General features: G+C 34.3%; 3 protein-coding genes across 3 annotated transcripts; 1 reads left to right on the top strand and 2 right to left on the bottom strand.

Moving 5' to 3' along the window:
- Positions 1 to 13,347: 13,347 nt before the first annotated feature.
- Positions 13,348 to 18,111, top strand: LOC111985976 (receptor-like protein EIX2). Its single transcript, XM_024017614.2, has 2 exons — positions 13,348 to 16,175; positions 17,619 to 18,111. The coding sequence occupies exon 1, from the start codon at positions 13,407 to 13,409 to the stop codon at positions 16,149 to 16,151; it is 2,745 nt and encodes a 914-aa protein (XP_023873382.2). The 5' UTR covers positions 13,348 to 13,406; the 3' UTR covers positions 16,152 to 16,175; positions 17,619 to 18,111.
- A 2,159-nt stretch (positions 18,112 to 20,270) lies between these two features.
- LOC111985985 (protein FAR1-RELATED SEQUENCE 5-like) lies at positions 20,271 to 24,358 on the bottom strand. The gene is made up of 6 exons (XM_065764884.1): positions 24,277 to 24,358; positions 21,110 to 23,245; positions 20,833 to 20,993; positions 20,658 to 20,729; positions 20,458 to 20,538; positions 20,271 to 20,309 (listed from the first exon to the last, which is right to left on the bottom strand). The coding sequence occupies exons 1-6, from the start codon at positions 24,356 to 24,358 to the stop codon at positions 20,271 to 20,273; spliced, it is 2,571 nt and encodes an 856-aa protein (XP_065620956.1).
- Positions 24,359 to 52,845: 28,487 nt separating this feature from the next.
- Positions 52,846 to 59,446, bottom strand: LOC112030632 (probable jasmonic acid carboxyl methyltransferase 1). The gene is made up of 4 exons (XM_065764887.1): positions 59,254 to 59,446; positions 58,103 to 58,510; positions 53,587 to 53,841; positions 52,846 to 53,465 (listed from the first exon to the last, which is right to left on the bottom strand). Exons 1-4 carry the CDS (start codon positions 59,383 to 59,385, stop codon positions 53,103 to 53,105), a joined length of 1,158 nt encoding a protein of 385 aa, XP_065620959.1. The 5' UTR covers positions 59,386 to 59,446; the 3' UTR covers positions 52,846 to 53,102.
- Positions 59,447 to 61,500: the final 2,054 nt, after the last annotated feature.

Genomic DNA, 61,500 nt, shown 5'->3' with positions numbered 1-61,500 from the left:
TATTTTTGCTTCATGTTGATGTTGTAGTCAACTATGACAAAGAAATTGTTTCTCATATACATAATACATCGAATATATAGTTAGAATTTTATATATTTATTTATAATTATTATTATAAATAGGATGCATAGCATGATTTATCACCTCACATGCTATAAACTTCAATTCCATCAGAGGATTTATGAGTAGAATATGAAAGAGGGCTTAGCATGAATTCTTTGAATTTCAACATGGCGTATTTTGAATTGAGGTTAAGCTTGATCATACTCATATCACTATTATTGAAAATTGCAATTCATTGTTTATACTTCAGGAGGTGGCACTGGTTCATGCTCTTCTAAAGGCCAAAAAATCATTAATGAAAGAAATATTTTTTTGATATTATTTCATCCTGGTTTTATCATAAAACATGCTATGCATTATGATTCTTGGATATGTGTGTGAGAACTATTTATCTATATAGTGCTAGTCATTTAAAGAAGAATTATTTCTCCAAAAATAGTGCTTCCTAGATTCATTGATTTATTTCACAATGACTTTTCTATTCCACAAATTCCAAGAGGCCCTCTCTCTCTCTCTCTCCTCTCTCTCTCTCTCTCTCTCTCTCTCTCACACACACACACACATTTTTGTTTTATAGTTTTATTGAAAACATTGTTCTTTTTTTTAAAAAATGGGTTTCCCATTTTAGAACCAACAAACTTTACTCAATTGAGCTAAATCTATGACTGTTATTGAATTGAGTTGGGTTTTGATAACAATATTAGTCATAAAGATTAAAACTTTCTTTCATTGATGCTATGTTTTCTTATCTTCTTCTTCTTCTTTTTTCTTGCGCTTTTATATGACCCTTTTGCTCTTTTGCAAACAATATTCATAGGCTGTGAAAACTCATGCAATCCAAGACAATTACAATTTGAAGCAGACAAATAAATTGTTTCTATACACCAGGTCAGTGTAACTATGACTTTGTCATCTGAATTATCTCGTTTGTTACCTCTGCATGTGAACTGTATGTGGCTATTGCCTATTGGTACTAGCTAGTTTGTTAAGGATGTTGTTTGTATTCATGTGCAAAGATAGGGACCATATCAGTAGTGTAGACCATTTGATTGGTTTTTATTAACTTGTGGTCCGGTTGAATGAATGTTTTTACACAATTATGTTGATATACATGCTTATGTTTGAAGTAGTAACTGTATGGAGTTTGATGTTATGGTCAAATTAATTAAAACAAATTTACTATAACAATGAGATCTACCTCAAATGACCTTCTCGTCCATAATAATGAGATAGAGGGTAAGGTTTTGATTCAAAACTTACTAAATGCATAATATAGAAAAAATAAAATAAAATAATAATGATAAAAAAAGACTAGATGCTATGGTTCAACCCTATTAATTGCCATATATTGTGTCAGATCTATTTGTAATAAGTGAATGCATTAGTTAAGGATTATTATTTTTATTTATTTTTATTTTAAATTTACTTAAAAGGAAGTGGTAAATTATAGTTGAGATTGTGCATGGATGACCTTATTTTGACTGTCTTACTTTGTTTAAAAATACAACTATAGTTAAAAAAAGTGAGGCTTTAAATAAGTTATTGGTGAAATTAAATTGACATTTTAATCTAAAACAAATAGAACCTTAGCATATAAAGTTCATAAAAAGGCATCTACTATTTTATAGTTCCTGTCTCTGGTATTTAAAGATAGAAGTGAATGTAGTACTATAATAATTAAGAATTTTAGTTGAATCACCACTATTAAATGCATATTTGGTTTCAAAACTTCTTAAATCTTAATTACTGAAACAGTTGTATTAGTTGTTGCATGGTGATAAAAGTCAAATAATAGTAGATGTGACATGACTTGATCTTAATGTTTGCCTCACTTCTATCCAAGTTTCAGCTTGTTAGATGTTGCGCATCTATTTAAAGTACCATAACAAAGTAAAATTTCTTTTGAGTAGATGTTATTTTGTTTGTTCTCTCTACTTTACCACTTGGCTTCATGTGAATTTATGCCTTTGTCATTCAGTGTTCTACTTCATTGGTTGTCCTTTAATCTCAAATTTTTTTTTTTTTTCACACTAATCATTTGGGAAGGGATGTTGATGAGGCAAAAGTAGAGGAGTTCAATGAAATGGCTTGTAAAGCCTCTTTTGCTGATCAACAGAAGCAGGTCCAAGAAAACATTCATCCTCAGATTATAAGTTTCTCCATGTGTATAGATGAAATTCTTCTGCTTTATACTGAAAGGATAGTTAAGGCACAAGAATTGCCTCCACAAACAATAGATGCTCCTTGTCAGAGTGGCCTTGGTTTTAATATTGGCCAACCTACTGACTGTCCCGGTAAGATTCTGTTTGTAAAAAAAAAAAAAAAAAAAAACCTTTTCCAGTGTTGCATTATATGAGCTTGAAGTTGTGTGAGTGCAACTTGAGATGTTCAGGATTTTTGAATTTTTCTTGTGACTCATCCGTGAAGTAGGGGGATTATCTTGATTCGAATGAATGATCTTTTGATTTGTCCGTTGATTACCCTAACTTCTTTGATTTTTTTCCTTAAACAAATTTAGTTATTTAGAACATTTAAAAGTTATTCAAGTAGAGTTGAAGTCAACATCCAATCATTTTTTAACTGAAGTGTCAACAAAAGAAATCTACATTTGGGCAGCGAAGTGGAGGGGAAGATGCCTTGGGGATTCTTAAATTGATTTTATGGAAAGGCATCTTCAATGAGTATTTAATTATTGTTTCCAGAATACCTGGGAGTTTGTTATCTCTAGTTTCTATAAGGTCTTTCTTGAAATCATGTTTTTGTGTTTGTGATGTGATTCGTTCTATCATTTTTAACATTTTTATTTCTAAATTAATATTCTTAGATGAACCGTAGATTTTATACATTTTTATGGAATGATAATATGCTCTAGGTGTTAGATTTCTTGCAAACTTCAATGTTGCAAATAAGCATTTCCCCCTCTTTTAAGAGCAAGGTGGTAGGTGAGATTGAGAGTTCCTGACCCACCCATATGTGTAACATACCAATAAAAAAATTTTACTTGGCTTCTAGAAGCTGCAATAAGCTTTGAGAGCTGCAATAAACTTTGATGCTGTTAATACCTTCTAGAATATCTCTTGGCTTCTTTTCATTGGAGTCAAAGCTCAAAAATAGTATTTGTTCTTTTTTGAATGCCATTCTTATTGTAGCTAAACAAGGAATTCAACCAATTTGTAACCTTGAACATGACATTATTTGGGTTGAAACCTTGGAAATCAAATTGAATATAAAGGTTATGTGAAGTTCTCAGTTTTGATTGATATTCGTCAGGGCCTTGATTGGAAGTTATTGTATTGGAGGTAACACATATAGAGGTCCAGATTATTTTACTGCAAGAAAGTGCAAGATTGTGATCAATTCTCATTTTAGTATTTGGATGGCATGTTGCTGGCTAACAAATACATGGATATGTGAGAAAAAAGGGGATCAATATCTCTAGAAGTACAAGGATGTCCTCCAAGCTGAATTTATGCCCTCCAGTTTAATCTCCTTATGTGGTAAGCATTAATTGGTGTTCTTTTAATTATATGGTTAGTGTTTCAAACTTTTTCCTGAATATGTTTCCCAGTAACATCAAATCAACCCTTACTGCATGCGAGGTTGGATGAAAGGGCTTCAACTGGGTGCCTGTTCAGTAATACGTAGCTGTCAAATATGTTTGATTGTTACAAAATTCATTACAATTTCGCATATAAGTAGTGCCCCATATCATAATCTTTGTACTGGAATCAAATTAGAATGTTTCTGCACCTAGATTTGTTTGCAAGACTATCAGTTTTTGCTTAATGTACTGGAGTATATGTACTTTTTGAGCTTGGATAAATTTTGTATTATAGGAAAACATCAAAATCCAGAAATCAGTAATGTTGTCTTCCGCTGAGTTGCTTGTCCAACAATTGTGAAATTCCTTAGGTTTCCTTTGGTGGCAATTTTGCTTTGCGTAGTCTGCAGCACTTAGTTTGATATACATGATCATGTATTACCACTCTCTTCTGCATCTTGTGTGCAGAAGCTCTTGACATTTCCATCATCTAACACTTTCATTTGATTTTTCTTGTTGAGCTTGCTGTCTTCAATAATTATTATACTGCTCCTCCTTGTATTTAATAAGTTGTTTTTTTTTTCATGGTTTTTTATTTTATTTTATTTTTATTTTTTTATATATCAAATTGTCAAAAATGATCTGTTTTTACTTATGCCACTATTAACATAGCTTAGCAATGCCCTTTTTGGCCTACATTTAGAAAACACATGAAATTAGAATGCAATTTATGGCATTTTAATTTTATAATAAAACTTATGCATTTGTGAAGAGAATAAAGAAGAAAGGTTTATATGTACAACACATTTTTTACTGGCCATAACTACATTATTTGGGTTTTTAGTACCTATCTTCTGTTTAGGTACAGAAGAAGTCTTAATTAATTATTACAAAATTTCCACATTTGGTTCTGATTACGGGTGTGTCATGTGTGTTCTAGTTCTCCCATTAAAGTACCAATTACTAATGATTTTTCTGTACATCATTGAATTGTGCTGAACTCTAGCTACAATTGTTTGAGAAGGAATGCTGATGAGGTAGATGTAGAGGAGATCATAGAATGGCTTGTGAAGCCTCTCTTGCTGATCAACGAGCCAAGTCCAAGAAAATGTCCATGCTCAGATCAAAAGTTTCTTCATGTCTATGGATGAAATTCTTATTCCTGGTACTAAAAGGATAGGTGATGCACATGAATTGCCTCCACAACCAACAGTTGCTCCTCGTTGGAGTGGCCTTGGTTTTGTTGTTGGCAGTAATGGCCAACCTACTGACTGTCCTAGTAAGGTTCTATTTGCAATCTCGAAACTTTTTCCAATGTTGCATTGTGAGCTTGAAGTTGTGTGAGTGCGGCATGAGATGTTTAGGATCTTATAATTTTCTTGTGACCCATCCTTTCTATGTTTGAAGTAGTGGGATTATCTTGATTCGAGGGAAAGATATTTTAATTTGTTCTGTTGATTACCTTAACTTCTTTACTAGTTTCCTTGAACAAATTTTGTTATTTAAAAAGTTTAAAGTTATTCAAGTAGAGTGAATGTTAATATCCAATCACTTTTGAACTGAAGTGTGAGCAAAAGAAATCTACAATTGGGCAGCAAAGTGTGGGAAATGGGATGGTGGCCTTTTGGGGGTGGGGCAGGGGAGGGGAAGATTTCTTGGGGATACTCAAATTGATTTTATGGAAGGCATATTCAAGGCAAACTATTTCTTGGGATACTTAAATTGATTTTATGCTAGGCAGTGCTGAAGATGACTCTAAAAATTCCAGCTTCTATATAAGTATGGGATTTGGATTCACAATTGGTTTTTGGGCAATTTATGGAGCTCTATTCTTCAATAGGACTTGGAGGCATGCTTTTTTCAGATTTGCTGATGACATAAAAGATCGGATGTATGTGACTACAGTGATAAAGATGAATTGGTTATCTAAAAAGGCAAGAGTCTGCCTTAGTAAGTGAAAGGCATCATTATCTACCTAAAAGGTATTACTTCAAGTATTATGTCCTTATTATTGGTTGGTTCATGTTAATGTAGCTTTGAATATATGAGTTAATTTGTAGCTAATTTGATAGTCATTTGGAATTTATTTCACAAATATAGATTATTTTTAACTTCAGTCTATATTTGTAATTAGCCCATTTCATTTGAAATAAAGTTCATTTATAAATTCAGACTTTGTTTTCATGTTTTAACACGTTTTTTGATAGGTAGATAGTTGAGGAGGGGAAGATGAGTTTCAACTACAGATGAATCATGCACCATAAAAGATACCATTACCACTATGCTGCTATTGGACTTTGTTTAGAGATATTTAAAGTGGACAAAGAGGGAACTCATTGGAATACCCTCAACAGAACGAAAGTTGTACTATGACAGTAGAAATTGTTTCTCATATACATAGTGCATCAAATAGGTGGTGTAGACCATCAGTAGTATCATCAGCAACACTTTAAGCCTTAAAATATCTTTTTCTTAGTTGGTTTTTCTGTTCTGTTGGGTTAAAAGAGACTGTAATTCAGTAGCCTACACTGTTGCCAGGCTCTCCCTTTTATCGTCTAAGTCCCTTGTAAGTTACAATAAACCCAGTCTCCTTGATGTTCTTAGATCTGCTTGTGAGGTTGTCTGTAGTTCCCATTTGTATCCTGCTCCAGTTTGGTCAATGAAATTGAAGATTATCCAAAACAAAAAAAAAAAAGGTGGAGTAGAGTTTTTTTTTTTTTTTTTTTTGTCAAATACAATGCATAGCATGATTTCTCACCTCATGTTGTAAGCTTTAATTCCATAGGAAGATTTACTGATAGAATATCAAAGAGGCTTGCTGAACATGAATTCTTATAATTTGGACATGGCGTTATTTGAATTGAAGTTATGCTTGGTGCCTAGATATTCATGCCGCTAACCTAATACTCACATCACTATATTATTGAATATTGAAATTCATTGTTTATTCTTAGGAGGTGACACTGGTTCATGCTCCTTTTACAAAAGAAAACTTTTTGATCTTATTTCATTCTGATTTTATCATAAAATACTCATGAACAAAATGAAACGGATTATGATTCCTGTATAGGATGTGTAAGAACTATTTATCTTTTTGCTTATTTTGACTAAGTTAAGTAGATTGACTAATACTATGTTTGGAAGTTTGGAGAGACAGAAGAGTAGAGGGGAGGAGGGTAGTAAGGAGGAGAGTAGAGGAAAATGATTATCTTCTATCTTGTTTGGATGTTTTTAAAATTAAGTAAGGGGGAGGGGAATAATTAACTTTTTCATAGTTTGTAATTTTGTTAATATGATAAGGGTAAATTTGGTAATTCACTTAGTCAAACATTTCTATGCTCTACTTTCTCTCCAAATCTCTCCAATTTGGAGGAATTAAAAATGAGGGATTAGAAGTAGTTAAAACCCCTCCAAATCCCTTCCCCTCCTCCCTTAAAAAATATCTAAACAAGGTAATTTAACTTACTCTCCCTCTCTCTACTCTACTCCCCCTCCATCCAAAAAAGCTATTGTGTACTTGTTTATCGTAATTGTTTTGCTTGTAATGTAAGCTTGTTTTGGTATTTAAAATTTTTAAAAAAAAAAATAAACAATACCCTATAATTGCAAACATATGAGTAATAATGTCGTCAACTGAGTAAACTCAAAAGTTTATGACATGGTCACTTTTGCATATATAAGGGATAAATAATTTCCTATATATAATTATTAGCTTGAAAGATATATTAACTCTACCTTTTTATTTTCTAGTCCCTTAAAACTTAAAAAGTCAAATGATCTAGTCAAATGAACATTTAAAATGTGACATGGTTAGTTTTGTATATTTGAGTGTTTAATAACCTATTAGGCTGAAAAATACACTTACTCCACCTTTTTAGTTTTTATTTACCACTCTCATAAAATTAATTTAAATGATAATTTCTTTACCATTCAAAGATACAGATCATTTTTGTTTGTGGAGAGCAAATTATAAATGCCACCTTATGGTATACCCGTAAAATATGGAGTTATCTTCTGCTTTATTTGTGAATTTACCTTTCATGATTTGCTTTGTAAAACATTTTTGCTAACTTTAATGGAATTCTATGATGTGTGACAAGTGCAAACATCACATATTGATATGTTATTTTTTTGCATTATTTGTGTTTTGATAACAAAATAATTATCTATTCAATTACACTCTCATTATGGCCTCTCTGTTGTCTGGATTGAAAGGGATTAACAAAGTGTGATTAAAGCTCTCCAGTAGCTTTCAATCCATGCTCCAGATTTTCTTTCCCCCTTTTTGCCAACTGTTTTGGCTATTTGAATTCCCTAGTTTGTTGGGATTTTTGTTTAGTTTATAGGACCTCAAGTTTTTTGTCCCACAATCTTGCTTGTTGGGCAGCACATTGTATGTGAGTTAAGCCCATAGCTAGAGATGGGTCAGGGCCCTCGTCCATTTGGTCCACATCGGTTCTGTTCAGTCTATTCGGTTCAATTTAGTCCATGCTGTCCATTTTAGTCTACTTCGGTCCATTTGGTCTATTTCAGTTCACTTCGGTCCAATTTGGTGTACTTACTTAAGAATGGGAAAATACAAGTTTGGGTTGAGAGTACTATCAATTATTTGAGTAGTATCAATTGTAATTATATGAAAAGTTTTGATTATCATAATAATCTCCTTAAGAGAATGAGAATTTGAATAATAATTTTGAAATTTAAAAATTTTAGTTGTGCCAAAAGAAATTAGAAAACTATAATGCATAATAACAATAGTTAGAAGAATATGGATCATTTCGAAAAAAGAACAGTATCAATCAAAAACATCAAAAGTGATAACATTATATATTTGTAAAAATAGAGTTATGGGAATTACTTTTTGAAATTGTTTAATTTTGAGGGAGAACTAATTATCTACTATAAAATTTAGAGTTACATATTTAGTATAAGTTTGTTATGAGTTTAGATTATCATGATAATCCCTTTTAAGAGAATGAAGAATTTGAATAGTTTATTTGAAACTTTGAAAGTTTAGTTGTAAAAACAAGAAAAAAAAAAGAAAAAAACAGCATACTATAATATAATTTCGAAGAATATGGACCACCTTATAAAAGAATAATATCAATCAAACACACCCAAAATAATAGAATGATATATTGGTAGAGATAGAAAGATGAAAAATAATTATAGATATTGTTTAATTTTTAGAGGGAACATATTATCTTCAAAAAATTTTAAAGAACAAATTATACATTTTATTACAATTATAAAATAATTATTTATTCTCATACATCGCATGGGTTTGAAAGCCTATATTCACAATGCATTGTTTGGAAAAGCTAATTGAATAATTTCCATTATGAGTGTTCCATAATGAATGCGCTACTACATGAGTATTTGTCAGGTTTCATTGCAATATAACATTTGATTAATTTGGGAAAAAATGGCTTGACAAGTTACGATTGGTGGAGTGTAAAGTGGATTCGGCGCATCAGTTGTGTGTTATCAGTATTGGTCTCTAGTGTTTTTGCTTAAAGGCTAAATTATCACTAACAGAATCATGTCATTAAGAGCACTGCGCATGAGATTTTGCTTAATCATGAACCTTAAGTTCCAGAAAAATGTCCTCAACTTGAATTTATGGATGTGTATTTACTTTATATGCTCATTTGTGCTTGTTATGAGTATGAGGTTTTAAGAAAAAATTTCTTTTGTGACACAATATGGGATCCACATTTTTCAAAATATTTACCACAATGCCTTAGAAAACTATTTTAGAGTTCTAAAAACACTATATGAGGATTTTTTAGAATACATGTTTTATACACTCTAAATTGAAAACTATATCTTAAATACTTTATTCAAAGTTCTCTTATCAAAAACATCATTTAAAAGTGGGGCCCATGTTTGATGATTTAAAATCCTTAAAAACTATTCTCAAATGATGTTACCAAATGAACCTTAACATTTCAGAATTTGAATCCGCTTCTCTAATGTTATACTCCATCCATCCCAGATTGTTGGTCTTGCATGCCATTTTTGGAAAATGTCCTTCAAACTCTGCTAATATCTTTTTATTGGATGTGAGTTTTGAAAATTTAATTATTAGATTGCATGTTTTTATTATATTGTCCATGCTTGTAAAATTTCAAGAAGATCAAAAATTAATAACTATGACATCAATTGAATGTTTAAATTTTAATTTTTTGTGATTTAAAATTATGTATAAAAAATAAGTGTATTAATTATGAAAGCTCAATTAGTGTGAAAACACTTAAGCTTGTTTAGATCCCAAATTTTAAAATTACGGCTAGATTGCTTTTACTCTAACTTATCAAAGTGCGGAACAAGAGTAAATGAGCACAATAAACCGGTAACACTACTCTAAGCTATATGCAACCATAATGAGCAATAAAAGTAAAGCTTAAAGAGTAGAGAAAAGAGATACAAACACAAGATAATACCAAAACGTGTTATCGAAGCGGAAACTGAAGAACTCGGCAAAAAATCTTTTTGCAACCTTCCAAGTCGAAATCGATCAATTAGTGAATAAGTTAAAGTACACAAATAATAGAAGACCTTCCAAGCTTGTTCTACCTAATGTACTTGAGTCCTCCAAGCTCCTACTATCAACAGACTTCTTGGAGTTTTGTCTTCACTAGCTTTCCGGATCCTGCAATTCAGCTTGATTACATCTGCCACTTAATGGCTCCTTCCAATGCTTCACAAAGAAAGGCATCAAAACTTGACTCAATACTCAGATTGGGTAAGGTAAGTGTTTGAGTTAAGAACCTCTCAAGGATGTAGAGATGGAGAGGTAGGAGTAGAGGAAAACTAAGAGAAAATGTGTAGATGATTATGGGTATGACAATCTCTAACTTTAATGTGTTTTTGCTAGGGTTTTCTCTCTAAAAAGCATTCCTTACTTTTCGTAGATAGTGAGGGTATATATAGTGTGGGTAAAGAATTTGGTAAAGTACTTTTTCTTTTTGTCAAATAGAGAGTTTCATGAGTACCTTGTGAGATGGCCTTTCTCGTGAAGTACTCATGAATTTGACAACTGGGCATGATTCTTTAGCTTCTAGTCATGTACTTCACACGTGGCCTTTCGCGGGTTGCTCTACTTGTAAGCTTCTCGCGAGCTAGTCGTAAATTGCACTAATTCTTCTTTTGAAGCTTGATTATTCACTAATCTCTCACACTCATCCCCTACAAATAAACCCACATAAATACAGGAAAATGATTGAAGAAATTTAATCAAATTTAGCATAGAATTAAAGCAAATAAAAGCTAGTTGGAAATCATAACTTTACAAATTAAATAGTAAATGACATCTGATTTGAATAAAATTTGATATGCGTGTTAAAAACATAAAAACCATGAAATCTAACAATTATATTTTCACAATTCATATACAATAAAAAGATATCAACAGAGTTTGAAGTGTTTATTGTAGGTAATTTTAACTTACAGGTTGTCCATTAAGCAAGTCTATGAATTCGTTCAACTTGATAAAATTGTTAAATTAGTAAGGAGTAGCCATGAAAAATTACTTTATGAACAAATTGTGGTCTGATTCAGCTTTTAGATTTATATGCAAAACTCTTCCAAAGTTATAGTAACTATAAAAATTTATACTAGAACTATTCATTTTTGCATTTTAATTTTTGCACCCGATGTGAATGAGAGCAACCACATCAGTGGCTGTAAAGTCTTGCAAAATACAAAAAAAAAATCCATATCAGTGAGTGTAAAATTTTGCATAAATTCACAAGTGCTACAGTAACCATGCATATATGCACGGTTACTGTAGCTCTTTTATATATTATTTTAGTATTAAAAAAAGATGGACTAATAGATTGATGTGGGTGTTTTGTAAAAGTGATGATGGGTGTTTTGTAAAAAAAGAATATAAAAATGTTATTTATATAAAATATTGTATATAATAGATGGACTGATTTAAGTATTTTATAAAAATGATGGCATAAAATAAAATAAAAAAAGTAAATTTTTTGTGTAAAATAGACATAATATTTTAGAAGAGCTAACGCAGTTGCGGGTGAGTTTTTGATCTGTGTTGTACATGTCTATTGGAATTTGGCTTCTTGTGTTTTATGGAGAGCTTACTTTACCGTCTATTGGATTTTGGCCTTTAGTTTTTGTGTTCTTTTTGGTTGAATAATAAATTTCTTAATGATTTCTTATTAAAGAAAGAGGATGACAAAAGAAGCGGGATTTAAAACACATCACTCACCGTGTCAGAAGTCTGAACAAGTATGAATCCAATTCAATGGAACTAATATGAAAAAGGAAAGTTCGCTTTTGGATTTTGAAAGCTGAGCTTAGCAATATGCACCATGTGACCGTGTCAGGAGTAGGAGAAATTTAATAAAACTAATATGAAAAAGGAAGGTTCGCTTTTGATTTACGATTTTATTTGCCATGAAACATTTTTCGACTCGCTCAAAACTCATTTATCAAACCCCACTCCCACTCACTGTCAGCCACCTAACTGATGTCCCGGTCAAATGTATATTCCCAAACGTCTCTAATGTCAAGGCTCGCAAACAGATGTGACAGCTGGCTCAAAAATTTTGACGGTACAGAATTTTCTTATTTAGCTAAAAACTGAAACCGAACAATTTTTTTTTTTTTTTCCTTGTTAAAATCCTCTGTTTTTGCTGGATTTCCTATTTGATTTAGTTTCAGACTGGGATGATGAACCTATCACATCTGATCACATGAGTGGTGAGTATCAAGCTTAGGGAGTTTGGCGCCTATATTATCACTAATGGAATCGTGTCATTAAGAGCTCATTTACATGAGATTTTACTCAATTATGAGCCTTAAGTGTCTACAAATGTCCTTAACATGAATTTCTAGCCATGAATGAAAATTATACTGCACAGTAGAAAATATCAAAATATTGCATAATGGACTAATATTATGTTTGGAAGTTTTTGGGAGAAAAAGGAGAGTAGAGAAAAGTAGAAAAAAGGAGAGTAGTGGAGAGAAGAGTAGAGGGGAATGATTATCCTTTGTTTTGTTTGGATGTTTTTAAAATTAAATAAAGAGAAAGTGAATAATTAGTCTTTTTATTTGTAATTTTGTTAATATGGTAAAGGTAAATTTGATAATTCATTTGGTCAAATATTTTTATGTTCTATTCTCATTCTTTAAAAAATATCCAAACAGGGTAATTAAATTATCCTCTCTCTCTCTCCTCTACTCCCCTCCTTCTCCCAACATCCAAACATAGCATAAAGTTTAACAAGTCACCTAACAAAAATACAAAAAATGTCAATAAGTCATATTCTTGATGATTTAGATACTGATGAAAAAGCTTAGCAAAAAAAAAAAAAAAAAGGATATTGATGAAAAATTTCTACGCAATTAGGTGAAAGATGGTTGTCAAATAATCCTAACACTATAATAAGCCACAGAACAAAAGAAACAAAGAAGTAGTCAACAAATCAAAGCCTTGAAGTGCAATTACCATAAACGAAGTTTCATGAAACAAACATGGGTATTGGTCTTCGGAATTTTGCTTAAGTCAACAAGTCAAAGTCTTTTCTAAAATAATATAGTATAATAAAACGAAAAGTAGTTGAAGTGCAATTACTACGAACGAAGTTTCATGAAACAAACATGAGTATTGGTCTTTGGCATTTGGCTTAAGTCAACAAGTCAAAGTCTTCTTTAAAATAATACAATAATAATGAAAAGTAGTTGAAGAATCCCTATGTATTATCACGAGCTGAAGTAACATCCAATTGCATCGCCTCCACCGCTCAAATTTCAGCTTCTCTTACTTGAAACTATGGGTATCTCTTTTGCAACTCATCATGTGCTTTTCTTAGTATGGTTCTTTCCCGCTACCTTCAGTTTAAGCTTTTTCTTCTTCAAAGCAGAGTCAATCTCAAATGTCTCTTGCAATGAAAAAGACAAGCAAGCCCTTCTAACTCTCAAACATGGTCTCACTGATCATGAACACGTCCTCTCATCCTGGTCTGACCATAAAGATTGCTGTATGTGGGACAGAGTTTCCTGTGACAATAAAACTGGCCGAGTCACTGAGCTCCATCTCAATTATTCGAGGTTAGCTGGTGAGATTAGTGGTTCGTTGCTCCAACTAGAACATTTGAACTACTTGGATTTGAGTAACAATGACTTTAATTGTACTCCTATCCCAACTTTCCTTGGTTCAATGTACAGTCTCACAGATCTTGACCTCTCAGGCGCTAACTTCTGTGGACTCATTCCTCATCAACTTGGGAACCTTTCAAGGCTTCGCTATCTATCTCTTGGATCTTATTCTGACCTCTATGTAGATAACCTTCGTTGGATGTCTGGTCTCTCTGCCCTTCAATACCTTGACCTGCGCTCAGCTGACCTTCACAGAGAAGTTGATTGGCTTCAAATAATGAGTAAGTTCACATCTATTTCAGAGCTATACTTGCAAAATTGTCAACTTGATAGCCTGAATCCATCTCTTGGATTTGTCAATTTCACGTCTCTTCGAGTCCTTGAACTTTCTGAAAATCATTTCAATCATGAGATACCTAATTGGTTCTCTAATCTCAGTACAAGCCTCTTAAGGCTTAGCCTGGACAGCAGTTCTTTGAGAGGCAATATACCGCCTAGCATATTCAATTTAGAGAAATTAGAATATCTCGATCTTAGAGATAATTCTTTGAGCGGAAAAATTCCAGATTCGCTAGGGCAGCTTAAGCATCTAATATATCTCGATCTTAGAATGAATCCTTTAAGTGGTCCTATTCCTTCATCTGTTGGGAATTTATCTCAAATGCGAGTCTTACTCCTTGGTTATAATAAATTAAATGGCACCGTTCCAAAGAGTCTTGGACTTCTCTCAAATCTATTTGCGGTGTCTATTTCATTTAATTTCTTCACAGGCAGTCTAGATGAAGCACATTTCTCCAAATTAGGGAAATTAAATCAACTAGATATCTCTTATACACCTTTGTTCTTTAACGTGAATTCCAATTGGGTTCCACCTTTTCAACTTGAATATGTTGACATGAGCTCCTGTAAGATAGGTCCTAACTTTCCTACGTGGCTACATACACAAAGATCGCTTTCGCTTTTATTTTTGCCCTTGTCAGGAGTTTCGGGTAAAGCTCCAAGCTGGTTTTGGGATTGGATTTCAAACATTCATACGGTTGATCTCTCTAATAACCACATAGAGGGGGATGTACCGGACATTTTGTTGAATTCTACTATTTTGAAGCTAAGATCTAATCACTTTAAGGGGCAGTTGCCAAGATTGTCTGCAAATGTTGAAGTGCTCAATCTAGCTAACAATTCATTTTTTGGACCTATTTCCACTTTCTTGTGCCAAAAGATGAATAAAAAAAATAAAGTGAAGGTTTTAGATGTATCAAATAATTTCTTACTTGGAGAACTCTCTAACTGTTGGAGGTATTGGCAATCTTTGATCCATTTAAACTTGGGGGGCAATAATCTATCAGGTAGAATTCCTTATTCTCTGGGGTCTTTAGTTGAACTCAAATCATTGAGTTTACAAAATAATAGCATCTACGGGGATATTCCTTCGTCATTGAAAAGGTGCTCAAAATTAGGGCTCATTGATATAGGTGATAATAATTTTTCGAGGACCATACCACTCTGGATTACAAAATTGACACAACTTATAGTTCTCCGTCTAAGATCCAGTGGATTCAAGGGAAATATACCTCAAAATATATGCCAACTTTCTTTTCTTAGAATATTGGATCTTGCAAATAATAGCCTATCAGGGCCCATACCAAGTTGCTTTAAAAATTTTAGTGCCATGGTTATGCCTGACCCTGAAAATCAAGATGTTTATTTTGACAGTTTAGAGTACGAATATGACTATGGCTCTTACCTTGAGAATCTTATGCTGGTTCCAAAAGGACATGAACTACAATATGAAGAAAACCTTAAATTCGTGAGGAGCATAGACCTTTCAAGTAACAAATTATCTGGATCAATTCCTGTGGAAATTTCAGTTCTTTTTGAATTACGGTTTTTGAACTTGTCTCGAAATCATTTGATGGGCAACATACCAGAAAACATTGGGATAATGAAGGAGTTAGAGTCAATTGATCTCTCACGAAATCATCTATCAGGTGAAATTCCACCAAGTATGTCTAATTTGTCATTTCTTAATTACTTGGACTTGTCATACAACGGTTTCTCAGGTAGAATTCCTTCAAGTACCCAACTTCAGTCTTTTGATGCTGTCAGATATTTTGGCAATCCTCAATTGTGTGGTGCTCCTCTTCCAAAAAGATGCATACCACCAATTGGAGGATCTCATAATAGAACATCAATTGGAAAAACAAAAGAAGACTCTGAAAGTTCTAGCTTCTATATGGGTATGGGTGTTGGATTCGCAGTTGGCTTTTGGGGAGTTTGTGGAGGTCTCTTCTTGAATAGGACATGGAGGCATGCTTATTTCAAATTTGTTAATGACAAAAAGGATTGGTTTTATGCGACTACAATACTAAAGGTGAAATGGTTACTGGAAAAGCTAAGAAGCGGCCACCTTAGTAAGTGAAGAACATCATTATCTAGCTAAAAGGTATGCTTCAATTAATGTCCTTATATACTGGTTCTTCATTTTAATGTAGTAGTAGCCACTTATTTTGAATATATGATTTAGTTCGTAACTAAATGTGATAGTCATTTGGATTTTATTTCACAAATACAGCATACCTTTAGCCTCAAGTCTTTATTTGCAACTAGTCCATTGTGTTAGAAATAAAGTTCATGCAAATATCTTAAAGGATATCATTACCTGTGAGCTACCACTAAAGTTCCTTTAGAGATATTTGAAAGGAAAAAGATAGAGATCATGTGAAATTCTCAATAGAAACAAAGGGCTACTATGACGGCCGGTAAGAATTGTTTCTCATATAAAAAAACATCAAATATGTGGTGGAATTTTTGTTTTGTTTTTGTTTTTAAATTAAAATTAAAATTGTTAATTTTTAACTCAATACATAGCATATTTTTCTCACATCATATGCTATAAGCTTCATTTCCATAGGAAGATTTACTAATAAAATATTAAAGAGGTGGGCTTGACATGAATTCTTAGAATTTCAACATGGCTTAATTTGCATTGCAGTTAATCTTGATGCCTAGGTAGTCATGCTCCACATACCCACATCACTATTATTGAATATTGGAATTTATTGTTTATCCTTTGGGAGTTGGCGCTGGTTCATTCTCTTCAAGAGGCCAAAAAGAATCATTTGCAAAAGAAATCTTCTTGATCTCATTTCATTATTGTTTTATAATAAATTAAACATGTACAAAATGAAATGAATTACGATTCCTGTGTACGATGCGTAAGAACTGTTTATCTATATAGTGCCAATCATTGTAAGAAGAAAATATTGGCTTAATTGTTTACCTTTTTCCTTATTTAACTAGGTTAAGTTTCAAAACGAGTATATTGACTAAGTGTTTCTTATGTACTTGTTGATCACAATTGTTTTGCTTGTAATGTAAGCTTGTTTTGGTATTTTCTTATTAAAAAAAAAAAGGCCTGTTTTGGTATTTGAAATAAAAACAATAAATAAAAAAATACACTATAATCGCAAACATATGAGTGTTAAATTTAGACATAGTCACTTTTGCTTTTTTTTTTTTTTTGATCAAACGCTTTTGTTTATTTGAGTGTTAAATAATCTATTTTCCAGAAAGATATACTTACTCCACCTTTTTATTTTCCAATCCCTTAAAAGTCAAAGTAATTTGGCCAAAAAATAACCTATTAGGCCAAAAAATATACCAACTCCACCTTTTTATTTGCCAATCTCATAAAATTTAAATGATCGTTCATTTACCATTCAAAAAATCATATTTTTTTCATTGTTGTTGTTTGGAGGGGCAAATTACACCATCTTGTGTTATATTCGTAAAACATGGAGGTCTCTTGTGCTTTAATTGGGAATTTACCTTTTAGGTTTGCTCTCTGTGGTTCCACTAACTTCAATGGAATTTTATGACTTGTCAGGTGCAAACATCACCTATTGGGATGTTTTTTTGGATTATTTGTGAAGATGTTATGTGTGTATTATGTTATGTAGATTCCCATTATACAGGGGATCTTGATTGTAGAAGGTCCATGAGAGGCTATTTGTTTGTGTTTACTGGCGGCCCAAAATGCTGGAAATCAATTCTACAAGATACAATTGCTCTATCCACTACAAAGGCAGAATATATGGCAGCAACAGAGGCAACAAAAGAACCAGTTTGGCAAACCACAAACATTTGTATCTCCTTACTTTTATAGTGAAACTTTCTTTATTGTTGCCCGTGGATGTAGGCAGTTTGCTGAATTGCATAAATGCTGGAGTTCTTTGTGTGTGTGTATGCCCATTATTTATTGTTGTTAATTTGAATATTGGGGCGCTATTTCCACAACAATTTGTGTAGATCTTATTTTGTTTGTTTGCTATTTTACCACTTGGCTTCATATGAATTCAGGCTACCTTTTTCACTTAGTATATGAAACAAAAAAGTTCTGGAATGGTTTGATATACATCATGATCATGTAGGGAAATCGGGAAATTCTTAGCTAGTCCCGGACTACAAGGTCACCAAGCTGACCTTGTAGTCCCAGCCAATAAGAGCAAGACAGGTAAGATGAAAAAGCTGACATTGTACAGCTCATCACCCATGGCAGGAAGTCCCCAACGTAATTCTCAAAAAAATAAAAAAAAGTTCCCAACATTAGTCCAGTTAACGTTAACGTTAATAAAAGAATAAAATACACAAAAGGAGCTTAGCCAGCTGTTTTCAACCATTCTTTCATCGGTTTCAAAAGGTTTTGGGCCCACTTTAATTTCAAATTTCAAATTTCAATTCAGTCGCTTCTTTCTTATATTTCATTCAAGGTTTTAAAACTAACCCTCTCTCATACCCTCTCGCCTCTCTGTCTCACTCTCATGCCTTTCTTTCTCACTCTCATGGTCTCACCTCACTCAAGCTCACGCCTCTCTCTGAATCTCTCTCACTCACAAATTTTTTTTTTCCTTCTCACCCTCACGGCGTCTGAACTTGCCTTTGCTTCTGGGTTTTTTTGTTTCTTTTTTTTTTTTTTTTTTTTTTCCTTTGGTTTCGGTCTCGGTCTCGCCCTTTGTGCTCTGCTCTCTGCTTCTCTGCTTCATCAGGTATTGATTCTTTTAATTTTGATTTTGATTACTTGATTCTCTTTTAATTGTAAATGTCTGAATCATCAATGAAGTTCTTAGCCCCTGTTCGGTTCCAGAGAAAATAGAAGGAAAAACTTGATGCCAAATTTAAGTTCTAATCACCATTTTCGTGGAATCATAGGTGCTTAAAGGTGATTTTGGAAGGAGCGTTAGCCATATGACCCTGAACACAACTTTCGGCCTGAACAGCTTGCAAAATAGCCCACGAACTTGCACAGCTTGCAAAACAAACTGATGAGGAGCAGGTCTGGACGTCATCTTAGGTCGTGGAAGACATGGCTAGAGCTGAAGGAACAAGCTAAAGATTGCTTAGGTCGTGGTCTAAGTTGTTGCTGTTTTCCTTTTTTGTTTATGCTCTGTTTTTTGTCTGTAGCTGGTTTCTCTGTTTCTTCAGTGTATTTTCTTGGCTGTAATGAATGAAAAGTTTCAGTTTGATTTTCAAAAAAAAAAAAAAAAAACACATCTTTTTCTGTTTTCCCGTCCTCGCTACTCTGTTTGACGTATCCATTAGATTTTTAATTTTTAATCTTTTTTACAATATCAAAGGTTTAAAGACTATAGAATTTTTGTGACAATTCTTGAAAAAAAAAAAACACTTTTTAAATGGTATACTGATATTGAAATTGACAATTAATGGCCCATGACCAATTTTCATGTTATTTTGGGCCGGGAAAGAATTTAAGTAGCTGAACAAACTCAGCTAGCTTGGGACCTTTTTAAGTTGTATACTTTGTTTACTCACACATTAGTTAATGGCCCATTCTGTTTGTTATCTAAAAAAAAAAAGGTGCTTGAAGGGTGTATTTGTGGAATATGAGAAGCTGCCAAGTGCCAACAAAAGATCAATTTTACTATAATGTAATCACAGCCTGAACTTGGTGCCATCTTATCCAAGGGATTAGTGAAAGCTTGAGGTCTTTTATTGTTTGGCAGGTTAACCACCTGAAAAGGGACTGCAACAAGGTTGCTCATGAGCTAGCACAGTTTGCAAAATGCAGTGACACTAACCAGGTCTGGAAAGGAGTTTAACCCCCTGTGGTGCAGCACCTTATTCAGCTGGATAAGACTTAATGTTTTATTGTATCAGTTTGTAGCTGTTTTTGTGTTTCTGCTCTGTTATAGCTTTGTATTTGGACTTTGTTGGCTTCCATTTTCAGTTGAATGAATACAACTGTTCAGTTGAATTTAACCTTGAGTGTAATATTGATAATGCAAACTATAGTTAATACAGACTGTTCCAATCATAGTTTTCTACTCCAAAGCCATACTCCTATCTCCATTAACACTAAAACTATAGTTAATACATAACTTTCACTTGGCAACAAGTCAAGATAAATCCAAAGAGAACAAATGTATTCCTCAAAAATAAAATAACAAACAAAAGAAACTTGGTGTCATGATAAATGTCACTTGGCTCCAAGTCAATAATTTGTGCCTAATTTGTGAAGTTCCTAGGATTCTTGGTTGCATGGCATCTTCAGTCTTCCCACCTGGAAACATATAAAAATTATATTAGCATATTGAATGGAACAAAAATGAATACATTAAGAATGAAGTATAAAGGAAGTCATCTTTAAAAACAAGAAATAAGTAATAAAATTGATAATGCAAACACACCACAAGAATTTTCAAATCTACCTCTTGTATATGTGTGGAATTTGATTGCTTGGAGCTATACATCAACGAGTTCATTTGTGAGGGAATATAAGTCGTTGGATTCTATAGAGATCAAAATATAAGAAAACATTATTTCAAAACAAAGCTCTATACACATGTTAATACATAAATGATAGATATTTTATTCCATTTCAAATAAATAATCAATTATGTCAATTTACCTGACTAAGTTGCGTTATAACATTGGTATCTTGCAACATAGTTGTAAATGGAACATTTACACAACCCATTTCCTATATAGAGACAAAATTCATATTTAGCTATTACGTCAATGACCAAAATTATGATTACACATTATAAATATTCTAAATTTGTAAATTAAATGATGCTGAATACCTGAGAATGATTTGTCCATGACATGTAAGATTGACCATGTGCATTATCACTTGTAAATCCTAAATGAGAGTAGGGATTTGGTGGTTGGTATATAGCTGGATTGTATGAGCCACCGAATGACACATTTGAATTTTCTTTAGAAACTTGTTTTTTTGCTTTTCCTATAAAATTGCACATTAAAAAAAAATCAAACATAATAATAATTGTAAATAAAAAGTTTTATTAAAAATAAAAATATGACATATATTTAGTATAAAGAAAAAAAGGAATTTCTTACGTGAAGAGGATGCATCCTTAAATGATTTTGTCTTGCGCTTCTCAAAGTGGCCTTTAAGTCTATCCTTTCGTAAGCCTTTTGATCTCACACATGGGGGATTTAAAACTGACACATGATTTGATAAGCCAAGCATTTCATCAGCTATATTATGCTCTACAACTTCATTTTCTTCCAAATTTGCATTTGAACCCAACTTTGATGACTCTCTTTCGATTTTTTCATCAAGTCCCAATAAAATCTTTTGACAAATGCTTTTAAGGCTATCATCCCCTTGGCTTTTGGATATAATTGTATTAGCTATACGTAACATGCTATTACGCCACACTATCTCGGCCTCTTTAGCATCGCCACTTGAATGATTGTCTTGTTCATAAGCCATCATCCCTTTCTTAGCCTCCTTTGTCCAACGTTTCAAAACGTATTGGCTTGGAATTTTAGTCAAATTTTTTAAATTGAAGACCCGCAATGCATGACAACAAAGAATTCCCAATGACTCAAATTTCTTGCAAGAACAAGAAATGTTGCTATTGAAATGATCAAAATGGACAATGCGTACTCTTTCACTATCTTCTTCTTTCACCTCAAAGACATCAATTGTATCTTGACAATCAACTTGCTTCCACTCTATTGCAAGACTATTAAGGAATTCATATTCAAATAATCTGAATATCTTACATGTGTAAACTTGAGCTGCATGACCCAAAATACCACTCTTCTTAACTGCTCTTTGTGGGGCGCCTTGCTTGCATCGAAAATCTTCATTAAACTCTGAAGATCGCATACCTGCCAACACACTTTCATATTTAATTACAAAGTTAGTGAGGCTTATTGTTGTATCTGCTATATTATTCAAAACCTGGTTTGTGCTTTCACTCCTCGAGGAAGCTTTAAATTCAGCTGTGAAGCTATCCTTAGTGAATGCAGTGCTCCATTTATGTCGAATTTTGTACATCATATTAAGCCAGTGATGATCTTCAAGATTAAACTTATGCATCATTTTATCCCATGTGTTTTGAAATTCCAATTCTGAATCACAATATTTTTGACACTTGTTCCACAAGGATTGAAACTCCGAATTATAATTTAACTCTCCAAAGTAGGAAGGTGCATTTTTTGAAATATGCCACAAACATAGTCGATGATGTGTGTTCGAAAACACTTCCTCAATAGCATTTGACATGGCTTGATCTTGGTCAGTAAAAATTGTTATTGGAGATCGATTCCCCATTGAGTCTAAGAATGATTTGAACAACCATTTGAAAGAAGCAGTAGTTTCATCCAAAAGAAATGCACACCCAAATATTACATCCTGCCAATGGTGATTAACACCTACAAATAGAGCACAAATCAAATTATATCTGTTGGTGCGGTAAGTAGTGTCAAATACCACAACATCTCCAAAACAATCATAATCAACCCTTGATCTCCCATCTCTCCAAAAAAAATTCGTCATGCGATTTTTTTGATCTACTTGAACCGTGTAAAAAAACATGGGATCTTCTATCTGCCTTTTCTTAAAATGATTCAATAGGCTTTGAGCATCTCCAGCACTAATCGTTGACATCTTTTTTGTGTTCACATGATTATAACAATCTTTTTCAGTGAAGCCCACATTCTCACTCCCTCCAACTTCTTCTGTTAAATACAAATAAGTATTCTTTGTACTTATACCAGCATTCACCATGGAATCAATTAAACCTGCATTAGGTTTTGAAATACGACGACCCGATCTTAACAAATGTCTCTTTGATGGTAGTGCAAGTTCATGATTATGCTCTGGATTAAACGCAGTAACCCTCCACACATCATTTTCAACTGTGAAACGAATAAATGCTTTACAACCAGTTCTAGTCTCTAGTTTATTCCAATTTTTCTCTTCACAAGGATCTTCATCTACTTTAAAACCCTCCTTAGAACATAAAAATTCACGTTGCCTTATGTTCTTTGTCCCATTAAAATATCTAGGCTTTCCTTTCCGTATACTAAAACCTGTTCGTAATGCATAATTGTTGTATAAATTGTATGCTTCATTTTCAGTATACGTCACCTTATCCAACAAATTGTCATCACTATTTTCTATTCGTTCAACAAACAAACAATCTTCAATTCCTTCAATATCACTTGAATTGCAAATAACTACAATAATTTTTATGAAAAAAATAAACGTTAGAAATAAAATATTAAGGAATTTACAATACAATAATTATCCTATGTGTGCAATTTTTTATGTGTTCTTAAAGGCCAATGGTATGCTTTATTACAAAGCTTCCCCACTTCTAGGCACAAATATAATTAGAAATTAGACATAGTTACCAATATAAAGATGAATATATTATTTATTCCTATCATATTATATATATATATATATATATTTTATACACATTATATATATAATAACCAAAAAAAAAAAACATATATCACTACACATATTTTATTTGGGAGCAAACACCTTTATATATTTTATTTGGGAGCAAACTTATCACAACAAAGCAATAAATTCATACCACAAGATATTTTATTTGGGAACAAACATTTCACAACAAAGCATTAAATTTTTCACCAAAAAAAAGCATTAAATTCATACCTCAATACATTTTTATATGTTTTATTTGGGAGCAAACATATCACAACAAAGCATTAAATTTTTCACCAAAAAAAAGCATTAAATTCATACCTCATTACATTTCTATATATTTTATTTAAGAGCAAACATAACACAACAAATCATAATACATTCTTTAAAAAATGAAACAAAACACAACAAGACAAAATAAATTATACCTCCATTACTTTGAAAATTGGGCTCTTCCATGCTGATGTGAACAAGATTTTATCTCTTTACACTAGAACTTTTCACTTGATTTCTCTAAAAATCACACACATAATATTTGTTTGTGGTCACATAGTGCACTTGGTTTTTGTCGGCACTGTGCAAGACCTTGTGGCTTTTGTTTTCCCTTGTTCACAAGAGAACCCTAAAAGGTTCTCTTTGTCCTAAGCCTCAAATGGAATACAGCTGGCTGGCTCCTTTTGTGTATTTTATTCTTTTATTAACGTTAACGTTAACTGGACTAACGTTGGGAACTTTTTTTTATTTTTTTGAGAATTACGTTGGGGACTTCCTGCCATGGGTGATGAGCTGTACAATGTCAGCTTTTTCATCTTACCTGTCTTGCTCTTATTGGCTGGGACTACAAGGTCAACTTGGTGACCTTGTAGTCCGGGACTAGCTAAGAATTTCCCGATCATGTATTGACTTCTGCATCTTGTAGTGCAGAGGCGCTGATGACATTTCTATCATCTGACACTCTTATTTGATTTTTTTTCTTTTTGACCTTGCCATCTTCAATAATACTTAAACTGCTCTCTCTGTCTCTCTCGCTATCAGCCAGTTGCTTATCTAATAAAAAAACGGAAATAACAAGAAATACATAGAAATTAGAATAATAGTAATATCTAGTAAGACTTATTCAGGAAAAAAAAAAAAATCCACTAAGACTTAAATATTTGCTTTCATTACTTTTACTTATAAAAAAATTGAAACGAGACCGGCTTAAATATGGAGTCTTAGTTTATTTGTAAAGGTCTGTTTGTTTGGATGGTTTTGTAGGACAAGCACTTTTTTCTTTTTTCTTTTTTAATAATGAAAATGCTATTAATAATTTGTAAGGATCTGTTTGGTTGAGTGGTTTTGTAGGATAAACATGGTTTTTTTTTTTTTTTTTTAATGAAAATGCTAGTGATAATTTGATAATTGGAGTCATCTTGAATATATATAGGCTAATAGGCTTAATTTACATCCACAATATTTTTACAATACTTTCACAACAAATTATAAGTGATAAGTTATTATTAGTTCTAGTTTGAATCAATAGCTTAAATTACTTTTTTATTAAATTATAATAGCCAATAACAATTTATCAGTTAAAATTTGTTATGAAAATATTGTGGACATAACATTTCTTTAAGTCCATTATAGTATTTTGCACCTATTATCTAAAGAGAAGTTTTACATTCACAATATTTTCACAACACTTTAACAATAATTCCTAACTGGCAGGGTGTTATAGATTTTTAATCTGAATTTACTATTAAAATTACTTTTTTGCCCCACTAGTAATAACAAATAACATCTTGTCATTTAGAATTTGTTGTAAAAGTATTGTGAAAATATTATGGACATAGCGTTTTTCATTATCTAAGTGTTTAATTGATAGAAACACTTTTTTATTATTATATATTTTACAATGATTTTAAAAACTTTTAGTTTTTAAAATCACAGTTTTTAAAACCACTATTTTTTTAAAAACAAATGCATTTTTTTAAACATCCTACTCAGGCAGACCTGTAAACATGACTAACAACTTGATAGTATAACAAACGGAATTGAGAATCTTCGCGAAACATTGTTAACATAACTGCACAAATTTTCAATATAGCTTCAAAAGTATTTTTTTTTTTTTCAATACAAGTTATTCTAAAAATGGTAAAGAGCAAAAATTACATAAGTAGACACAATAGTTTGAAATTCTATAAATAAATTAAAAAAACTTGAGTACACATAAAATTATGGTATGTGCTTCTATAATAATTAGTATGTAACCTATACAAATGCATGAATACTTTAAAATTAAACATAATTTTTATTATAAAAATATAAATAATTAGTAAATTATTTTTTAGAAAATAGCATGTAATACATGTATACGAATGGATACATTTAAAATTAAACACATTTTTTATCATAAAAATATAAATAATTAGTCAAATGATTTATAAAAAAAAAATGTAAACGTAATTAGTCATATATTAAAATTCTTACCTATATTAATACTACTTATGATTTTTTTTTTTAATTTTTAATAAAATAGTACGTGTGGTGATCTTTTATGTGTGGTGATTTTTATTGAGTATATGTGATTTTTTTTATTTTTTTTTATTAAATTTTATAGTTCATTCATATTAGATTCTTAGTATTCGTTTGGATACTGAGTTTTGTGTCTAGCGTCTGCGTTTTTTTTTTTTTTTAAGCGTGCTTCTGGTTGTTCAATGGGTCCCGTGCACTGTTCACGGGACCTACAAACCTCTTTTTTCAGCAACTTTTTCATTAAAAATGGGTCTCACGGCACTAGTCACACATTTAAAAATTATTTTATTACAGTGTTTTCAGTTTTCAATAGTATCCAAACGGACCCTTAGTATTTTGCGCTCATTAACTCACTTGACACAAAGATTAAAAAACTTAAGTGAACATATGACACAAACTTAAGTGGATAACTATGGTGTGGTTTCCATATAAATTAAGACACATGGAAAAAAATTGGATTCTAATTACAAGTTCTAATTGAATTTTCTCTAAGCTTTGCCTATTAATATATACTAGCATGTAACTCCATGCAAACACATGGGTGCATTTAAAATTAAACAAAATTTTTAATATAAAAATATAAATAATTAGTCAAGTGATTTTTTTTTAAAGCATGTAACACATGCATTCATGCATATATATAGATACATTTAAAATTAAACACAATTTTTATCATAAAATATAGATAATTAGTCAAATTATTTTTTTAAAATAAACGTAATTAGTCACTTTTAAAATTCCTACCTAAATTTAATACTACTTATGATAATATTTTTTAAATTTTTAATAAGATAGAACGTGTGGTGATTTTTGTTATGTGCTGATTTTTATTTCATTTAATTTTTGAGAAACAATGTGATGATTTTTATTTAGTATATGTGACTGCTTTTTTAAAAAGATTTTATAGTTCATTAATATTAGATTCTTAGTATTTTGCACTCATTAACTCACCTGACACAAAAATTAAAAAACTTAAGTAGACGCATGGCACAAGCTTAAGTGGATAATTATGGTGTAGTTCCTACATAAATTTAGACACATGGCACAAAATTGTATAAATTTCAAATTCTAATTCAATTTTCACTAAACTTTACCTATTAATATATATATATATATATAAATGACTTATAAATTTGAATTTTTTTTGGTCGTATGTTTATGTTTTTATATGGTTTATTATATATATTGAACTCCTCGTTTTCTACCCTAAATTAACTAATTTGGCACAAAATTTTAAAAATTTAGATTAAATGGGACACGTGACGCAAAATTAAACTTTAATTGAAATTCAATTTTTACACTAAGTTAACTTACTTGGCACAAAATTCTAAAATTTAGATTAGATTAGATATATGGCGCAAAATTAAACTCTAATTGAATTCCAATTTATAATTTTTAACCTTTTTACTTCTAAATTAATATTCTTAGATGAATTGTTGATTTTATATATTTTTTTTGTAATGATAATATGCTCTAGGCGTTAGATTTCTTGCAAACTTCAATGTTGCAAATGAGCATTTCCCCCTCTTTTAAAAACAAGGTGGCAGGTGAGATTGAGAGTTCATGACCCACCCATATGTGTAACTTACCAATAAAAACAAAAAGATTACTTGCAAGCTTTGATGCGGTTAATACCTTCTAGGGTATCTCTTGGCTTCTTTTCATTGAAGTTAAAGCTCTAAAATAGTATTTGTTCTTTTTTGAATGCCATTCTTATTACAGCTAAGCAAGGAATTCAACCAGTTTGTAACCTAAAACATGACATTATTTGGGTTGAAGCCTTGGAAACCAAATTGATTTTAAAGGTTATGTGAAGTTCTCAGTTTTGGTTGATATTCGATAGGGCCTTGATTGGAAGTTGTTGTATCGGAGGTAGCACATATAGAGGTCCAGATTCTTTTACTACAAGAAATTGCTAGATTGTGATCAATTCTCATTTTAGTATTTGGATGGCATGTTGCTGGCTAACAAATGCATGGATATGTGGAAAAAGGAAGGGGATCACTATCTCTACAAGTACAAGGATGTCCACCAAGTTGGACTTATGCCCTCTAGTTTAATCTCCTTATGTGGTAAGAACTAATTGGTTTTCTTTCAATTATATGGTTAATGTTTCAAACTTTTTCCTGAATATATTTCCCAATACATAGCTATCAAGTAAGTTGGATGAGAGGGCTTCAAGTAGCTGCCTGTTCTGCAATACATAGCTGTCAAATATGTTTGATTGTTACAAAATTCATTACAATTGCGCATATAAGCAGTACCCTATATCATAGTCTCTGAACTGGAATCAAATTAGAATGTTTCTGCACCCAGATTTGATTGCAAGACTATTAGTTTTTGCTTAATGTACTGGAATATATGTACTTGTTGAGCTTGGATAAATTTCATATTATAGGAAAACATCAAAATCCAGAAATCTGCATTGTTGTCTTCTGATGAGTTGCTTGTCCAACAATTGTGAAATTTCGTAGGTTTCCTTTGGTGGCAACATTGCTTTGCATTGTCTGCTGCACTTAGTTTGATACACATGATCATGTATCACCACTCTCTTCAGCATCTTGTGGTGCAGAGGCTCTCGACATTTCCATCATCTGACACTTTCATTGGATTTTTCTTATTGACCTTGTTGTCTTCAATAATTATTGAACTGCTCCTCCTTGTATTTAATAAGTTGCTTTTTTTCATGGTTAGTTTCTTTATCAAATTGTCAACAATAAACTGTTTTTACTTATGCCACTATTATTATAGCTAAGCAATGCCCTTTTTGGCGTACATGTAGAAAACACATGAAGTTAGAATGCAATTTATGGCATTTTAATTTTTATATTAAAACTTTTGAATTTGTGAAGAGAATAAAAGAGGAAGGTTTATATGTACAACATATTTTTTTTACCATAATTGCATTATTTGGGTTTTCAGAACCTATCTTCTGTTTAGGTACATAAGAAGTCTCAATTAATTATTACAAAATTTACACATTTGTTTCTGATTACTTAAGAGCTTGTGGGTGTGTCATGTGTGTTCTAGTTCTCCCAATAAAGCGCCAATTACTAATGATTTTTTCTGCACATCATTTAATTGGGTTGAACTCTCTGAAAGACTGAAGGACCTCATTGTTTACAAGCTTGATGGTGAAATACTTCACAAGTCTATTTGAATGAGCTAATTTTGACTGTCTTACTTTGTTAAAAAATAAGCTGTATAACAGTACAAATATTCTTAGAAAAAGTGAGGCATTAAAAAGATTTACTTAAGATGATGGTGAAAAGAAGCCGATGTTTTTAAGCCAAAACAAACAGAACCTTAAGTTGATGTTTTAAGCCAAAACAAACAGATCCTTAGCATATATCATTCATAGAGGCCCTTACTATTTTTTAGTTCCTATGTTAATGGTTTTTAAAGTTAAAAGTGAGAGCAGTACTATAATAATTAAGTATTTTATGTTGAAATCACCACTAATTGATTCATATATTGTGCCTATTTTTGGTTTTCAAGCTTCATAAAATCTACCCAAAAGTTGCATTATTTGCATGGTGATACAACTCAAATAATATTAGAAGTTCAAAACTTGACATAACTTGATTTTAATTATTGCCTGACTTCCATCCAAAGTTTTAGCTTCTTTGATCTTGTGTATCTACGTCAAGTACTTTAACAAAGCTAAATTTCTTTTAACTAGTTAATAGATAATGGCAAGAATGAACTTTTATATCATGTCTTACATTTTGTGTAGACGCACAATATCAAAGAAGCTAGAACTTGGATGGACGTCAAGCAAACATTAAAATCAAGTTATGTTAAGTTTTGAGCTTCTACTATCATTTGATTTTATTTCCACACAAATAATACAACTTTTGTTTGTNATCTTGATATGATTGTTTGGATTGTTTTAACCTAGAATTGCTTAATTTGACTAAGTAACAACTTGGCTAATTAATCTAGGCTACGCAATCTGTGTGTTTTAAGGGGTCTAAAACCATTCAAACGTGTCCGGATGAGCATTTACTTGCTAAATGTTCATTGTAGTCTTTTTGAATGACTATTTTTGTTTGATCAAGATATGCTTACATGTTTTACTTTGTTTACAAACTTGATTGCACTTTACTTGCTCATGTACATACCTTGAGTTTAACTTGTCATAAGTTTAATGAAAGTTTTGTTTGTGTGCAAGTGTTTCAGGTAACAGGTTTATACATGCAAGTGCTTCACAGTTTCTAGATTAGGTGTGAGTAGCTTTGCCACTATTCCCAAACTCACGTTTAAGTCTAGAGTCTGTTTTAGGAGTTTTGTCACGGAATAGCCAAAGGGGGAGATTGTAAAATTGTTATTTACAACTAATTGTTTTGTTGGCTTTTTTTTTTGTGCTAAATTTGATTGTAATTTTATTCAATCGTTTGTACCCTGTATTTATTGTGGGATTTCATTGTAAGGGTTGTGTGTTAGAGAGAGAGAGTGTGAAGACTCAAGTAATTGAAGAATGAAGTTTTTTCGCGAGTAGCTTGCGACTTAGCATCCCACGAAGTAACTAATGTGCCCTACACATGCTGGAATGCGGCGAGTCAGGCCAGATGGAAACAACTATGTCTCGCGAGTATCTCGCAGGTAAGACCTTCCCGCGAGACACCCGTGTAGCATTCTGTTCTGCCAGCCTGTCCAATCCGATACACATTTTTTGTGCCTACACTATTTATACCCACATTACCCACAAATGTAAAGGAGAGCTTTTAAGAGAAAATCCTAGCCAAACACCTTGAGAATTAGAGATTGTTATATACACAATCCTCTATACATTTGTTTTGGAAATTTTCTCATCTCCTATCTCTTCATTTCTATACCATTGAGTGGTTGATAGCCCAAATACTTACCACACCCTTTGAGAGTGTCAAGTGGAGTTTTGGTGCTACTGGGAAGCATTGGAAGAAGCCAAAGATGGCAAATGCAACATGGAGCTTGTTACGGGATCCAGAGAGCTAGACAAGACATAGTTTTGAGAAGCCTTGTTGGAGTAGAAGCTTGGAGGGCTTAGGTACATTAGGTAGATTAGGCTCGAAAGGTCTCTTGCTAACCCATGTATCCTAACTAATTGTCTAGTGGATCGATTTTTGCTTCGAGGGCAGCGGAGAGGTTTTTTGCCAAGTTCTTTGGTTTCCTCTTCGATAACACTTCTCGGTGTTATCTGTGTTTGCATCTCTCTTCCTTACTCTTGTTCATTTCATTTTTATTGCTGTGTTGATTTAAATATAGATCAAAGTAGTTGTCTTGCTTATACGCTTATGTTTACACTATTCTGCACTTAGTATTAAGTTAGTGTAAAACTAACCAAGCCGTAACTTTATTTTGGGGTTCTAAACAGTTCCTGTGTTTTCGACACATTTTTGAGCTTTCACGCGCCAATACCGGTATCTCATACTCCTTGGGAGGATCTTAGCATGGACTTTGTCCTTGGAATTCCAAGCACTTTTCGGGGTCATGATGCTATATATATATATTATGTTTGCCAACCATTTCTTTGAAATTCTCTCTATAGTTGAAAATTTTATGGCGCCCTTTATTGGATGCATATGGTTGACCCAAATAGTTTATTAGGATCTATAGTTGATCTCAGGTGGCTAGGACTTTGTCATTGTTGGTGTATATATAAAAAATATAGGGTAAATTTCACTAACTCCCCTGAGGTTTGGGTTAATACTAACCAAGTCCAAGAAAATTCAAAATCGACCAGCTTAGTCCCTGATCCCAACTAAGTCCATACACACCGTTAATTCTCTGTTCGTCAATTTTTCTCCTCTCTCAAACTTGTCTCTTCACAAACTCTTCTCTCTATGCACACACACTTTCTCTAACCTCAAATCCACAGCAACCACCACCATAGCCAACTAACAACCTCAAAAAAACCCATACCAAAACTCATCCAAACTCATAGCAGCAAAACCAAAATCCTCCAACAAAACCCAAACCCAAAAAACCCAAAAAAAAAAAAAAAAAAAAAAACCCACCACCCAACGGAACCTATAACCACTGCACAAAGAAATCCACACCACTAAAAACCCAAGAGAAACCCATAACAAAACTCAACCAAATCCATAGTAGCAAAACCAAAATCTTGCAGCAAAACCCAAAAAACTTACAACAAACCACCACCACCACCACCACCACTACCATAATGAAACCCACAATCACCCAACAACATATCCACCACAAACCAAAACCCACCTCCGGTGATCCACAACCACCTCGTAAACCAAAACCACAACAAAAACCAAATAAATAAATAATAAAAACCCACAACAAACCAAAACCCACCTCGGTGACCAGTGACCCACAACCACCGTGAACCCACCACAGCGTCACTGCAAAGGCAAAGAGAGGAGAAATCAGCAGAGTAAACCCACCACCACAGTGCCATTGCAAAGATGAAGAGGGAGAGGAGAAATTAGTAAACCCACACCACAATGCCACCGCAAAGAAGAAAGAAAGAAAATAGAAATCAAAGAGAGATGCGAGCCACTGCAAAGAAGAAGGAAAATAGAAATCAAAGATGCAAGAGACACCGGAAGAGGAGGGGGAAAAAGATAGAGGAGAAGGAAAAAGAAAGGTGAGAGAGAGAAGAGAGGTCTGCTAGGGGGAGAGAGAGAGAGAGAGAGTAAAAAGTGACTAACGGCCTTTAACGCCATCTGGCTTTATGGACTGAAATGGTCAAATTTTAAATACTATGGACTTAATTGGTATTAGTTCAAACCTCAAGGTAGGCTTATGTAATTTACTCAAAAATATATTTTGGGTTAGATTTATGTTAGATATGGTGTTTTAAAATAGTATTTGTAAAGTTGTTATTTACAACTATGTATTTTGTTGGCTTTTATTTCTTGCCAAATTTGATTGTAATTATTTTCAATCGTTTATACCCTGTATTTATTGTGGGATTTGTTGTAAGGGTTGTGTGATAGAAAGAGTGTGTGAAGACTCAAACATTTGGAGGCTGAAGGATTCTCGCGGGTATGTCGCGACTTAGCTTCCCGTGAAGTGAAACATGTGCCATGCACATGTTAGAATGCGAAGAGTCAGGCCAGGTGGAGATAGCTATGTCTCGCGAGTATCTCGCGGGTAAGGCCTTCCCGCGAGACACCCGCGAGATAATCTGTTCTGCCAGCCTGTACTGACTGACTCACACATTTTGCACCTATCCTATATATACCCTCATTACCCACAAATGTTAAAGAGAGCTTTAGAGAGAAAACCCTAGCCAAACACATTGGGAATTAGAGATTGTCATCCCCACCTTTCTCTATACACTTGCTTGTGGTATTTCCTCAACTCTTCCCTCTCCATTTTCATACCATTGAGAGATTGATAGCCCAAACACTTACCTCAACCTTTGAGTGTGTTGAGTGACGTTTTGGTGCTATTGGGAAGCATTGAAAGAAGCCTGGAATGGTAGATGCAACATGGAGTTTGTTGTAGGATCCGGAGAGCTAGACAAGACACGGCTCCGAGAAGCCTTGTTGGAGTAGGAGCTTGAAGGGTTTAGGTGCATCGGGTAGATTAGGTTTGGAGGGTCTCTTGCTAACCCATGTATCCCAATTGATTGTATAGTGGATTGATTTCTGCTTAGAGGGCGGCGGAGAGGTTTTTCGCCGAGTTCTTCGATTTCCTCTTCGAAAATACGTCTTGGTGTTTTCTGTGTTTGCATCTTTCTTCCCTACTCTTTTATATTCTATACTGCTGTGTTGCTTAGTTTATGGATTAGAGTAGTTTATTTGTTCATCCGCTCGCATTTACACTTTTCCGCACTTTGTATTAAGTTAGTGTAAAATCTATCGAGCCGTAACTTTTATTGGGGGGTCTAAATTGCTCTTGTGTTTTCAACACATTTACGAGCTTTCAATTGGTATCAGAGCAGGTACACTCGCTGTGGTTTAAATACCTGAGTGTGATCCTTTACCCTATTTGAGATGGACCGGTCTCAATTGCTCAATGTTCCACCATTTTTCGATGGGAACAATTATGCTTTCTGGAAAGTCAGAATAAGAGCATTTTTATGCTCTATGGATGATACCGTTTGGGATGCGGTTGAGGTTGGTTGGACCAAGCCGACGGATCCTAAGTCCATTTGGGATAAGGCAGCTCTCGCAACAGCCAATGCTAATAGCAATGCATTAAATGCTATTTTTTGTGGTGTGTCTCCTGATGAATTCCACATAATCTCTCATATGACGGTAGCCAAGGAAGCTTGGGGGATTTTGGAGATGACATATGAAGGTACAAAGAAAGTTAAGGACACAAAGTTTCAGATGCTTACCATAAAATTTGAAAAGCTCAAGATGGGGGATGATGAACTATTTGATTCATTCTATGGGAAGCTCAATGAAATTGTAATTGCTAAACTCAATCTTGGGGAGAAGATTGAAGATACTAAGGTAGTGAGAAAAATTTTGAGGTCCTTACTGAAGAGCTTTCGGGCAAAAGTCACAGCCATAGAAGAACGCAAGGATCTAGATGAAATTAAGATCCAAGAGCTCATTGGATCACTTCAAACGTATGAGCTTGGACTACCTTCCCATAAGACAAGTAAATCGCTTACTCTTAAAACCATCACCGAAAGAATGGATGTTCCTTCCGAAGAAGATGGAGTGGAGAAGGAAGTCGTATATCTTGCAAAAAACTTCCGAAAATTCCTAAAGATGAAGAACAGTGGAAAACCATTCAACAGAGGGAAATTTTCATCTTCAAGAGGTGATAGGAAAGAGTTTACGAGGAAAGAAGGGAAGGATTCTTAACCTTCTTCAGACATTGTTTGCTATGAGTGCAATGGCCATGGACATCTAAAGGAGTGTCCAAATTTTCTGAGGGGAAAAGGCAAGGCTTATGCCACAATGCTCAGTGATTCAGAAACTTCTGATTCTGACTTGGAAGAGAGCTGTGATGGAGAGGGAAACTACTCCGCCTTCATGACCATTGCTCATGTGGAGTTATCGGATGATTTGGGTGCACTTGTGAAGGAGCTTGGTGAGCATTCTGATTCAGAGTCTATTGGGATTGTGGAAGAATCAGATGCTGAAGAGGAAGAGAATACAGCTAATCTTCAAGAAAATTACACCTTACTACTTGAGAAGTTGGGAGAGTATTCCAGAGTAGCCAAGGTAGCTGTAAGGAAAATGAAGAAAGCTGAGGAAGATTACAGAAGTCTCTTGATCAGATATAAAAAGGCTAAGTGTGAGATTGAGACACTAAATGGTGAGCTATCTGAAGCATATACGAAGGTGAGATTTCTTGAGCAAGAGGTTGTGCAAGCTCATGCTAAGATAGAGAGAGTCTCCTCCCAGAAGTTAGAAGATGTTATATCATTTCAAAAACCTTCTTCAGACAAGTCCGGGTTGGGATACACCAGAGGAAGCTGCTTATCAGCCAAAGTTTCCAAAGGAGTAAAGTTTATGAAGGCAAACGAGACAGTTGTTGAAGAGCCCATCCTGAGAAAGATGAGGATGTAAAAAGGAAGAATGTGGCTGAGCAACGAATGATGAATAAGCCCCGAAATCAGTTTATGGCTAGACATGAAACTAGAGGAAGATTTCTCCCAAGATCACAACAGAGTCCCAGAATGGATTATGTGTGTCATTATTGCGGATTGCAAGGACATACTAGACCCAATTGTCAAAAGCTGAGATCAGACAACAATGCAAGCGCACCTCGATCACGAGGAAGGAGAAATGACATGAGATCTTGGGGTGGCGAGTAACCAAGAAGTCAAAATCGTGATCCCGGTATGACGAATGTGATGAAAATGATCGGTGCCTTCACCACTTGCTTAGAGAGATTCACCAGAAGGTTTGAAAGTCCAAACTCTCGTACCCAATCAGTCAAGGATATCACCTCAAACGCACATGATGTATGGGTGAAGAGGGGTACTCATGCATAAGCATTATAACATGTCCATGCATAAATTCTTTCAATGTTTAGGGACTTTTGCTGTTGCATCTTTTCATGCATTGCTCTCTTTTTGCTGTTGTTCTTTTATCTGGTTGGTTTGTATCAGCTGTTTTTGTTGATCTTACTTGTCTTGTTCTGTTTCGGGTGTGTTCAAAAATTCAAAAACTCATAAAAATTGAAAAATCTCAAAAGTTTGATCACTTGTTTTGTGTATGTCATATGTGAGTTTGGCCTAGTACCTTCGTACTTATAGTGTAGTGCATTTACGATCGTGGCTTGTCTTATATGCACTTAGTTATTTGTGGAAGAAATCTTGAACACTATGTGTGACTGTTGTAAATAGATCTTCAAGCTTGTCATGAATAATTGGTCAATAGTCTTGTTGGTCTTGATACTTGCATAGACTTGTGTCTATATCTCTTCCCACTTTAATTTTATGTTTTGCAAAAAGAGCTCATCAAATGTAAATCTCCAAATGAAAAGAGATATTGAGCTGCAAAAGCCTGTCGCACACACTAGTATTCAACTAGGAAAAAGGGAAAGCGACTTTTCTTACTTTTTTTACGGTGCTCAAAAAAACAAAGGCTAATCATTAATGTTGAAATATCATAAATTTCAAGCACCAATCTCAAAATGAGATGTTCTTGTCCAAACAAAATAAATTGGACCAATTGTTATGCCTTATGCAGAAGCCAAATGAAAAGCTTCTAAGGTTTGTATTCAATGTGTGGGAGGTCATATATACTCATTTCTATAATGGAGATTGTCCACTTGATTTCGTATCAGTTGTGTATGACTCGATTGAATTGATCATTGAAGCTTCGTTCTGGTCTATAGACTATTCCTCATTTGATACTCACACACAACACACAAGACTTTGATTCAATCAATGCTTATCTCATTTGTGTGATTGTACTTGTTCAAATGTGATGTGTATGCTCAAGAACTGGTTGATCAAACCCAAAAAGATTTTTGAGTGTTTTATTTGTTTTTGAAAGTGATTTTATACTTTCATTTTTTTTGTTTTTGTTCAAAATGCATTTCTGTGTTTTACTTCAAAAACTGGTTCAGGGGATGTTTCGCGAGAAGCTCGCGACTTAGAGCTTCCCGCGAAAGGGCTTGAGGGAAATTTGTGTTCATCTTGTCACACAGAAACTTTCGCAACTGTATCGCGACTGTCTCGCGAACAACAGCTTCTCGCGAAATGTTGTTTGGCCAAAAAGTGGATTTTTTCAAAATTCAGACAGAAACTCTCGTGACTGTCTCGCGACTCTTTTGCGACTTAAACCTTCTCGCGAAAGCTTTTGTGCTTCAGTGGCCATTTTTGAGGTTGTCTCGCGACTGTGTCGCTACTCTCTAACCCGCGAAAAATGCGTGTTTTCAGTTTTATATTGCTGATGTGACGGTTTTTTCAAATCAAAACTTTTTCCCTCGCTCAAACTCCTTCGAACTCTTTTCTACCCAAATCACTATTCCCTTCAATCCCCTTCAATCCAAGCATTTTTTCTGCATTTTCCCCTACAAGGTATGTTTCATAAACAATTCTTTTTAAGTTTTTACTTAGATTATGCAGATTTTTTGTTAGGGTTTTGATATTTGGGGATTTTCGAAAATTTGGGTTGATTTTCAAAATTGGGTGTTTTTTTGTCAAATCTTTTAATTGGGCTGTGTCCCGTTTGATGTTTGTGTATCTGTGTTGGCCCCTTGTGGCATTTTCACATGTATTTAGGCTAGTTTTTGCCATGATCATGCATTGCTCATACTTAGAATGTGTTTATGCACATGAGGTGTTTGCTAAAATGTCTGAGTGACATTTTTGTGCCTATTTTATTTCATATGAGTTCCAATTTTTTAATTTCCATATGTTTAACCTTACTTTACTTGATTTGGTCTATGTTCATAGGTTTCCTACACTTTGCTCATGATGCACTCACTAGGCACACACCTAGGCACCCTCTAGGCACACCCCATGCATCTCATGCTGCACACACATGCACCAGCATATGCACACAGATGCACACACATGCACAGTTACTTCTTTCATGTACTGTGCCTTTTTTTTTTCTTGCTTTATGTGTTGTTGCTTGTTCCTTGAGTTGGTTATGATCTACTTTAGGTTACCTTTCATGTGCTTTGGGATTAACTTGAATCTAATCAAGTTTTTGTTTGTGTGCTCTGTTTTGGTATTTGTGCATTTGTTCCCTTACCACTTTGTGAAATTGTGCAGATGTCTCCCACCAAGCATGCAGCTAAGAAGAAACCATCTTCAAAGCGTGCACGCACTGATTCTGATCATTTCAAGTCCGCGGAAGTAGATATGAAGTACAATGACTGCTATAAGGACAAGACGATCATCATGGAGACAGTAGTTCAACTAGAGACTCTTGAGGACACTTTCATCCCTGAAGTGTTCAAAGATAAAACTTGGACCAAGCTGCTAAACCCAACTGGGGTGGTTTATTTAGAGATTATCAAGGAGTTTTTCTCAAGTGCCACTGTCAATGGAGAATGTATTGAGTTCTGGGTAAGACACAAGGAGTTTGTGATTACGACAGAGATCATCCAAGACTTTTTGGAAACTCGTCCTCCCTCTCAGCCAATCACAGTTGCATATAAGGACAGATTGGGCTCTACTGCTGAGATGATTACAGCCCTTGGTGGTGAACCGAAGAAATCATCCATGAACACCATCAAATTCTCTCTGGAAATAAGGACACTAAGCTATGTGATGATTCACAATCTGTATCCGGTCACCAATCTCACCACTTTATCTGCTCCGAGAACAAGATTCTTGTATGATCTCTTTACTCATAAGGAGATTGACATTTGTGGCCATATCATGCATGTCCTGAAGAAGAGCATCACAAAGCAGAATTCACGGATTGTGATGCCGTTCCCCTCCTTGATCATGGGATTGATTGCCAAGGCCAAGCTCAAGCTACCCAGTGGCCTCACAGTTGTTCAGAGGGACTACCCTATTGGTGGTCATACACTGACTAGGAGCACTGCACACATCAAGGGCTCCAAGACTAGTGTGCATACCATCCCACAGCCTCGTGTTGAGCAAGATGAGGTTGGAGATACAGAGGAGGAGATTGATAGGTTCACCTCGACTCCAGAGCCAACTGCACAGCCATCATCTTCTGCTCCACCACAAGGCTTGAGCAAACTTGATCTATTGCTGGCTAAAATGGATCAAATGTCTACAGTGCTGGATTCTCATGTATAGCACACCGCAGACCAGTTTGCATACCTTCAAGGACAGATCACCGCGCTCTCTTTACAAATACAAGACTTATCTATGGAGTAAGGCTCGGATTCAGAGTCAGAGCAGTTCTAGCCCTTTAGCCATTTCGGTCAAAAAGGGGGAGAAAATTTTGAGGGGGAGCTGGAGAAGAGCTTGCACAGCGTTAGGGGGAGCACAGTTTAGAAACTTAGTAACATTGGTTATTGGTTTTTCAGTCGGTTTTATTCAGTTTCTTTTAGTCTTTATAACTGGTTTACGGCTTTTGGTTTAAAGTGTTGATACTCTGTTTTTACTTCAGTACTATTTCAGTAGTTCTTTTATGATTTTGTCTATGCTTTGTAGCATGTCTAGTTTGTGCCCTTGTTGCTTTTGTAAGCTTTTAGGGCTTGTTTAATTGCATGTTTGTAGGCTTTTATGGTTTGTGCCATGCATATGCAGTTCCTTGCGTATGCAGCCTTTATGCTTGTGTACTTGAAGTTTAACGTCATATATTTTACTTTGATACAACACTCTTGTGCTCTAGTAGGGTTGTTCCTAGATGCAAATACTTCGTGTATTTCGGATTGGTTAAGTGTTGGATTTGCAAATGATACTTTTCAAATGAGCTTATCATCTTGCATATCCGGATGTTCATTCCTTGTGAGAATGAGCATAGTGATCGCTTTTGTATAGTGATTGTCTGTTTGACCTTGCCATGATCTTGTGTTTCTAGTTCTTTTTGCTTGATCATGCTTTTATTGCTCCATATGTTTTTCAAGTTTTTTTTTTGCATACAATGATGTTATTGTGTTGTTGTGTTTCAGGAGATACTTGTTCATATGTTTCAAGAGCTTATCAGAATCTAGAATTAGGTGTGAGTGAGTTTTTCCTTTGTTCCCAAACTCACGTTTAAGTCTAGAGTCTGTTTTAGGGTTTTGTCATGGAATAGCCAAAGGGGGAGATTGTAAAGTTGTTATTTACAACTATGTATTTTGTTAGCTTTTATTCCGTGTCAAATTTGATTGTAATTATTTTCAATCGTTTATACCCTGTATTTATTGTGGGACTTGTTGTAAGGGTTGTGTGATAGAGAGAGTGTGTGAAGACTCAAACATTTGGAGGCTGAAGGATTCTCGTGGGTATGTCGCGACTTAGCTTCCCGCGAAGTGAAACATGTGCCATGCACATGCTGGAATGCGAAGAGTCAAGCCAGGTGGAGACAGCTGTGTCTCGCGAGTATCTCGCAGGTAAGGCCTTCCCGCGAAACACCCACGAGACAATCTGTTCTGCCAGCCTGTACTGACTGACTCACACATTTTGCACCTATCCTATATATACCCTCATCACCCACAAATGTTAAAGAGAGCTTCAGAGAGAAAACCCTAGCCAAACACATTGGGAATTAGAGATTGTCATCCCCACCTTCCTTTATACACTTGCTTGTGGTATTTCCTTAACTTTTCCCTCTCCATTTTCATACCATTGAGAGGTTGATAGCCCATAAACTTACCTCACCCTTTGAGTGTGTTGAGTGACGTTTTGGTGCTGCTGGGAAGCATTGGAAGAAGCCTGGAATGACAGATGCAACATGGAGCTTGTTGTGGGATCCGGAGAGCTAGACAAGACACGGTTCCGAGAAGCCTTGTTGAAGTAGGAGCTTGGAGGGCTTAGGTGCATTGGGTAGATTAGGTTTGGAGGGTCTCTTGCTAACCCATGTATCCCAACTGATTGTCTAGTGGATCGATTTCCGCTTGGAGGGCGGCGGAGAGGTTTTTCACCGAGTTCTTTGGTTTCCTCTTCGAAAACACGTCTTGGTGTTTTCTGTGTTTGCGTCTTTCTTCCCTACTCTTTTATATTCCATTATACTGCTGTGTTGCTTAGTTTATGGATTAGAGTAGCTTATTTGTTCATCCGCTCGCATTTACACTTTTCGCACTTTGTATTAAGTTAGTGTAAAATCTATCGAGCCGTAACTTTTATTGGGGGGTCTAAATTGCTCTTGTGTTTTCAACACATTTACGAGCTTTCAGTATTTATATGTATTTGATTAAGTATATTTTAAATGTTTCCAAAATTTGATTTCTTGTTACTTGCTTGAAGAAGTTTGGGTGTTTCTTGCTTTTGTATTTTATAGAAAAAGTAACATCTATGTTTCTCTTTGCCAAAGGTTATGGACTACTGTCTAATGTATGTATTATGTACTTATATAATATATATATATATATATTTACTTGAATGTGTAATACTTTAAATGTTGCCAAATTCTTTCTTTCTTGTTACTTTGCCTGAAGGAATGCACATTCCATTTAAGAGGGGATAGGAATAAGATGGAATGTATTGAAAGGAACTCTTGAAGAATATTCCTTCAATTCCTTTGGAGGTAAAATATTGAATGTATCTCTATTTTAAGTAACAGATGAAGGGTGTAAATGTAAAATACATTTTTTTCCTTTCCATTTTTTCTTTTATAAACCTGGAAGCACACACAACAGAGAAAGTTCACTATTTTATTCTATTCATTTTCATTCTTTTATTATCTATCCACTCCATTTCATTATGTTTTTTTTTTTTTTTAAACTCCAGCATGGTATTATGTGTTTCTTGATTTTGTATTCTACAAGAAGAGGCATTCGAATATTTCTCCTGGCCAAATGTTTGGAAGGGTCTTTTCAACCTTTCAAATACATTGTTTGGAATAAATATTAAGCTAGGTAAGGATGTTGCTACGGTATTTTATTTAATTTACCTCATACTTAAAAAAAGTTGTTGCATCGTGTTGTGCTCTATTTACTATCATATCCCATTAATATATAGCTGTTATTTTTAGGTTTGGCACACTCAAGTTGAATTCTACCATATCTATGATTCTTCGTGTAATCTTATTGCATACTTCTCTGTGGATCCATATATATGCTAAACCACCCCAAAAAGAGGATGGTACCTGGACAGTAGGGGTTTTTGATCGAAGTAGTGTTATGTCACGTGATGGATGCTTTGCTAGGTTGCCAATTGCCCACCTGGTGTACAATCTAATACCACCAATGGGGAATATACCATCCCTACTTACATTTGAGGAGGTTGGTAAACCCAATTACATTAGCTTTTGGTTGTGGTACAACAACCTATAATTTCTAAGATTGTAAAAATAATGGAAATTTTTGGATTGTTGGGGTTTTGACGTTTTAAATATTATTTGTTGTCAGATACATTAATGAATTTTTGGCAGGTGGTGACTGTGTTCCATGAATTCGGTCATGCACTTCAACGTATGCTGACCAAGCAAGATGACGGTTTAGTTTCTGGTGTACAGGGGATAGTGTGGGACGCTGTTGAATTATCTTCTCTGTTCATGGAAAAATGGTGTCATCACAAGTAAATTTGTCTTCATTGATTCTTAGCTTTGGGGAAATAAGTTTCCATGAACTTTTCATTTACACACTCTATATAATAGGAACTTTGATTCATAATGAGAAAAGGATTTTCCTATATAATGCTTAACTAAGCTATCATGTTGCATACTAGCTTTTCATTGTCTAATTTTTTCTAATGGATTCTTCAGTGATACTCTCATGACCATTGGAAAGCATTATAATACCAAGAAGAGTATCCCTGAATCACTTTGTACGGATTTGCTTAAAAATGTGGATCTCTTTAGAGGCTTAGTACCTGTTTGGGTACTGCGTTTTGCATCAACATCTGGGTGCAAAACGCGTCAGTTTTTTTTTTTTTTTTTTTTTTTTAGGAATGTACATTGAATGCAACTGCAAATCTAAAATCCCCAATCTTACCTGTAAAATTATGATTCTCAAAAAAAAAAAAAAAACCTGTAAAATTATAATAAATGCAAAGAAATTTACAAAGTCAGTCGTACATACGAACATCATAGAAATTTCAATTTATTGTTTCCATAATCCTAAATCGAATAACACATGTTTATAATTGTGACCATCACAAAAATGCAACATTAAAATCAAGAAAACAATAATCTCACTCTTGTTCAAAGTAGAAAATGTCAGGAAAGAAAAGAAATATGACAATAATCAAAATAAGGATGGAGTCAACTTTAAATATTTCACTCAGACAAAATTGTACCCACCTTTGTGGGTATAATCAACCTACGGACATAAACACAAATCCACCTATCCCTATGTACCAAAAGCACACAAGCATTTCCAATTAGTCCTATGACATTAGAAATGAGCTCTAGCTCAAGTCATACTTTTCCAATAATATGCAATAGAGAGGGTCAAATCATGGATTCAAACCTCACTAGGTTCATTTGTATCCTACTAAAAAAAGGTTCACTTTGTATCTTACAAATCAAAAGACAGAAAGGAGGTGATCACAACAATAGAGCACCTTAAACACCACCCAGACTCATAAAAAATATATAATTATTGGTTTCCCCGTCTTTCATGAAATACGCTAATATAGAATCAATGTTAATATCCACCCTCTAGCAATCTTATTATTAAGCTCCTATTTTTCGGTCTTGCCCAATCCATAAAATAGAAAAGACGCATTAATCAAAGTGATAAAGGAAAACTTCTTGCGCTATAGTCAAGCTGATAGACATAATGCTTGTATAAAAATGCCAAGCTCACAAATTATGTGGCAGCGCCCTCTATCTTAAGGCACATTCTAGAGATTTCTAATAGCTTAAACCTGCAACTCTAATAACTTAGATGCAAATTACACTCAGTTAAGACAATACAATCTCCCCCAACCTACCAAAAAGTGTATATTGTTTAGATATGCAAAATGGGATTGGAACATCATATGCCACTTAACATGGATCATGAGTTGGAATGAAAACCCAAAACTAAAATCACATCAGAAGTACCAAGGATATAGGACAAATACATGGCAAAAAAAAAAAAAAAAAAAACCAAGGAAGAAAAAAAATAAACACCACCAAATACACTCACTTGTGAACACCGACTAAGAGTCCGTTTGGATACAGCCAAAACTGAAACTGAAATTGAATACTGAAAACATTGTAGCAGAATAATTTTTAAACGTGTGAATAGTATGTGAGACCCATTTTTAATAAAAATTGCTGAAAAGTGATATTTTGGGTCTGTAAACAGTGCATGAATGCACTGTTCACGGTTGAAAAGTCAGCCTGCTGAAAANAAGTAGAGGATCCACATGATCGGGTTGCCGGTATTGTTTATGATGGGTTCATGCACTTTGCTCAAGCTGTGGCTAACAATTTGAAACTTCCTGGGATTAATGTGCATACAAGTGCAGCTGCCACCTTGCTTTTGTTTGCAGTCTTTCCTGATGCTCATCATGAGAAAGGCTATATTTCCTTTCCAGGTACGTGTGAATTTGAAAGCTTTAATTTTGGGGTAGACAATTCCTGAAGTGAAAGTACTTTAATTAAGTTCTTCAATTAAATTTAAACACATTTCTGAATTGAATTTAATTGTCTTTAGAAATTATAAATTGTATTTTAATAGTCAATAAAACAATGTATTTGAATTGAGTTATTCAATGGTACAGAGCATGCTTAATTCTGCTAAGGGAAGAACTGTGGTAACATAGTATACAGTACTGTTGAAAAAGGCTAACAAAAATTGAAAGCATGGTGTCCAGGTTATACCAAATATTTGATGAGTTTATTCAACATATTAGAATTGATTAACTTGATTTTAATTTGGTACTTTATATGAGAAAGATAGGTTTTCTGAAGCTATTGTAATTTTTTTTTCTTCTCATATTGTATACTTGAAGCAGAACAAATTGGAGAAAATCAAAATACTTGAGTGAGAAATTTTATCTTGGATAGGGGTAGTCACTTTGGGATCTAAAGTTTTGACAAGGAATTTTGACTGGGAATTAGGAATTATTCTTCTATCTTGACATAAACATTTGATAAACGGTTAAGTAACTTAACTCTGTATATAATTCTAATTCAACCGGTATGAATATGTGGAGTTCACTATATAAGTTCACAGATAATCCAAGGCAATAGATCACATTTGTATGAAACGTAGAATTGTCAACTAACAGTTCCGTATGGGCTTCCAATCCCTTTTTCATGTGTCTAGATTAAAAAAAAATTTAAAAATGCTCTTTTTGGTAATAGATATAACATAATTTAAATTTACAACATCCATTTTTAATTTTTATAATAATTGTTCTTTATTATCATGTCACGACATTAATATTTTTTTTCTTTTTATGTTACAGAAAGTCTGGCTCAAGCCCCAATGCCTGAGCTTCAGTCCCTTGATCTTAAGGCCTACTAGGATCCACAAAAATCCCAACTCCCATATTGGAGCTGAGAGCCACAGTGACAGATACAACAAAAAAAGCCTCAGCAATAATAGTGAATACAATGCACTACCTTGAACAACAAACACTGACAAAGGTTCAAGAACATTTCTCATCTCTAGTTTTTCCTTGGGCTCTGGTGGGATTGACGAACTTAACTTCTCTAGACGACTTCATCCAAACCAACGAGGCAGATGGACTAACCAGGTGCTTCTGACAAGATGAGTCACATTTACTGACGAAGGAAAAGAAGTCATTCAATGTGGTCAGATAAATGCCTCAAATGGTTATAGGGACAACTATACAGACCGTTGGAAGCTCATCAAAGCTCACATCATTGACCAAGAGGTGTTACCAACAGAGACATTAAAACCACATTAACAGCCACAATGGCTAGGGGCTGTGGAAACATATATAAAGCCCTCACAGCATCAATACAAGGTACATAGACACACTTAGAAATATTTCTTGCTCTATTACATTACGTTATTCTTTCCCAAAGAATTTCCTTATACTGACTTTGGCATCGGAGACGTTGTAGCAGGCACCACACTGATGACCATTCTAAGGGAGCTACCTTTCCACTTCTACAATCACAATGATGAGGGCTTGGCTCCATCTGGATGCACTTACTTTAACTGACGAGTTTGCACTTCATTAGTTTGGCATCGCCTGTAGGAATGACATTTTCGTATTTAGATTCGAAAACGCAGTTTCCATCAACTTCTATATTCAGATGAAGTCCAACCAAGATCCAACAGTGTTAGCTTAACAAGTCTAGGCTCTTGTAGCCACCGTTAAAGAGCTCACCAGGCAAAATCAGGAAATGAAATTACAACTTCAACAAGAGGATAACCGGTCTAGAGCCAACCAGGAGGATGAGGGAGATAGTCATAGAAGAAGTGACCGCTGAAGGCCAACTACTCCAGATGAACAGAACTCAGATCTTCTTCGAAAGATAAGGAAGGAAATGGACGAGCTGAGGAACACCATCAAGGAGGAAACGGACCGGAGTCTGGATAGAATGATCAGGGCGATAGATTCACCTTTCACTATGGCGGTCCTAGAATGTCCATGCCGTCGAAATTCTGATTGCCTCAACTTGAGCCATTTGACGGGCTCAAGGACCCCCAGGACCACCTCAACACCTTCAAAACGATGCTAGGCCTTCAACAGCCCCCTGACGAGATACTGTGTCGTTCGTTCCCCACCACTCTCAAAGGAGCAGTAAGGAATGGTTCCCAAAGTTGCCAACATCGTCCATCGACAACTTTGAGTAGTTGAGTAACGCCTTGCGCCACTTCATCAGAGGGCAACGCCCTAAGAGGCCAGTGGCCACTTGCTCACCATTAGACAAGGGGAGAAAGAAACCCCAAGGTTGTATGTGAAACTTCTCACTCAGGAAACTCTAGAGGTAGACGAAGTTGATGACAAGGACTGCCAATTTCATAAGAATTATGACCACTATGCAGAAGATTGCCAGGACCTAAAGAAACAGATAGAGGAATTGATACGGAAAGGGAAACTGCAAAAATATGTAAAGAATGGGGAGTTTAGCAAGTTTAGAGACGGAATCAAAAACCAGCGCAAGTCTTCGCCCAGAGACGAATACCATACGTTCCAACCTCCGTAGAATATAATCGGGGAGATAAAGACGATTGTAGGAGGGCCATTCACAGGCGGGTCATTCAAATCCCTCAAAAAAGCATGTCAGAAGCAAGTGAACAGCGTCCACATGACACCCCGTATAAATAGAGACGGACAGACGAACCAAGACATGTCCTTCAACGAGGAAGATGCTAGGGGAGTGAAGCAGCCATATAACGATCCCTTAGTCATAACGCTCACGATAGAAGGATTCAATACCTAAAGGATCCTCGTGGACAATGGTAGCTCCGCAGACATCATCTACCTTCCCACTTTTCAACAGCTAAAGCTACATCCAGGGAGTCTATGCCCATTTGATTCCCCTCTCGTCAGTTTCAGTGGAGACAGAGTATATCCCAAAGGCATAGTGATGTTGACAGTAACAATGGGAACCCACTCGAGGCAGTTGACCTGTCAGTTAGACTTCCTGATGGTAGATTGCTCCTCATCTTACAATGTGATTATTGGGAGGCCACGCTCAACCGACGGAAGGCAGTCACGTCCACCTATTGCCTAAAGGTAAAGTTCCCAACAGAGAACGGTGTAGGCAAAGTGAAAGGAGATCAAGTATTAGCTAGGGAATGCTACCAAGCAGTGCTAGCTGCAAAAGAAAACCATACCTAGATGATCAAAGAAAATGAGGAAGATAAAGTGGAAACCCTAGAGACAGTGGAGTTGGTTGAAGGCGAGGCAACCAGGATGACAAGAATAGGGACAATGCAAAGTCCCGAGATGAGATCAAGGCTTATCCAGTTCCTTAAGGAAAACCTGGACGTCTTCGCATGGAGTCACGAGCACATGCCAAGCATACCTCTAGAAGTCATTCAACATAAGTTGAATGTGGACCCGGAGAGAAAGCCCGTCCAGTAAAAATGAAGAGTCTTCACCCTGGAATGAAATCAAGCAGTTACAGACGAGGTTAACAAACTATTTTCAACAGGTTTTATCCACGAAGTCTACTATCCTGATGGGCTTGCAAACGTTGTCCTAGTGAAGAAAGCGAATGGGAAATGGAGAATATGCGTGGACTTCATGGACCTGAACAAAGCTTGCCCAAAAGATAGTTTCCCTCTACCAATGATAGACCAACAAGTGAATTCTACAGCCGGGCATAAATTACTGACGTTCATGGACGCTTTTTCAGATACAACCAGATAAAAATGGCTGAGGAAGATCAGGAAAAAACTGCTTTCATCACAAGACAAGGGCTCTATTGCTATAAGGTGATGCCCTTTGGACTAAAGAATGCGAGAGCAACTTACCAAGGTTAGTGAACAAAATGTTCAGCAAGAAAATTCTTGGCTCTTTGCATAATAGGGAATCGACATCATTGGCCCGTTGCCTCAAGGAAAAGGACAGGTAAAATTCCTACTAGTCGTCGTTGATTACTTCACAAAGTGGGTCGAAGCAAAGGCCCTAGCAACCATCACCAAAGCTAGAATCCAGAATTTTGTGTGGAAGAACATCATTTGCAAGTTTGGGATTCCAGGACGATCATATCAGACAATAAGCGGCAGTTCAACGGCCAAAGTTTTAGAGACTTCTGTTTAGGCCTAAGGATCAAGAACCAGTACAGGTCCCGGGGCATCCACAGGCAAACAGACAGACGGAGGTGACGAATTAGAAGCTACTCAAGATTATCAAGGCCAAATTAGACGATGCAAAAGGTGCCTGGCCGGAAGAATTGCCCAACGTCTTATAGGCTTATAGGACCACAGCAAGAATGCCAACAGGAGAAACCCCTTTAGACTCACCTATGGCACCGAGACAATGATCCCGGTCAAGGTTGGAATTAGCAGCATCAGGCAAGAGATGTTCCACGAGGAGAATAATAACAACCAGCTACGAGTCAACCTGGATTGTCTAGACGAAGTGAGAGAGAAAGCCTCTGACAAGATAATAAAGTACCAACAAAAGATAGCTGAGTACTACAATAAGAGGGTGAAGCTCAAACAACTTGACATAGGAGACCTCGTACTACTCAAGGTTACCTTAGCAACCAAAGATTCTGCCCAAGGAAACTTAGCCCCACGTGGGAAGGACCCTACCGGGTCATCCATTACTCTAGACGAGGCAGTTATCACTTGGAGACCCTGGACGGACAGAGACTCCTGCGACCATGGAACATTGAGCAATTGAAGAAATACCACCAATAGATGTAATGGACAGTTGTACTCATTCTTGAAAGCAATAAAAAGAATTATTCAATCGATATCTTAATGAGAACAGATTTTGTAATGTGAAAATCACCCAAAAATGGATAAGTAACAAGATTCCTCCTAGACAGATGTAAGTTACTGACGAAGCCATAAGAATGACAAGATCCCTAAAAGGGTGTAAGTCACAAAAATAAGAAAAAAAATGGCTAAGTAACAAGATTCCGCCTAGACAGATATAAGTACTGATGAAGCCATTAGAATGACAAGATCCCTAAAAGGGCGTAAGTCACAAAAAGAAGAAAAAAAAATAACTAAGTAACAAGATTTCGCCTAAACAGACACAAGTTACTGACGAAGCCAAAAGACAAGATGCTACTCAAATGCATACCTGAAAACAAGGCCGCAAAGAGAGAACATCCTTCAAAAAAGGCTCAGGGCTGAATCTGAGCTCTCAACCAGTTCACCAAAACCCTCAACAAGAACCATTGAGATGGTATGAGTCGCATAGACAAAACAAGTTGTTGACGAAGAAAGTCACAACTAAAAACTTCTTACTAAGTACAAAGCATTGACGCAGAAAGGAAAACTACAAGAACAAAAATCAAAAGCAAGTAAGTATACAACTGCTAATTTAGTTTAAGCCCAAAAATGGCAAGTAATTACCATTGTTTTTACATCTAAATCAAAGACCCATAAACACTGGGCTAAGGACATTGTCCTCAAAGCAAATTAAAAAGAAAAAATTGTTATGAAATTAGACTTGCAAAAGGCCCAAAACATAACGGGCACCTAAAAAAAAAAAAAGAGTAACCGGTTCAGGCGTTCTCGGCTAGATCGTCACCGGCGGGAGGAGGAAGAGCACTCTTAGGGGCATCACCATCAAGGGCTGTGGAATGGGAGGCCTCGTCAACTGCCATCTCCTTATCTACTTCTTCAAGGTCCAAGTTCTCCAGATCTACTCCAGAAGGGTGCTTGATGAAATACCGCCTTAAGAGCTCAAACCCTTTGAAGTACCAGCTGAAGAGCACAGTATTGTACTCTTCCGTCTGTTGGAAAACCCTCGATGGCCTTAGTAGCTATGGTTTTGATCTTCTCCTTGGCAACTAGGAGTTGCTCGTCCTTCTCCAAAGTCACCTGCCGTTCAGCCCTAAGATCGTCACTCAGAGTCTTGGCCTTTTCCTTGGCATGGTTAGCTTCGTCCATGGCAGTTATCAAATCCTTCTTCAACTTCGAGTTTTCTGCCTCAAAGGCTGACACCCGAGACACAGTAGACTCGACATTGACCTCTTGAGTAAGATACTTTGAGGTAAGGTGAAGACTCTCCCCCAGCACCTAGGAGAAAAAAATCATAAAATAATAATAATAATAAATAAATAAATAAGAAGAAGAAGAAAGAAATACTTAGGGTACACGGACGTGATTTCATAAACACTCTTACTAAAATCAAGGGTAGTTTTTGGCCCATCAGGAATTTACGTTTTTGGCCATCAGGAATGTACATTGAATGCAACTGCAAATCTAAAATCCCCAATCTTACCTGTAAAATTATGATTCTCAAAAAAAAAAAAAAAACCTGTAAAATTATAATAAATGCAAAGAAATTTACAAAGTCAGTCGTACATACGAACATCATAGAAATTTCAATTTATTGTTTCCATAATCCCATAATCGAATAACACATGTTTATAATTGTGACCATCACAAAAATGCAACATTAAAATCAAGAAAACAATAATCTCACTCTTGTTCAAAGTAGAAAATGTCAGGAAAGAAAAGAAATATGACAATAATCAAAACAACCCGATCATGTGGATCCTCTACTTTCATCATCTCCTCCATGTATTGCTGAAATGGAGCTTCACAATTACTATTAAGAGTCGATATCGCGGCCATGAAATTTGAAGGTGAGAAATTGGTTTTAGACAAGCCATCTGGTATTGATACAAAGTGAAATTCAGGATGATTTTCATGGTTGGGAGAGTTGAATTGAGGGTGTGCTATGGTGATTGAAAAGCCCTTGGTGTATAGGATTGTGGCAAGTTGAAGCATGGGATTTATGTGGCCTTGGAATGGATATACTACAAGCACCAACCGGTGGCCAAGCCTTTTAGCTTCTTGCTTCTCCATCGATGATCACTTTGCAGCTTGTGGGAAGTTAAGGCAATCTTTTTGTTTTGGTTGCAAGTTACAGTAGACTAGAAAATGGCCGCGACTTGAAACCAATTATACGTCATTTGGATATTAATTTATACAAATGAATTTGGGTTGAATTCTCAAGGTATATCTTACGTACGAAGAAGTTTTCAAGAGTTGAGTTTTGACTTTTATTCATTTATATATTTCCTACGTATCACTCACATCAACTCAACACTTCATATATTTTGATTTTTCTGCCTAAAGCTTGGAGAGAAGCGATTGAAGAAAGGGTTTTGACTGTTTCACATTCTTTCATGTCACGGGGTAAAATGTGAATCCCTAATGTGAACGTGTGGACATTCTATGAACTTCCATATTGTACATTTGGAAGTGTAAAACAATAAATAGTCCTAAAAAAACAAGGATAATTTCGTTACTGATATAAAGTTGGTTTGATTTTGCACCTAAATATACTAAATTATTGTAGAATACTTCAGAGTTATCTAATAATTTTTGTAGTTAGCATCTTATCTATGATTCACAAAGCAGCATCAATTTTATCTTTTCGAGGTTACCAATGATTTCATTTCTTTATTTAACTGAAAGTTCATCTTTACAAATGATTTTTACAATTACCCAAAGTTTCTTTAACATTTTCATATTCGATATTGTTAGAATACAAGCCCATTTTATTGCACTTGAAAAAAAAATTACAATTCAATAGGTATAATGAAGGATTTGAGGGGATTAGAACTCTAAACATCTCATTTTAGTCCTTTATGATTGAAGTTGGTTATTTTGGATGATTTTTGGCAACGTTACCAGAATAACATGATCAAAAACTTGAGACTTAAATGACAAATAATTTTTGGGCAAAATTACAAGACTAAAATGATCAAATTCAAACTTAAAGGACCAAAATAATTTTTTGGGCATAGTTAGCCGGTGTAAATTTGTATTATACATCAATATACAATGAATTCATTCTCAATTCTAACAAGGACCGTAATATCTTTTATTTCGTGAATTATCTAGGATTTTGTTATCGACAACTATAAATTGAAAGGATAAGAATATCTTTTACTTATTCTTTCTGTAACATTCCCTCTCCTTATCTCATCTCTCTAATACCTCATACCCTTCCTCTTCTCTCCTCTCTTGTTTACTTTTATGTATGAAAGTGATAATATTGTAGCTTATTTCCAAAATCTTTACTTCTACATGTCTTGTCTCTTTCTACTTTTAAGTAGAAATCTTATTTAATAAGAAGGTTTTTTTTCTTAAAAAAAAAAAAAATTATAAAAGGATTGGTTAATTGTACCACAGTTCTTGCGACTCCCCATTACTCAGTCAGTGGAAACTCAGCAAACATTTCCTTTCCCTTTCTTCTCAAGACGGTTGACCACTTTTTTTTAGAGTCATTGCATGGAAATAAGCATTAATTAAGAACACTAATTTAACATTGAAACAACTTACAATGATCACAAGGTAAACTAGGCAAAATCATACACACATAAAATATATGGCACTGACTACACAGTACACAGCTATACACACATAAAATACAACACTTAGTTTACTATGCAGAGTCATAGACTCATGGCATAGCTACAAGCGTGCAAGAAACAATTTATTAAAAACAAAGCCAGACTAGGCAAAAGCATAACATCTGGTAACTAGTCCAACAAAATGATGCGTCCCAATTTGCATCTTATTTATTCAAGATACATAGTTTCATGGATTTATTCATTTCCTTTCCATTGAAATTACGATGTTGAAATTCTTTGTCTTCTCCATGGAAAGATGCTCACCGATACGCTCTGCGTACCTCTCAAATAAATCATCTATAATTGCCACTCCAAAGTGATCAGCAAACAAGGATTCTGAAATCGCTCTATGGCCACGTGACACATTTTGTCCACATGTAAACATGTCGAACACGTAATTTTTGTTTTCCTCGTTGTCATTGGCATCCAAATTGACTTCAAATGTTTCCAGTCGATCAATAACAAAGGATCCCTCTTTTTCAACAACGGTTTTTACTTCTTCGATGAAAGGATTGTATTGAGGCAAATTGAACGTATCAATATCAGCCTCTTCAATTAGCCCCTATACACATAAAATTGTGGCCATTATTTTACTTTTTAAGTGAGATAACAAAACAAAAAATTATCCCTTAATTAGAAGAATTAATTTTAAATTTTAATTATCAAAAGGTTAAAGAACTAACTTCAGCAGCCATGTCAAGGAGACACTTTGCTAGCAGCTCCCAAACGAGGCAACAATCTCTACTAGTGGGATCTTTGATACTCCTACCAATAAAGGTTAGAATCATTTGCCCTCCAAGTTTTATTTCATCAGCACGAGAGCGAAGTAAATGTGAGAAATCACTCTGAAATTGCACCATGTATGCCTCGAATACATTGTGAGGGCTTGTCTTCCCCATGTATATGTTCCCCTTATTATTGTTTATCCCTTGAGGTACCTAATAATTATAAAATAAAAATAAATTTAAAGAAAAGAGAGAAAATGCCATTACCAAAATGAATAATGAAAATTTGAGTATGAATTTTCTCACCTGTACATTTTGTGTGCATTATGAAATTGATAATTACTTAGCACTTCGTATGAGCATCACAAATCAGATTAAAATTCTCTCCATTTCACGTAAAATGGAAGGGAAAATGAAGGAATGATTTATTTATTTTTTTTGTGGATGAAATGAACAATAGAATGCAATCTGATTTTTGGTGGAATTATCCATTAATCAAAGAAAAATGACCTTTTCTTTTCTACTTAATAAGTACTTAATATAAACCCAAGGGGTTAGCTTAGTGGTTCTTAAGGCCTCATAATATACATGAGATCTGAGTTCGAAACCTCTTGCCAGCACCTTCAGGCCACTCCTATGGAATTCCTCCCTATATACTTGAAAATATTTAGATATTCTCGTTTGTAAAAATGAAAAAAAAAAAAAAACATAATATAAAATAGTAATTATGTTTAATTTTCTATTTATTTATAACATCCCTAATACAATCAAGGGGGAATATTACAATCCTTAATGTGCCACCATTTGCTAAAACCCTTTTGCATGATAGTATTTCAACCTATGATGTTTGATGCATGCTAATTGTTATTTATCATTAGGTTAAGATATTAATCTGTTTTTAGTATAGGCTAGAGTTGAGCCCTAAATCTTTTCTTTAACAACAATGAACTTTACTAGTTGAATTAATTGAAACCTACAACTAGACTACTATATTGAATGAATTACTTGCTAGATGTATACTCAGTAGGAAGTGTAGAGGGTGTTGTACAACAAAAACCAAGGTGGCTAAATATTGTTATTGTTAGGTGCTCAAGGATGTGGAGCTTGTTTTGAACTGTATCTTTTTGAAGCATGGCTTTTTTAAGCCACATTTTTTTAAGGTACATCTTTTCCTAACCAATCATTTTCAAAAAGTAAAAAAAAAGGACAAAACCAAATCTACCAGACAGATCACGTAATCCCATAAATGTTTCTGAAGCATGGCAATTTGAAAATAAGTGGACTACGAAGGGCTTGTTTGGTTTGTGTTGAGGTTGTATTCTTTTTCTATTTTTATTTTCTATACTCATTTTCTATATTCAAATCTTGTACTCATTTTTTGTTTCCATTTATTTTTTTGTTTGGTATCATTTTCTACTTTGTCTTCCCCTTCATTTTTTTTATGACAACCACCAACAAAGAGAGAGAGAGAGAGAGATCATAGGGGGACCCAAAGATTTGATTTTTTTACGAAAATGCCACTGTATTCATTTTCAAGAAAATGAAAACACAAAAAAGTTGTATTTATTTTTTGTATTCAAATCCTATTTTTTTATACTAAAAATGAAATCTGAATACAAATACAAAATCAAACAAGTTTTTTAGTGCTGGGTTCCACAAAAACTGAAAATAAATATAAAATACACAACTTTTTTGCTCAAACCAAACAAACCCTAAGGTTGTCTTGAGAGTAGACATGACAAAACGGGTCAGAATGTTCTGACCCGACCCAACTTGACCCAAAAAATACCCAACTCGAACTCGATTTTTTTTACCCGAAGCAAAACGGGTTGACCCGTGATCTGACCTGTGTTTTTTTTGCGGGTCAACCCGACTCATGACCCAAACCATTTTTTGAAACTTTTTTTTTGGTAATAAAATAAAATAAAGACAATATTGGTTTAATTGTTTGTTGTGAGTTTTAAGAAAACAATAATGACATTTACATAATTGCATGCAAATAAATAGAAAGATGAATGGTTGAGTATTCTGTAATGAGTAAAGATTTTTAAATATCAAATAGTAAAGTACATGCCAAGATAATTTGGTTACAGTAGAGTTAAAAATATATAAATTTAAAATTGTAGACATGTGTGAGAAACATTCATAAGTGTGAAAATAGTGAAGCCCAAAATATCAAATTAGCATAAATTATGAATGCTCAGACCTATTTTTTAACAATTTATGTCCAAAATAAACGGCTGTTTAAAATAAATTATGATATTTCCTAGAGTGTGTGTTGCGTAACAATAATATGATATTCATAAAAAAGACCATGTATAAATAAGTAAACAATCAAACTTTAATATATATTCTCAAATTGAAATAGAGTGCCAACCACAATTGATAATAGATTATAAAATTAATTTTCAAGATTGTAAATTTCTTATATGTTTTTATTCTTTGTCAAATGAGTTATCACATAAGTCATTTGTAATTTTGTTTTATATTTTGGGATGTTGACATTGTGTAAAAATAAAACTAATGTATTTGTTTTACTTATCTTTGTGTTATTTTGTTTTAGTTAGTAATGTTGGGATTTGTATAATTTTGAAATTATTGAATAAGTAGTAATAAGTTTAACTGAGTTCATTCTTGATATTAGTGGTGAATTCAAAATAATGTATTTTACATCAATTAATTTTTTGCATGACTTTTCAAATAGCAAATACATGTTGTTTTCTTTATTAAAAAAAAAAAAAAAATTCATGTGAAGAATACAAGTTAACTTGACCCAACCCCACCTGCAACTTGATTGACCCGAATTCGTTTTTAACCTGCTTAAAATGACTCATTTTTTAACCTGCAACCTAATTGACCCAACCCGATCCGCCCGTTTGCCATGTCTACTTGAGAGGCTTTGATGATTTGGGAAGTGTTGATCTTGACATGACAGTGAGAAGAGAAGGTTCAAAGTATGGACAAAACTTAGTTACAGTACCTTAGGTGCTGTTCCTTAGGTTCTCCTCTTAAGATTCAGTCATGTAGCTACTTAATTAAAAAATATACTTCCATCCCATGAGAAAAAATCCACTTGATAAAATCTTAAAAGGGAAACCTAAGGAACAGCACCTAAATACTGTACCTAAGTCTTGCACTCAAAGTATACTTGACAAAAAAGTAGAAAGCGTTGATCTTGACAAAACATGTGCACGCAGATGCTTTTCATGTGACAATTTGAGATACAAAACCAACATCACAAACGTGCCAATGAACAGAGAGACTGTCAAACATCAACACATAAGAAGTTCATGAAGTAGAAAGGTACTCGGAGGCAATAAAGAAATTGCATTAAATTTGAAAGCGTTGATCTTGACAAAACATGTGCACGCAGATGCTTTTCATGTGACAATTTGAGATACAAAACCAACATCACAAACGTACCAATGAACAGAGAGACTGTCAAACATCAACATAAGAAGTTCATGAAGTAGAAAGGTTCCCCTCTTAAGATTCAGTCATGTAGCTACTTAATTAAAAAATATACTTCCATCCTATGAGAAAAAATCCTCTTTGTAAAATCTTAAAAGGAAAACCTAAGGAACAACACCTAAATACTGTATCTAAGTCTTGCACTCAAAGTATACTTGACAAAAAAGTAGAAAGCGTTGATCTTGACAAAACATGTGCACGCAGATGCTTTTCATGTGACAATTTGAGATACAAAACCAACATCACAAACGTACCAATGAACAGAGAGACTGTCAAACATCAACATAAGAAGTTCATGAAGTAGAAAGGTTCCCCTCTTAAGATTCAGTCATGTAGCTACTTAATTAAAAAATATACTTCCATCCTATGAGAAAAAATCCTCTTTGTAAAATCTTAAAAGGAAAACCTAAGGAACAACACCTAAATACTGTATTTAAGTCTTGCACTCAAAGTATACTTGACAAAAAAGTAGAAAGCGTTGATCTTGACAAAACATGTGCACGCAGATGCTTTTCATGTGACAATTTGAGATACAAAACCAACATCACAAACGTGCCAATGAACAGAGAGACTGTCAAACATCAACACATAAGAAGTTCATGAAGTAGAAAGGTACTCGGAGGCAATAAAGAAATTGCATTAAATTTTAATGAAAATTGTAAACTCTTTTTATAGTGGATTACCTTAGTTAAGGTATGTAACTTTGTAATGGTTTTTCCTTTACAAAGTTTTATCAGTTTTCCCCTTTGTCACCGTTTTGTATATATGCTCTTGTTGCTTTTTATAATCTTACTTCTTGATATGGCCGCTGATTTGTGGTTAAGTCGATAATATTGTGGATCATATAATTGAGTTAAATTAGTAATTAATCAATGCAATGTTTTTAGTTTTTGATATATTTCAAGTGGGGAAGGGGATTAGATCTTTTGGATAACTCCATTGAACCTAAAGGTCATTGACCAATTGCAATGCAATGATATTTTTTTATTGTGAAGATGCTAACCTTAGAGAGCCAATGCACACTATAAGAAGAATGAACAAAATCCAAGCTTTTGCTAGGAAAGAGCCTGCCATAGAAGGACCCTGGCATTCCCGCTATGAAACATGGCCCTACATCATTGCCTTTCTCCTTCTTCAACATACTGTAAAAGTCTGGCAGTAATTTGAAATTAGTGTTGAAATCATTACTTGGAAGGTCATTTAGAAACGCTGTGAGCTCAGGAGGAGAGTGTCCAGTTTCATGGCATAGTCCGACTATGGCATCAATCATTTCGTAGGTAACTGTAAATGTGTTGGGTCCTGAAGAGCAACCCAAGTCTGCTACGGAAAAATGACGAGGAAAGTTTTCCTTGCTATATAAAGCTCTGACAGTGCCCTCCAACATTGGTCTTACCTTAGAAATCACTGTTTTCTGAGAGATGTCCAAGATGGAAAATCATATTTTTAACTACTACATAAACATAAAATCATAAACGTGAACATTTTTTTCAACTTTGGAAACAAATTTCTGTTGTGTGTGTTGAAAAACATATAATGGTACAAATAATGCTAGTACCACAACAAAACTCACAACTTGCTTACTTAGTGAATTGTGGCAAAAGTTATGGATTTTGTTGTGATACTAGCATTCTTTTTAATGATAGGTACACTATAAATAATGATGGGCAAAACGTAGGTACAGTACCTTAGATGCAGTACATTAGGTTCCTTACTTAATATTTTGACATCTGTCCAATTTAACATCCCAAACAAACGGTGATAAAACTAAAAATTCTTTTTTTTTTTTGCCTTCGTCCTTCCTTTTCCTGTATTGTTGCAAGATGAACCCATGACTTCATCTATTTATTCTGTAGCGGAAGGCTCAAAACCTACTATTTGAAAGATCTGAAATCTGAAGCCGTGGGTTCTCTTACAGTTGCAGTACAGGAAAAAGAAGGAAGAAGGGAAAAAAAATAGTTTTAACGCTGTTTCCTTAGGGTGTTAAATTGGATAGATGTCAAAATTTTAAGTAGGGAAACTAAGCTACTGTACCTAAGTTTTGCCTAATAATGATCATCATGGCTAGCTTTAACATGTATGGCTGTGTAGGAAACTCTCTAGATAATTGATTCCATAAAAAGAGAGAGGTAAATTAAGTGAGAGTGAGAAAATTACCTGAACTGCTGAGTTACGGGAATAGCTATTTTCTCCTACTCCCGATATCATGTGAAGAACCTCCTCCACTTGCAAGACATGGCCATGGCCATGTCCAAGTTCATGGATTGAATTATAGGTGTAGCTATCCATGTCTTCCTTGGTGTAGTAATTGCTCTATTCAACTTGTATTTATAGGTGTAATACTTGAAAAAAAAAAAAAGATTTAAAATGAGGGGTATTTAAGTAAATCTATTTATGGGTTTAATTTTATAATTAATATTATTTAGGGGATTTTTAGAAAATAAGCTTGAAACCTAGCTATATATAAGCTAATTAAGTCAGTGCATAATGATAGACTTTTTGAGAGAGGTGTCACGCCCCGAACCCAACCATAAAGATAGGCATGTGACAACAACTGTACGCTTATAAAGTAATCACCCTACAAGTATATATGCAAAGCCTTCATAGCACTAAAAATTATCCTAAAAAATTTCATCAAATAAATTAATAATACCTCAAAAATTTCTTTATGAATTGATCTCCAGTAATTTAAAAGGATCAAAATCCAAACCTCATGTACATAATGCAAGTTGGCCAAAAGATATAATACTATTACAAGGCCATCTAATTCCAAAATCACTAAGGTTCTTTCCCTGCTCATAACACAACTTCAAAACTCCCAAAACTTGCTATTCTTCACAATTTGAAATTGGAGAGGAAAAAGGGGGTTAGTTGACAACTCAATAAGTAACTAAAGTCCTAATAAGTTATATCAAGCAATAGATCTGTAAAATATAAGATGTAATATGTGTTTTCAAAAGTTATAATATACTATGTGTTTTCAAAATAATTGAAGAAGTTTTATAGTCATAAAATAATAAGTTGCACATAGATCACATACTTTAATCTTACAAATATATCATAGATGGTTTAGAAAATAGTCAATTTTCCATACACATAAGCAGTTTTAGTGACTCAAAATAGTTCAAATACTAAAAAATTTCCAAAATCACATATGTAGTTTTAAGGACTCAAACTAGTTCAAATATTCAAATGTAATTCATATTCTTAATAATCTTATGACTATGGCACGCTATATCCCCGTGACTGGGCATCAGAATACCAATGAATAACCCACATTGGTTGGGTATCAGAGAGCCAATGAATATCCCCCATTGGTTTGGGTATCAGAATACCAATGAATAACCCCCATTGGCTAGGTATCAGAATCAATTTATAGTCAGATTGTTCATAATCATATATATGAAATCATAGTTTCTAACAAAAATATATCTTATTCAAGCATGTATATAAAAATCTTATACTCAGTATTAAAATATATTTGTAATAATCCTTTACTTGAAATCAATAATACAATAGAAATAAAAATTCGAACAATTATAAACAATTTTTAGTAAGTAAAATACGCAAAATAGAACCAATTAGGATAAGGTTATAACTTCTAAAATAAACTTTTCCTTAACACTTCCTCTAAAGTCCTTAGATATCACCTAGAACAATTTTCAAATATTTTTACTCAATACTCAAATAATTCAAGAAGGACTTATACCGGTACCTGGCCAACAAAGAGACTACTAAAATATCCAATAATTTGTATTTATTATCTCAATGTAAAAATCCATGTATTCAATATATATATATATATATATGTATGTATATCCTTTACTGCCACTGACAACACCTAGGATACATATAATCATTTAGGGTCAAAAGCACCGCCTAGACCATCTTCTATAGTTCTACACGCGTTTTTTTTTTTTTTTTTTTCCTCCTGCCATTGCTGCCTCTAGTTTTCTTTTGGCATGAGAACAAATCACACAAATCAAACTCTAACACAAGCATTTATTGAAACATTATTCTTCCTCTACCAAATCAGTAATACAATAGAAATAAAAATTTGAACAATTATAAACAATTTTCAGTAATTAAAATACGCAAAATAAAACCAATTAAAATAAGGTTATTTATCTCTAAAAGCTATTCTAAAAGAAACTTTTCTTTAACACTTCCTCTAAAGTCCTTAGATATCACTTAGAACAATTTTCAAATATTTTTACTCAATAATCAAATAATTTAAGAAGGGCTTATAGTGGTACTTGGCCAACAAAGAGACTACTAAAATATCCAATAATTTGTATTTATTATCTCAATGTAAATATCCATGTATTCAATATATATACTCTACTGCCACTAACAACACCTAAGATACATATAATCATTTAGGGTCAAAAGCACCGCCTAGAC

This window comes from Quercus suber, unplaced genomic scaffold (genome assembly GCF_002906115.3).
Source record: "Quercus suber isolate HL8 unplaced genomic scaffold, Cork oak 2.0 scaffold_590, whole genome shotgun sequence".
Lineage (NCBI taxonomy): Eukaryota > Viridiplantae > Streptophyta > Magnoliopsida > Fagales > Fagaceae > Quercus > Quercus suber.
The sequence above is the reverse complement of the archived record's forward strand: the minus strand, read 5'-3'. Positions and strand labels throughout refer to the sequence as shown.

Coding starts and splice junctions, on each gene's coding strand:
- LOC112030632 (XM_065764887.1), bottom strand. CDS start 59,385: ATGGATAGCTACACCTATAATTCAATCCATGAACTTGGACATGGCCAT. Junction 53,842..58,102: donor GTGTGCATTGGCTCTCTAAG/GTTAGCATCTTC, acceptor TATAATTATTAG/GTACCTCAAGGGATAAACAA. Junction 53,466..53,586: donor TCCTTGACATGGCTGCTGAA/GTTAGTTCTTTA, acceptor TTATGTGTATAG/GGGCTAATTGAAGAGGCTGA.
- LOC111985985 (XM_065764884.1), bottom strand. CDS start 24,358: ATGATCGGGAAATTCTTAGCTAGTCCCGGACTACAAGGTCACCAAGTT. Junction 20,730..20,832: donor CATGGACAAATCATTCTCAG/GTATTCAGCATC, acceptor GTCTCTATATAG/GAAATGGGTTGTGTAAATGT. Junction 20,310..20,457: donor ATTCCACACATATACAAGAG/GTAGATTTGAAA, acceptor ATATGTTTCCAG/GTGGGAAGACTGAAGATGCC.
- LOC111985976 (XM_024017614.2), top strand. CDS start 13,407: ATGGGTATCTCTTTTGCAACTCATCATGTGCTTTTCTTAGTATGGTTC.